Consider the following 72089-nt stretch of genomic DNA (forward strand, 5'->3'; position numbering starts at 1 on the left):
TACGAAGTATATATTCCACTCATTTAAAATAGAGTTCTACTTCCATATAAAAAATGAATAAGTAGTTGGAGAGTATTTTACATTCTCTTTATTTTAGTTCAAGACTCAATGGGCAATCGAGATAAGTGGATCATTAGGCCACATATAAAATGTGAATGTACACTTTGAGACAGTTGATCTTAAGGGAATATGACAGTTTATAAGGCATGAATATTTCAGCTGAGCTATATATGGATGGGGTTGACAGCAATAACCATACCACATCTGGTACAGGATTTAGGCAACCTCAGTTGCCAAATGGAAAGACTTCTCATGAACTTTATAAAAGTACATCCAGGAGATTAGGATGCATTCTCTTAAAAACAAAACAAAACAAAAACACTTGAATCAGCATCAAAATAATTGAATGAAGGAAAAAAAAAAGAATTAAATGACAATTTGGCAATCAAAACAACAACAACAACAAAACAATTTGTATATTTAGCACTGATGATGAATAGAAATAGAAGAAAGAAACAAAAAATTCCATTGAGGGCATATCTATTGCTCATCTTGGCATCAGAACTAACAACTATTTTAATTTCCATTCTGTTTATAATTCCTAGGTTTTGTGTATCTATTTTTAAAGTATGGTTTAGCAATACAAATTTTTTCCTAACTAAAGCAGCACACACACCACACACATACCTTTTGGACCATCTTTACATGCCTTAATAAAGCAAAAAGTTTAAATCCATATTGGTGTTTTTATAACCACCCAATACAAAAAATAGTTGCAGAACCTAAGAATTATCTCACTGAAAAATAAAAATCAACCTTGCTGCCTTGTTGTAGCCTCTAAGACATAGTTTCTTAATCACTAGATTAAAACCAAGATTTATAGAGGATTTTGTCTCAAATCTCTATTGACATTGCAGAGAAGAACATACAAAAACGAAGAATGTGAAAGCATAGACAGACCCCTCTTCCCTGTTCAATTTCAGGATTTTTTTTTTTTTTAGTCAAGGGAGGGTTCAGAGTCTACTCTGAATATCCTTAATAAAAGCACAAAATTTAAAGTTTTCAAATTAGACCTCTAAAACAACAATTTAACTTGATTAATGTTTTTATTATTGCAAGTCTATTTCCTTTGGATTTATATTGATAAGCTATTGATTTCCTCTCCTCCTGACTCCTCTACCTCTAGCAACCTTTAAGCATAATAGGAATAATGAATATACATATTGTTTTTTAAATAATTTTACAAAGGACCTTTTTCTGTCTCATATAAAATAGACATTCACTGAAGTTTTGTTCTTTACTCTCTTCTTTTCTTTTGCTATACTCCAAGGTTATCCATTTTCCTATATCCCAAGTACCTCTCTGTCAATATCTTATTTTAAATATCTTCTCCTGAACTTTATCCTTAATTTTATATTCAACAAAACTCTCTGAAATAATGGAAATACTATTTAAATGCTGAAAAATAGCCATTAGCCACATATGACTACAGAGCACTTAAAAGGTGGCTAGTGCAACTGAAAAAACAAATTTTAAATTTAAATAGCCATTTGTGGCTAGTAGGTATTGTATTGGACAGCACAGTTCTTGACTTTCATTCTGAAAGCCCATTAGACTTCCTATGAATATACTATAAAAATCTCAACTTTAATACATCCAAATCTAATGTTCATTTTCTGGCGAATGTAGCCAGTATCCACTCACCATCAAATTCTATGCACACACTTACTACTTTCTGTTTTTCTATCTGTTTATCTCTGTCAATTTTATTTTTATACACACACACACACACACACACTCATGCACAAATGATGACAAAACTGTTTTTTCTTTTAAGTGCCATAAATTAAATAGGCATTCTTCCATACTGCATGTCATCCAAGTTTGACACGTAGACAACTCCAGTGGGTCCGTTTCTCATGTACTAGCTATAGCAAATCATAATCAACCCCACCCCAGAAGATGATCAAAAATTAAAACCATATAAGCAGCAAAAAACCTGTAAGAATCATTAGATATAACAAATGAAAGGACTAACATCTCTAGAACAGAAAATAATTGACTTTAAACCCAAAGAGTTAGATATGAATAAAAACATATAGTGACTAAAATACAAAAACAATAAATGGATTAGATATCAACAAGAGAAACATGAGAAAGAATTTGTGAATTGGATAACCAAGTGACTTTTTAAAACCATAAGATATAATAAAATGTCCAAGAGTTTTGGTGGCTAGAATGAAATATTGCAAGATGTAGCTAACAAAATTTCTAGAGAGAGAACATAGAGAATTGGGTTAAGGTAATGACTAAGAATTTTGAAGAATTGAAAACAAATTTAAGAATTATTCCAACCCCAAAGTGGAAAAATAAAACTTGCCCAACAAGGGCACATTTCAATAAAATTGCATAGCAATAAATGCAAATAGAATAAACAAATAAGATTCCCAATTAAGAAATGTCAATTGGATTAGTAGCAGATTTCCCATCCACTGTTGATGTCAGAAGACAATAAAATAATATAGTAATGATGAGGGTAAATAATTTTCTCTGTAGAATTCTATTACCAGATAAATTTCAACCAGTTAAATTCTCTGACCAGCTAAGAACAAGGGAGAATCAATGACATTTTAAAACAAACACAATTCAAAACTTACTTACAGACTTCCAGAAGATGGGGAATTGTGTTTTTTTCAGTTAGCTAGCTTCTAATTTATTACCTTAGAATATAGTTTTGAACCCTCTATCTATTTGATTATTTTTTATGACCACAGGTTCTTGGAACTTTATTCAATATGGTTATGATTGAAATTTTATTCATTATAGGTATTGTATTGCTAGTGGTTTTGGTTAGTGCTGTCTATTCTTAATAGAGTTCCTACCGAGTATCTGTGACTATCTTGTAACAAATTCTTCATATCCTTTCCAACTCCAATTTATCACCCTGCAATTGCCCCCATCTCAGTATAAACAATTCAGTTGTTCTGTTTGCTCAGTCTGCTGTCATCCTCTTCTCTAAACCTAATGCCTTAATCTATCAGCACGTCTTTCCTTTCCTTGTTTGAAATATATCCAGATCCACCCTACTTTCCACCACCTTTACATTATTGCAACCACCTAGCCCCATAACTTGTCACCTAGACCTTTATAATAGAAAAAAATTAGTCTCCCTGTTTTGATAATCTATTCCACACATGACTATGAGCAGGATCCTTTGAATTTATGGCTTGATGGTTGTAATCAGTTTGGAAAACAATTCTCCCAGAACTATTATTTTTCAAATTCTACTTCTGACATATAATTTTTTGACTCCAAAATACACGTTAGAAGTTGTCACCATGTCTGAAAGTTCTCTTTATTCTTTTCAGTATTTTCTGTCCTCTTAGTTACTCAAACTTCCATCTGGACATTTTACTTTGTCCTGTAATCCTGCTTATTAAACCCCTCTTACTGTGCTCAACTTTCTGCCGAATTCTTCACTGGAGTCTTAATTTTTAATTATGGTATTGTTTCCTGTTGCAGAATTTCCATTTGACTTTTTATAGATAATAGCTTTTTCTTAACTGTGAAATGCTCTCTCTTACAATCTATTTTCTTGAATAATAGTCACAGTTATTTTAAAATCTATGTTCTATAGCTCCAGTAACTGGGTCATCTGTGAATCTGTTTCTATCATCAGCTTTTTTCTTAGTTTTGGTTCTTAGTTTTGATAAGGTTCACAATTCTTGATTGAACATTGAGCCTTGTGTATAAAAATTTCTAAGAATCTGAATAATGTGATTTTCCTCCAGGGATAGTTTACCTTATCTTCTAGTAGGCACTTAGAGTTGGGTAACATCATGGTAATTCATTTAGGAACTGAGTTGACTTAAGTCTAGGCTTCAGTTTTGTAAGCTCTTTCTACCTCTGATTCATCCAACTCCAGAAGTTTCAACAGAGAGCCTATGGTGCTTAATAGAACTCTTCTTCCTAGGATGGACCCCCTGGGGGGTGATGTCCCAAATTCTAAATTTTGTCACTTCAGTCCCATAAGACATTCAAAAACTCTGTTATGTTTTTAAATGGGTTTCTGCTTTACTTCTTGGACAGCTGTGAAATGTAGGAAAAAAGAACAAATTGGAACCTGTGAGGATGGGCTGGAAACCATCTCTGAACTAGAACCCATGAAGATAAGTTACAACTTGTTTCACTACTCCAAGTCTCCAAACTCAAAGATGGCAGTTTTAACAGAATATGCTAGCACTCCTTCTCACCTAACTAAACTCATAGCCGGGCCAGGAGTTGGAGAAGCTAGAGAAGAAAATGTGCCATGATTTGAAGTCACTACAGGCCCAGCTACTGCCCAATACCAACAAGGAGAACCAGCAGATGATGAGCACATTGCATGAGCTTCAACAGCTCCTTGTGCCTTCACTGACCTCTTGCAGGTTACACAAAGACTGCTGCCCTTCTACCTCCCTAATCTTGTATGAAACATCTCTTTTTGTGACCCACACTAAAACTGAACAATGCAGGGAAAGGAATTCTGGAAAATGGAATCTCAGCTTAGCTAAGTTGATGTAATACAAGTCCACCTTTTGTCAACTTATATCCATATATATATATCTCCTTTATCGATACTTAACATTCAAATAAAGACAATAGCAAAAGCACACTTCTGCTAACTTTTACAACTCTCCTTTGTATAATTGAAGATATGCCAACTATCTCTACCAAAAAGGACACAAATTCTCTTTATTTGTGGGTGACATTCATTTTTTATCTAGCTGAGAAATACTCCCCTTTTGATATTTTGTAATTTTAATTGTGAGATCTAAGAGTAATTATTATGAGCACATCTAATGATAGATGGCAGGGAAATGAAGAAGAGGAAGAGGAAAAAACTGCTTAATATATGCTTAAGTTTATCTAGGTTAGAATTAGTAAGAAACATTCATAGATATTATAGTCCTTTTTTGTACAACTGATTCTGCAGTCCTAGCTGATATTCTTTTCCAGATTTTTTGCCTTACTCAGGCAAAAAACCTTGGCTTGTCATTGTTCCTTGCCTGATGGAGTGATCCAAACCTTCCTTCTTGAAGTGTATGGAGCATCATTAGAACTGCTTGAATTGTGTTATATAGTTTTTCTTTAATCATGGACATGAGAGTACTAAGAAACACCCCAGGGGATTTTTGCATTACACACATATTCTTTCTTATCATTATTGTGTAGGAGAAACAAATTATCCGTAAGGTAATAAAAATCAATGGTCACCACTAGTACAGTAACCCCCTTTATTGCTTCTTTATTCCCTGGTATGAAAAGTCCTAGGTAGCCTGGGGCAGTCTCAAATCTAATTTTAAAAAGCCATTGATATTTTCTCTACTGGAAGCTATCTTCCCTTAGACATGCATATCCTAAAGTTTCAGGGAGAGAAAGTAAACGTTTTACTAGAGCATCAATATACATAATAGTGGGAAGAGCCACTCCTCTTCTAATTCTTAGATTTTCTGACTTGTGAATCCTGGCTATAGGAGAAAGAGCACTGTATTGGTTGCTGATGTTACTCAAAATTTTCAATGTGTTGATATCACCTAGCGCATAACTGAGTCTTCAGAAATAGTCCCAACTTCTGCTTCTAGCCAACAGAAAGTACTAGGAGCCAAAAAAACCTTGCTCCTGAAAAAATATATTTTTTTAAAAAAGAGGAAAAATGATTTTCAAGATATTGTACATCAGGCAATTAAGGATAGTGATGGTTGATCTGTTTCTATTATGTCCAACTGCCTCAAAATTTAGGTTTATTTATACTTAAATGATGGTTAAAAATTGATAACCACAAGCCAAATAGAAGTGACACTTGGATTATCTATGATAGTGAAAGATGTATCTCTCTATCCTCTCCCCCTAGTCTATTATGGTGAGGTTTACTGTACAATTACTATTAGCATTCATTCAGTCAATAAGTAATTTTTAAACATTTTATTTTTGTAAAAACTGTGCTGACAGTCATGCAAAAAGAAAATATAAGCCTTATTTCCTCATAGGGAATACTCAAAGTAATCTTTATTCCTGTAAAAGCTGTGAAATCCCATACCAATCAGCTTCAAATTGCAGTGTGAAACTCCTAGTCCTTGGATTGTTTTGTTCTCTTCAGAAACCTATGAAGAAGAAAGGCTATGAGGGATTTAGCCCTTAAATTGGTCTTGTGGAGCTTATATTGTAAAAAAGGAAAGCACTCAAAATACTCTGTATGTTTCATCTTTGGACATGACTTATTAGAGGAAAATCCATCAATAATAGTTATTGATTATCTTCTAAGTTCAGAACTACATGCTTTTTTCCTGGAGGTTTTCATGTCATGGATATACAAATGCACATCACATAGATTTCTCTATACTCAATATATTTATGAGCTTGCTAAAAATTTTCTTTCCTCCTTTCCCTGCTTTTTCTGGGAACTGTAGTAGGGAGTCTGTTTCCTTGATTTTCCAAGAAGTGTAAAGTCATTCTGTTACCAAGTCCTAGCTCGCTCTGCTCGCCGCACGACAGGCCAGTGATTCGGAAATGAGGTGTTGAAGCAAGGAACACGACTTTATTCAGAAAGCTGGCAGACAGAGAAGATGGCAGACTAGTGTCTCTGAAAAACCATCTTATCAGGGACTGGATGCCAGTTTCTTTTATAGAATCAGGAAGGGAGAGGCAGTGAGGAAGTAAAGGGGACATAATTCTTGCAAAACATCTCCTGGAATGATTGGCCTCTGGTGAGGGGATGTGTTAATTTCTTCCTTCTTGCAGCAATTCAAAGGTGAGCAGGGTCAGATTGTCTCTCTGTGAGCTGAACAGAGGCACTTTAGTTTAACATCCAGGCAGAGGGGCAGGGTTCCCTGAGGCAGGCCATTATGTACGATTATAGTAACAAAAGCAACGAAAAGCAAAGGCTAAAGTCAAAGAAGTAGATTGAACATGGAGTCCAATTTAGGTCTTCCCTGTTACAATTAAACCCAGTAACAAATATTTTATTGAAAATCTACTATGAGTCAGATGTTGTTCTTGACTGAAGAGATACAACAGTGACCAAAACATCTTTGCCTTCAGGGAACTTACATTGTCATGAAAAGAAACAATTATTTGCTTAAAAATAGCAACAACAACAACAACAAAAAACCCCTAGAAACACAAATTTACCAAAGTGATGATTAAAAGACTGATTATTGATATCCAATCAGAAAAAAAAATGTTAGCAAACAATTAGATTTGAAATTAGATGAGCCAAAACTTTTTGGGTCTGCCCCTTTCTTCTATATTGCATATTTTCTTCTCTACACGGCATAACTCTGAAAACCTTTATATAAGATCATTTGCATAATAGTTTTCATGCTTTCCTTTCTTACCTTGTAAGTTGATTTAGGATATCATTTTCAGTATTGCTTGGTTAGAAATCAGTCTCTCTGATTTGGAAACTATAGAAGTGCAAATATTTGAATACTTTAATATGCAATTTTATAAAATCCTTGTGAAAACAGGTTTATGTGAGTCAAGCTTAGACCATGGTCTTGACTGTGGTTCCTATGATGTGGCAGATTTAAAAATTAATAATTAAAATATAAAAATGGAAACATAAAGAGCAACAAAATAAATAAACAATGACAACAAAACCTTCAGATTCTTCAAATAATTTATGTCTTTTTGTATAAGCATCCTAGTATGCTACCCAGTCTGGCCTATCAAAAAGTTTGTTTGGGCTTCCCTGGTGGCGCAGTGGTTGAGAGTCCGCCTGCCGATGCAGGGGATATGGGTTCATGCCCCGATCCGGGAAGATCCCACATGCCGCAGAGAGGCTAGGCCCGTGAGCCATGGCCACTGAGCCTGCGCGTCCAGAGCCTGTGCTCCGCAACGGGAGAGGCCACAACAGTGAGAGGCCCGCATACCGCAAAAAAATAAATAAATAAAAAAATAAATAAAAATAAAAATAAAAAAAGTTTGTTTGAATGACCTAAGAATTTGTTGCCTTTACAAAAGGATTCACCCACAGATTGATTAATAAGTTCCTCTTGCATTTGAAACTGAACTTAATTTCAGTGTTACATAATACATTATATTTTTCATCAACATGTGATAAAGAAAATTTATCAGAGCTTTTACTAGACAAGAAGTTAGATTTCTGGGAACTCTAGTGTCTCCCTTTTCTCTACGACCTGTAGGAAAATAAACATTCAAATGAACTACTTGGGTGAAAAAACTCACATATTACTTACGGGAAGAAAATATTATTTCTGTTAAAATGAGTAATTTATTATGAAAAACAATTAGCCTAAAACTTCTTCTGAGGAAGCAGTAACACATCCACCAAGAGAGCTGTCAGTCAAGAGCCTACTAACTTTAATCAGCCATTTTTTTCTTTGTCTATTTATTTCTAACAGTCATATTTCTGAACTCCCTTTCCCATAAATAAATCTACTAAAAGAGAAATATTTGAATTGATCTGTTATAGGCTTTTTGTCTTGCAGAAAGGTTATAATAATATTTCAGTATGTACTTATAAGTAAATTGTCCAAAAATACTTAAAAAAAAAATAAGACCTAATACAAACAACACTGAGAAGACCAATATTAATGTCTTTAGGACCTCAATGAATTTGCTTTTCTAAATGTTAACTGAAGGCAGCTCATTTCTCTTTGAAAAGAGCAATCAACAGGATTTTTAAATCAAATAATGGAAGAAAATTTTATCTCTTTCCATAAAAATGATTTCAAAAAAATCATAGCTAACTTTTGCCACTTATTAATTATTACTCATGAAATTCACTCATCTCTCTGAAAAATTACATAGCTAGTTAGAAATAGAGCTTTACTGCAATGACACCTATTCATTTGCAGTGAGATTTACTGAATAACGAAAAAGGAAGGAGGTATTTGTTAAGTAGACAGAAAGCACAGGTTCCCACCTCTGGGGTCTTTGCTTCCAGATTATTCCCAATTCACCTGTTAAGCCTTGTTCTTTTACCACCTTCAAATCATATACCTCTGAGTTCTCATATCTTAAGGAAACCAAAATCTCAGAAGGTGAGTACTCTAATCCCTTACACACAGACTCAGATGCATGACCCTAGTGTGTTCTTCAATCATTAGTAGAACTTTGTCTTTATAGGAGACTATAACTCCTACAAAGCTAGGAGCCCCTCTAGCTCACAATATTCCTTTTCTGAGAATTCTTCTCCCACTACATCATCCCTGTGTAGTTTTCCAGTAGCATTTTCAATGATACTAGTCAATTTGGGGCATTAATACATAGAAACTTAGCAACTCAGGTCAGGAGTGTTCAGACACAATCACTAAAAGAAGCAGAGGAAGTTGGTTTATAGAGGGAGAGATGAGCATGAAGAAGACGCTGAGAGAAAGAAAGATGAGGGACTTCCCTTGTTGGAAAGAAAGAGAGTAACCTTGGTTACTGATGCATTTCCATCTTCTCTCTCCACTTCCTAAAGGGCCTTATCATGCACTCTCCCCTTAGCAATAATAATAAAAATAGCTTCCTTACCACTATAACTAACAATGATAATAACAAATACTAATTGAACGTTTGCCATGAAACAGGTAGTATTCCAAGCAATTCATATATATTAACTGTTTTAATCCTCATATCAACTTAGTGAAGTAGTTACTTGTGTAGCCCTTACTTTACACGAGTTAAATGATCATAGACATTCAAGAAAACTGCCTAAGTGTTATACTGATGGAGCCAAGATTTAAACCCAGGAAGTCTGGTTTCAAGTTCTATCCTGTGTTCCTATAAGAATTAAATTTTTAATTGTTTCCTTCTGTGGATTTCTATTACTTAAAACCAAAAAGACTTTTGATTCTAGATAAAATAGAGTTATCATGAAAGGATTTTACAAATCCACCTGAAAAAAACCCCCAAATAACCAGACAAAATGTATAGAATAACTATATTCAATACACTGGGCATTAGGCAATAAAGACACCTTTTTCTCATGGACAAGAAGCAAATGAGATAAGCTCAGCAGTTACCAGGGTACATGTCTATGAGAAAGTTCCCCAGCTGCAGTCCCAGGGAGGAGAAAACCAAAGGGAGACCAGTGGATGCTCTGAGTTGGTGAGACAGAACTGAGAGCTCAGGGAGACAAGGACAGCTGTGGTTAGCAGGGAAGATTACTTAGAAGTTTAAAGTTGAACAGAGAGAGAACTCTGAAAATCTTCAGTGGATCCTTCTATAATACTAATGAGTGCTGTTCAGCACTTGTGTGAGAAACTATCAGAGGCCATATAAAGAACCACCCAATGGATCAGAAGAAACAGCACCTAAAGCTGACATGGTATAGAAATAACACTTGCTATCCAGTCAGACTGGAAAACCTGACAATTCACGTAGAATTGGGCAGTACATGAAAAGGACCTTTTGTCAGTAGTGGGGAGAAATGAGTACTAGACTAATAACTGCTCTTATCCCACCTAAAGAATGTGAACAGCATGCCCCCAAAGGCTTTAACTATTTACAAATAACAAGCAAGTCTCAGCAAAATCTCAAGAAAATTTATATGACTAAAAAAATACCCAGCATTCAAGGCAAAATTGTACTCAACAGGCAAAATTAATAGTTTTGCATCTAATAAAAAATTATTGATCATGGAAAGAAGCAGGAAATTATGACTCATAATGAGGAGAAAAACTGACCAATCAAAACCAGCTCAGAACTGAAACAAAAGCTAAACAAGCATCATAACACAGTTATTACAACTGTATTTCACACATTCAAAAAACTGTAAGAATGAATAAGCATATTAAGTAGGGACAGAGAAGATATATTTTTTAAAAAGGCCAAATCTCATTACTAGAGATAGAAACTATGATTGAGATTAAATAAGCCACTGGATAATATGAAAGGAAGATCAGATATTGCAAAAATTAAGTTACTTATCATGACAACATGACAATAGAAACTATCAAATAGAAAATACAGAAAGAAGAAGATATAAAATAATGAACAGAGTATCAGTAAGTTGTGGGACAACTTCAAGCAGCCTAATCTACACACAAATTAAGTCCCCAAAGGAGGGGAGAAAAATTTAAAAATATATTTGTTAAAATAATGTCCCCAAATTTTACAAATTTGATGAAAATTATAAATGGACTGATTCAAGAAAGTCAGGACTCCAAACAAAAGAAACATAAAAAGAAAAACAAAAACAAAAATATGCCAAGGTACATTCTAATCAAATTCCTCAAAACCAATGACAAAGAAAAAAAAATCTTAAGTACAGCCAGAAAAAACAAAATGTTATATACAAGGGAACAAAGATAATAATGATTGATTATTTCCCATGATAAACAATCAAGGCCAGAAGATAGGAAAACATCTTTAAATATTCAAACAATCATTCTATACCTAGAGAAAATATCCTTTGAAAATGAAGATGAAATAAAGACTTTTTTTCAGACATATGAAAGAATTCCTCTCTAGCACATGTGAACTACAGACATCTTAAAAAAATTAGTTAAGACCAAAGAAATATACCAGAAGGAAGTGTAGAACTAAACAAGGTGATGAAGAGCACTTGAAATGGTAAGTATGTGAGTAAACTTATCATTTTTCTCTCTTTTTTAAGGTCTTTAGGCTGGGGAAATCAGGAGAGGCATGTGAGAGAGGCCCACCAGAATGAGCAGTAGAGGAGTGGAGGGTGTTTGCCCCACCCACTCAGACACAGGGGACCCTGCTGAGCTCCCAGGCTGGTCTCCTGCCCTCCAAGGCACCCCCATTCCCCCAGCCACCTTGGTTCTGAGGGCATAGGAGAGTAGAGGAGGGCATTTGCCTAAACCACTGGAGCCCAGGGAGCCTGCTGGGCTCCCAGGTGAGGTACCCCACCCTCTGAGACCAGGGGTGGGAGCATGCCTGGGTCCCTTCTGCTCCATTGGGCCTAAGGCCCACCCACCACAGCCCCCAGGGCATTTTCCAGCCCTGTGGGCCCTAAGCATAGGCCCCACCCTCCACAGCCAAGGCCTTCCCTCCCCCCCCCTTTTTTTTTCTTTTCACTCCTCTTCTTTTTTACTATTGTGGTACAGTTGTACTTCCCGGTTGTTGATTCATCTATATTTTTATTTTATATTCTTTCTAACATATCTGTTAGTTTCCTAGTTTACTTTTATTTATTACTTTGTTATTGTTTCTCTCTTTTTTTTGTTTTTTGCCATCCTGTGCAACATGCAAGGTCTTGGTTCATGAATCCAGGGTTGGACTGAAGTTCCTGCAGTGGGAGCTCTAGTCCGAACTACAGGACTAACAGAGAATCTTAAACCCCAGGGAATATTCATCAGAGTGACGTCTCACAGAGGTTCTCGTCTCAGCACCAGCACAGAGCACTACCCAACAGCCTGCAAACTCCAGTGCTGGAAGCCTCAGGTCAAGCAACCAGTAAGACAGGAACACAATCCCTCTCATTAAAGAAAACAAATAATGATGCAGCATAAAATTATGTCACAGATTAAGGAGTAAGGTAAAAACCTACAAGACCAAATAAATGAAGAGGAAATAAGCAATCTACCTGAAAAAGAATTCAGAGTAATGATAGTAAAGAATCTCGGAAAAAGAATGGAGGCACAGACTGATAAAATAAAAGAAATGTTTAACAAACATCTAGAAGAACTAAAGAACAAACAAACAGAGATGAACAACACAGTAACTGAAATGAAAAATACACTGGAAGAAATCAGTAACAGAATAACTGAGGCAGAAGAACAAATAAGTGAGCTGGAAGACAAAATGGTGGAAATAACTGCCAAGGAGCAGAATAAAGAAAAAAGAATGAAAAGAATTGAAGATAATCTCAGAAACCTCTGGGACAACACTAAACACACCAACATTCGAATTATAGGGGTCCCGGAAGAAGAAAAGAAAACAGAAGGGTCTGAGAAAATATTTGAAGAGTTTATAAATGAAAACTTCCCTAATATGTGAAAAGAAATAGTCACCCGAGTCCAGGAAGCACAGAAAGTCCCATACAGGATAAACCCTAGGAAAAACACACAAAGACACAAATTAATCAAACTAACAAAAATTAAATTCAAAGAAAAAATATTAAAAGCAGCAAGGGAAAAAAAATAACATACAAAGGAATCCCCATAAGTTAATCAGCTGATTTTTCAACAGAAACTCTGCAGGCCAGAAGGGAGTGACAGGATATATTTAAAGTGATGAAAGAGAAAAACCTACAACAAAGGTTACTCTACCTACAAGGATCTCATTCAGATTCAATGGAGAAAAAAAAGCTTTTCAGAGGAGAAATAGCTAAGAGAATTCAGCATCACCAAACCAGCTTTACAACAAATGCTAAAGAAACTTCTTTAGGCAGGAATCACAAGAGAAGAAAAAGACCCACAAAAACAAACCCAAAACAATTAAGAAAATGGTAATAGGAACATACATATTGATAATAACCTTAAAAGTAAATGGATTAAATGCCCCAACCAAAAGACACAGACTGGTTGAATGGATACAAAAACAAGATCCATAAATATGCTATCTACAAGAGACCCACTTCAGACCTAGAGACACATACAGACTGAAAGTGAGGGGATGGAAAAAGATATTCCATGCAAATGGAAATCAAAAGAAAGATGGAGTAGCAATACTCATAGCAGATAAAATAGATTTTAAAATAAAGAACGTTACTAGAGACAAGAAAGGATACTACATAATGATCAAAGGATCAATCCAAGAAGAAGACATAACAATTATAAATATATATGCACCCAACATAGGAGCACCTCAATACAGAAGGCAACTGCTAACAGCTATAAAAGATGAAATAGACAGTAACACAATAATAGTGAGGGACTTTAACACCTCACTTACACCAATGGACAGATCATCCAAACAGAAAGTTAATACAGAAACATAAACTTTAAATGATACAATAGACCAGATAGATTTAATTGATATTATAGGACATTCCATCCAAAAACAGCAGATTACACTTTCTTCTCAAGTGTACATGGAACATTCTTAGGATAGATCACATCTTGGGTCACAAATCAAGCCTCAGGACAGTTAAGAAAGTTGAAATCAGATCAAGCATCTTTTCTGACCACAATGTTGTGAGATTCAAAATCAATTACAGGGAAAAAAATGTAAAAAAACACAAACACATGGAGGCTAAACAATACGTTACTAAATAACCAAGAGATCACTGAAGAAATCAAACAAGAAATAAAAAAATACATGGAAACAAAACAACCCAAAACCTATGGGATGCAGCAAAGGCAGTTCAAAGAGGGAAGTTTATAGCAATTAAATCTCACCTCAAGAAACAAGAAAAATCTCAAATAAACAATCTAACCCTACGCTTAAAACAACTAGACAAAGAAGAACAAAGGAAACCCAAAGTCAGTAGAAGGAAAGAAATCACAAAGATAAGAGCAGAAATAAGTGAAATAGAGATGAAGAAAACCATAACAAAGATCAATAAAACTAAAAGATGGTTCTTTGAGAAGACAAACAAAATTGATAAACCTTTAACCAGACTCATCAAAAAAAAATGGGAGAGGATGCAAATCAACAAAATTAGAAATGAAAAAGGAGAAATCACAACTGGCACTGCAGAAATACAAAGGATTATGAGACTACTACAAACAACTATGTGCCAATGAAATGGACAACCATGAAGAAACAGACAAATTCTTAGAAGAGCACAACCTTCTGAGACTGAACCAGGAAGAAATAGAAAATATAAACAGACCTAGCACAAGTAATGAAATTGAAACCATAATTAAAAATCTTCCAACAAACAAAAGTCCAGGACCAGGTGGCTTCACAGGCGAATTCCATCAAATATTTAGAGAAGAGCAAATCCTATCCTTCTCAAACTCTTCCAAGAAATTGTAGATGGAGAAACACTCCCAAATTCATTCTACAAAGCCACCATCACCCTGATACCTAAACCAGAAAAAGATATATAAAAAAAAGAAAATTATAGACCAATATCACTGATGAACATAGATGCAAAAATCCTCAATGAAATACTAGCAAACAGAATCCAACAACACATTATAAAGATCATATACCATGATCAAGTGGGAATTTTCCCAAGAATGCAATGATTCTTTAATATACACAAATCAATCAATGTGATACACAACATTAACAAATTAAGGAATAAAAACAATATTATCATCTCAGTAGATGCAGAAAAAGCTTTTGACACAATTCAACATCTATTTATGATAAAAACTCCAGAAAATGGGCATAGAGGGAACCTACCGCAACATAATAAAGGTTATATATGACAAACCCACAGCAGGCATCATACTCAATGGTGAAAAATTGAAAGCATTTCCACTAAGATCAGGAACCAGACAAGGATATCCACTCTTGCCACTCTTATTCAACATAGTTTTGGAAGTCTTATCCACAGCAATCAGAGAAGAAAAAGAAATAAAAGGAATCCAAATCGGAAAAGAAGAAGAAAAGCTGTCACTGTTTGTGGATAACATGATACTATACATAGAGAATCCTAAAGATGCCACCAGAAAACTATTAGAACTAATCAATGAATTTGGTAAGGTTGCAGGATACAAAATTAATGCAAGGAAATCTCTGGCATTCCTATACACCAACACTAAAAAATCAGAAGGAGAATTTTAGGAACCAATCCCATCTACCATCACAACTAAAAGAATAAAATACCTAGGAATAAACCAGTCTAAGGAGGTGAAAGACTTGTACTCAGAAGACTATAAAACACTGATGAAAGAAATAAAAAATGACATAAACAGGTGGAGAAATATACCATGTTCTTGGATTGGAAGAATCAACATTGTGAAAATGACTATACTACCCAAAGCAATCTACAGATTCAATGCAATCCCTATCAAAATACCAATGGCATTCTTCACAAAATTAGAACAAAAAATTTTACAATTCGTATGGAAACACAAAAGACACCAAATAGCCAATGCAATCTTGAGAAAGAAAAACAGAGCTGGAGGAATCAGGCTCCCCAATTTCAAAATACCATAAAGCTACAGTAATCAAGACAGTATGGTACTGGCACAAAAACAGAAATATAGATCAATGGTACAGGATAGAACGTCCAGAGATAAACCCATACACATATAGTCACCTAATTTACAAGGGAGGCATACACATATGGTCACCTAATTTACAAGAGAGGCAAGAACATACAATGGAGTAAAGAGAGCTTCTTTAATAAGTGGTGCTAGGAAAACTGGACATACATGTAAAAGAATGAAGTTAGAACACAACCTAACACCATACACAAAAATAAACTCCAAATGGATTAAAGACCTAAATGTAAGACCAGACACTATAAAACTCTTAGAGGAAAACATAGGAAAAACACTCTTTGACATAAACCACAGCAAGATCTTTTTTGACCCACCGCCTAGAGTAATGGAAATAAAAAAAATAAATATACAATGGGACTTAGCTAAACTTAAAAGCTTTTGCACAGCAAAGGAAACCATAAACAAGACAAAAAGACAACCTGCAGAATGGGAGAAAATATTTGCAAATGAAACAACAGACAAAGGATTAATCTCCAAAATATACAAACAGCTCATGGAGCTCAATATCAAAAAAAAAAAATCCAATTAAAAAATGGGTGGAAGACCTAAATAGACATTTCACCAAGGAAGACATACAGATGGCCAAGAGGCACAAGAAAAGATGCTCAGCATCACTAATTATTAGAGAAATGCAAATCAAAACTACAATGAGGTATCACATGACACTGGTCAGAATGAACCTTATCAGAAAATCTAGCAACAATAAATGCTGGAAAGGGTGTGGTGAAAAAGGAACCCTCTTGCACTTTTGGTGGGAATGTAAATTGATACAACCACTATGGAAAACAGTATGGAGGCTCCTTAAAAAACTAAAAATAGAACTACCATATGACCCAGCAATCCCACTACTGGGTATATACCCTGAGAAAACCATAATTCAAAAAGAGACATGAACCACAATGTTCATTGCAGCACTATTTACAATAGCCAGGAAGGACATGGAACCAACCTAAAGGTCCATCAACAGATGAATGGAAAAAGATGTGGCACATATATACAATGGAATATTACTCAGCCTTAAAAAAAGTGAAAGTGAGTTATTTGTAGAGACATGGATGGACCTAGAGTCTGTCATACAGAGTGAAGTAAGTCAGAAAGAGAAAAACAAATACTGTATGCTAACGCATATATATGGAATCTAAAAAAAAAAAAAAATGGTACTGATCAACCTAGGTGCAGGACAGGAATAAAGATGTAGACATAGAGAATGGACTTGAGGACACAGGACGGGAGGGGGAAGCTGGAGTGAAATGAGAATAGCATCTACATATATACAATACTGAATGTAAAATAGTTAGCTAGTGGGAAGCAGCAGCATAGCACTGGGAGATCAGCTCGGTTCTTTGTGATGACCTAGAGAGGTGGGATAGGGAGGGTGGGAAGGAAGCTCAAGAGGGAGGGGATATAGGGATATATATATGTATATGGCTGATTTACTTTGGTGTACAACAGAAACTAACAGAGTATTGTGAAGCAATTATACTCCAATAAAGATCTATTTAAAAAAAAACTCAAATCAGCTAATGACAATAGAATCTGAGGTTTATAACATATACAAAAGAATTATCATAATCCCTGAAAGGGGAAAAATGAAAGTATACTATTAGAATTTTTTTGATGTTAATTGAAGTGACATGGTATATATAGAAGGTACAATACAATGTTAAAAATATATACTCTACAACCTTAAGCAACCACTAAATTATCAACAACAAAAAGGGTTATAGCTAATTATAGCTAAGGGTTATAGCTAAGGGTTATAGTTAATAAGCCAACACAAGAGGTAAAATGGATTCATAAAATATAATTCAAAGGAAGGATGAAAAAGAGACAAAAAAGCAATAAATAGATGAGAAAAGAGCAAAGAAATCAAAGTGGTAGACTACAGACTGACAATATAAAATTTCAAGAATTACATTAATAACAAATGGACTAAACATGCCAATTAAAAGGCAGAAATTGTCAGACAAAATACAAAGAAGTAAGACCCAACCACATGCAAACTTAAAAAAAAAACATTAAAAATAAAGGAACAATAAATTAAAAGGAAAGGGATGGAAAAAGATAAATCCTGGTAACACTAATTTTTTAAAAGAAGAAGTAGTTACATTAATATCAGAGTTAATTTCAGAGCAAAGAATATTACTGGGCATAAACAAGTTCATTTCATATTAATGGAGCAGGGATTCAAGATGTTACAGTTTTGTACCTAATGTCCTTACAATGATTTTTTCATGCACACACACACACACACACACACACACTTCAAGAGAAATAGAAGGTATGAACATCAACCAAGTTGACTTCATTTACATTTACAGTACATTGCACTACACAAGAACAGCACGACATTATTTTCAAGTGCACACAGAACAGCCAGAATGATTAGAGAGAGGAGAGGGGAAGAAAGAAGACAGAGGGAGGGAAAGAAAGAAAATGTAATTTTCCCTGGCCCTTCTCTGAAAATTGAATTACACATTTGAAATATCTACTTGATGTTTTAATTTGTATGATCTCATATCTAATTTCAACACTAGTAAAGGAAAATTTTTAAATCTCTCCCTGCAAATAAAAATATATATGCACACACCTTTCCCATTCTAACCTCCAAACCTGATCTTCAGTCTTCTTTTTCCCGTGGATCTGTTTCTCCTAGTCACCTATTGTCTTATTTTTCTAGCCTCAAAATCAGTCAGTTTCGATTCCTTTCTCCTTTTTATTTCATATTAAATTATTCAAATTCTGTTCATTTATACTTTTCTTTGCTTCTAATTCTTCTCTTGCTGATGCAAGAGAAGAATCTGCTTTGCAACACTTTCCTTCTAAATTCTTTCTCTCAGTCTCCTATTTGAAAACCTGTCCTATCTACTCATTTCCATCAGGGTCATTAGCTGTAGTTCCAAGTTGTCTATAACTTGATCCTAATTTATTTTCCCAAAACTTCCTCTCAATACTTACCATCATAATCCCTTTATTTCAGCCAGACTGTTTTTCTCATTATTCAATACACCTTAGATCTTATGTCTAAGCCTAAGATCACACCATTTTCCTGACTTTATGCTCCTTCCCAGTCATGCAATTGCATCCACTTCTCAGTTTCAATCACAGCAGCATAGACAATTTAAGATATAGCATTAAAATGAAATTCAAGTCTCTGGCCATTTTCAAATCATGATCATGCAGCCCTTCCTAGGTGATGATTTAAAATGAAAAATGTCCTTTTATGTTTAGGACTTTTTTGGTTCCCAAAGAAGATTTTATTAGAATCAAAAATGGTTTATGCTTTTTATTGGTAGTAAAATTCACATAGATGTTACCTGCTCATCAGAGTCATAGATAATATAATTTTACAGGAAGATCTAGAATTTTAATGGTATTCAACTTTTACAGCAGATATGTCCTTCTTATCTGACTGAGGTATAGGAGGCTGAGAATAACTAAAGAGGGCCTAAAGGGAATTAAATAATAGAGTTTAAAATTTTAATTTAAGTATATTTTGTGGATAATATTCAATCAGTTACTTCAGTATGAGAAAAAGTTTGCATATTCAGGAATGATTATTCAAATACAAATTTCTTTATTCATTCATTTGGTTAAAAACTACTCTGCTCATCCACAGTTAAAAATAATCTTTCACATAGATCCCATTTGTTGAATGGCACACATTCTTAATGATGCTTTAGTACATTTGAGGGCTTAACCAGGTGTTGTGGTCTATTAAAACACATTGAAAACTGACTTAAGAAACAGGACCAATTCACTTAAATCAAAGTACAACTTTTCCTGGCAATTTTAATAATTCCAAGGCCTGTTCCTGTCTAGATAGCAATGAGATATGTAGGAACTTTAGGCAGAATCCTTACAGCTTATATTCATTATTCGAGGATAGAATTAACATTGAATTAGTGTTAGGATTGTTTCAGCATGCACTGAATGGGGACAGGAAGAAAATGAAGGTCTTTGATTAACAAATGATTATGGTAATTGGTATCATTTTTCAAAATATTTCCTATTCCAGGGAGATTTATAGTTCCTTTTGACATTAATTTAGGCTTGGCTATGGTCTCGAGATGCATCTCTCTTCATGGGAAGATTATACATCCTCTCTTATTGAATTTAGAAGCAGCCATATGACTTGCATTGACCAATAAAATGTTACTAAGTAATGAGTAGTGTGTATCACTTTTTAAGAAATCTTTAAGAACTTACGGTTCACTATCTCCCTCTTTTCCTTCTAACTTGAGACTCACAGGGGCAGTTCCATCAACATTGACCTGGAATGCAGACAATATGGGAAGGAACAGAAACAGATCTCAGCAGACATATAGCATGAGAAAGAAAGAAACCTGTTTTGTAAAACACTAAGGCTTTGTTGGGGATTGTTACTGTAACATAACCTAACCTATCTTGACTGGACCCTGACTAATACAATGAATATTGTTCTTTGAACACTTCTTCATCTTCTTTCTTTTTTTTTATAATTAAAATGTACTGTTTAGTCAGTGGGAGTTGCATCAATTTGTCTTTGGTACAGATGGAAAAGTTAAATGATTCCACATTCCCAATTTTATTCCAATGATATTTGATAAAAGCTTTATCCATTTAATTTTCCAATAGGTAATATATATATAAGTATAAACTGGTGCACAGCGGAAAGTCTCCTTCATTTCCTGCTTGTTCCTCTGTCCATTCCCCTCCCCCCACCATGAAAATCATTGTTATTAGATTTTTATGCCTCTTTTCAGTTTCCTTATATGTGCCAAAGAAACATAGATACAGATTCTTACTTTATTTTTACACAGAAGTTGGTATATTATGCACATAGCTCTGAACATGATTTTTTACTTACAATATATCTTGGAGGACTTTCCACATCAGTGCACAGTTAGCTACTCATTCGTTTTTAGCCACATATTATCCATTATATGGATGTGTCATAATTTATGTAAGCCCTCTCTTTTTGGTGGCCATTTGGGTGGTTTGATTCTTTGGCTATTACAAATAATGCTGCAACCAACAAACATAATAAATATAAAAAAATAAAACTGACATAAAGTCATTTTGTATATGTACATCACATATGTAGACTCAATTCCCAGAAGCAGAATTGCTTGATCAAAATTATATGTGTTTAGGGGACTTCCTTGGTGGTCTAGTGGTTAAGAATCAGCCTTCCAATGCAGGGGACAGGGGTTCTATCCCTGGTCAGAGAACTAAGATCTCACATGCCACAGGACAACTAAGCTTGTGCACTCTAGAGCCCACGTGCAACAACTAGAGAACCCTCACACCACAATGAAAGATCCTGTGTGCCGCAACAAAGATCCTGCATGCTGCAACTAAGACCCGACACAGCCAAATAAATAAATAAATAATAAAAATGTATATGCGTTTAAAAATTTGATAGATATGGCTACAGTTATGACTATAGGACTTGTACAAATTCATGCTCTCACCAGCAATGTAGTAAGTCTCTAACTGCTTTGCCAAGACTGTGTTACCAAATTTAGGAATATTTACAAATCTGATAAGTGAATAATGGCATCTCAGGGTAGCTTTAATTTGCATCATTCTTATCATAAGAGAGGTTCCATATAACTCCCAACAATGTAGTTAATCCTCTTTATTTGTTGGTGCCCTGGACACCCACGTAGCAAATCAGCCCTGAATCGGGCTCTGCTCTAATTCAATTTCTCCTTTCTTTCATTTGTTGCTATTATTCTAAGTTGTGCTCTCTGGTTCTTATTTCTAATTTTGGTTTTTGCAGCTTTCTCCCTTTGGCTTAGTGCCTTGTTGACTAACTAGAATTTAAATATCCTTATGGGGGGTGGGGAGGTCCTTTACAATAAATCAGTCTTTCACAAAATAAAGTAAATAAATCCATTGTTATATTTTCTAATAAGATTTCTAAATGTGAAAAGCCGAGAGTATCAGGCATATACCTGGAGAGAAGGCGGAAATGGGAGTATAGAAAAGATGCTTGATTGCACCAAGAGAAATCTCTGCCCAAGGCACTTGACTTGAAATTTTTCTTTCAGTTTTCTCTGTCCCTTTCTCTCTCTCTTTCTTTCTCTCTCCTTCCCTTCTTCTAACTCACTCCACATTATATCTCACACAAAATTAGAAACATAGAGACAATTGACTGAGGACCTTAGTTGAATATAGCCTTTCCTGGGCAGAAAATTTAATGTAAGATTGGGAGAAAATGAAGCAGCATTTATAATCTATAGGTTTGTAACTTATTTTTGTGTGTGTGAACTGTATCATGGTTATTATAATGCAATCAAAGATCCTGGTTACATATTTATTTACCAATAATTCCTGGCTGAGAGTCTTATAGTATATAACAAACTGATTCTTTCTATTCTGCCAGAATAGTTGTTCATCAAATTGAATTATGAACAAATGGACTTTTCTCTAAGAAATGCACTCTTACATTTTCTGCCTAGCTGTTACATGGTCAATATTTAGGTAATTGAAATCTCCGATGATCAGTATTATGACTTTTTCAGACCTTTTGTGGTGTATACAAATAGTTCACAATTTGATTTCACTAATGGTTTTTGCAGATCTATAGGAAACTAGAAGCATCTTGTTCCCTTTTTCAATGTTAAATTTTATCTACATAGTAAAGAAAATCTGTCAGTCAAGATGTTATACATTCATTCATCTAGTAATTCACAGCTTTCAACACAGACCCTGCCAGAACATCAAAATCCCTAGGTCAGAGAATAGAACACTTATTTTTAAGATGTATAAAAATTTTAATGTCAATATTTATAAAGTAAGAATGCAAATCTATCTTTAAATCAGAAATGTGTTAAGTTTCTGAAACCCCTAAAGGCCCTGAGTCTGAGTTAGGCATCTGTTGGGTACTCTAACCAAGGTATAGTGTTAATGGGAAAAACAGTGATGTTGCATGGTTTACTTGTATTTAATCCAGTTCCTTCCCTTACTCCTAGCACACATTTTGAGAAATCAGTCTAGAGAAATATTTTCCTCAGCCAGTTATCTCATCCTCCTGCTCCCTTCCTCATTTTGAAAGGGCAGTGATTGCTGTCAGAATAGGCTTCCCTTCTAAAGGAGTCCTATTTGTCATTGATGTAGTTTGCAAACTCACTCTGAAGAAAAGAGCAATTTTCTTATCACCAACCGGGGTGACACAAGGAGAGACTGAGGGACCCCTTTATATCTCCACAGCATGATGTTTGATTCTTTCATATGTTATTCTCAAATTTTCATATAATTGATATTTATGTACTTGACTTAATACCCTCTAGGGGTATGCTTTTGAAGAAAAGATTTGTTTATTCCCCTCAGAATCTGGTACCTGTTGCTTTGTAATATACAAATAATGAACAAATCTGTGTTTATCTGAATTAAACAGTTAATGTGTTTCTAAGTTTGATTGATACCACCTTGTTTCACTTTCCTAGACTACTGGTTTTCAACTGAGTAGTGGGCAACATATTAATGCATATGTAAATTTACATCTATATTCACATTTTATCATTTAAGAGTTATTCATCATGAACTTTTTTATATTTGCCTATAATTTAAATAAGCTTTTAAGATATACATTTTGCATATGTTTTATAATACATTCAGCATTCATTTTAATAGAACATATATTTTGTTTATAAATAAATACACATGTACTTGAGGTGTGCACTCAGTTTTTTTTAATTGAAATAACTACAAAATCACAAAATATTTGTAAACTACTGTCCTAGAATATAATACACAATGAGAGTGTAGGATTGAGTCTCTAAAAAGAACAATTTTGTGAGAACATTTAAGTAATGCTTGGATTGTTATATCAACTTCATTATTTTTTCCTGGAAGAATAAAAGGTAAAAGGCTGGAATCTGAAATTCAATAGGAAAAGAATATTGCCTTTCAATTACATATACTTTTATTCTCTTTCCCTAATTTTGCCCTTCTCTTTTCCCATTAAGGAATTACAAATGAGGAAGAAATGTCAATATGACATTTAGCATACAGGCGGGAATCCTAACAAGAAAGTCTACTCAAGCAGCTAAGTGTAACACTGAAGTAGGAGGGCCTCAGGAGAGCCAAAGTCAGATTGTGTAAAAATCTGGATTTGTATTCCATGCATTCATCACGTAGCTTAGAAGTCATTGAAATCTCTAAACATCTTTTCCGTATTCTGAAAATGAAGAACAGAAACACATTCTATGGATACAGCAAGAGTGTTTTGATTTTTAAGTGAAAGTGAAAATATAAGGCACAAAGCAAATTAAGGGTTTTTTTTTTCTCTTTATATTTTGTCATAGTATTTGGAATTAGCATAAAAATACTCAAGAATAAAGAGAGGATATCCTGTGAATGAACCAGACAAAACAAAAAATATTTTCTCACAGTCTTTATATCAATTCTCAATTTATTTATTTGAAAATGTCTCCTGTTTTAAAATATTATTTAAAATAAATAATACTAATCTAAATAAATTTAAACATATAATTTTATAATAAAAAGTTCTTCCTCAGTTTAAACTATATTTAATTGAAAATATATCACTACAATCTATATTATGCTAAGATGTTGTGGCTGCTTCTTATTTGCTAGGTGAATTTGAGTGAGATAAATCATAGTCAAAGACAGCAACATTTATACATAAGTAGAGTGAGGCTCTAAAATTAGAGAATGGAAGTGATTATACATTGGCAAATCTATTTTGTAAAAATATTTGTACTATTTGATATTTTTAATAGACTTCATTTTTTTAGAGCAGTTTTAGGTTCAGAGCAAAACTAAGAAGAAAGTACAGAGATTTCTCATACATCCTCTACCCCAAGACATGCATAGCCTATCCCACTATTAACGTCCTGCACCAGAGTGGTACATTTGATGCAATGGATGAACCCACATCGATCCATTATTAACATCCAAAGTCCTTAGCCTATCCTAGGGTCACTCGGTGTTGTACATTCATTGAATTTTGACAAGTGTGTAATGGCATACATCTACCTTTATAGTATCATGTAGAGTAGTTTTACTGCACTAAATATCTCCTGTTTTCTGACAATCCCTCCCCCTCTCCTCCTTGAGCCCTGATGACTAGTGATCTTTTAATTATCTCCATACTTTTGCCTTTCTCAGAATGTCTTAGAGTTGGAATCATTGTGGCTTTCTCAGATTGGCTTTTTTTACTAAGTAATATGCATTACTAAGTTTAAGTAATATGTAATACTAAGATTTAAGTTTCCTCCATGTCTTTCATGGCTTGATAGCTGATTTCTTTTAATACTGAATAATATTCTATAGTCTGGTTGTACCACAGTTTACCCATTCACCTACTGAAGGATATCTTGGTTGCTTCCAAGTTTTGGCAATTGTGAATAAAGCTGTATAAACATATGTGTGCAAGTTGTTGTGTGGACATATGTTTTCAACTCCTTCAGGTATGTACCAAGGGCTGTGATTGCTGCATCATGCGGTAAGAATATGCTTACTTTTGTAAGAAGCTGTAAAACTGTCTCTCAAATTGGCTGTTCCATTTTGCATTCCCATTAGCAATGAATGAGAGTTCCTGTTATTCCACATCCTCACCAACATTTGGTAATGTTAGTGTGTTGAATTTTGGCCATTCTAATAGGTATATAGTGTTATTTCATTGTTGTTTTAATTTGCATTTCCCTGATGACATACAATATGAAACACCTTTCCATATGCTTATTTGCCATCTGTCTATCTTCCTTGGTGAAGTGTCTGTTCATATCTATAGCCCATTTGTTAACTGGTTGTGTTTTTATTGAGTTTTAAGTGTTCTTTGTATATTTTGGATAACAGCTCTTTATCAGATGTGTTTTTTGCAAATCTTTTCTCCCGGTCTGTGACTTGTCTTCTCATTCTATTGATAGCGTCTTCATTGGAGTAGAAGTTTTTAATTTTAGTAAAGTTCAGTTTATTAATTATTTCTTTCAGGAATCATGACTTTAGTGTTGTATCTAAAAAGTTATTGCCAAACTCAAGTTCATCTAGATTTTCTCCTATTATTTTCTAGGAGTTTAAAAGTCTTGTGTTTTACATTTAGGTCTATATCAATTTTAATTTTTGTGAGAGGTATAAGACCTGTGTCTAGATTCAATATTTTTGCAGGTGGATATCCAGTTTTCCAGCACCATTTATTGAAAGGTTATCTTTTTTTGTTGTATTTTCTTTGCTCCTTTGCCCAAGATCAGTTGACTACATTTGCATGGGTGTTTTAGATCACTTAATTTTCATTATAAACAATCAGTTTATTTAAAGACCTTGGCTTCTCTGACTCTCTTTATACTAGATGAGAATATTCAGGTCTAGAGATTTTCTAGAACTCATTTACCATGGCCAAAGCAATCAATAAATTTTTGCTTTCCAGTCCAGTGATTTTTTCACTCCCATCCATTTTTTTAAATCTGAATTCTGTTGTTATAACATTTACCTTGATTACCTAACATTATTGTTTATATTTTGGAAATTGACTTCCAATAACTGTTAATAAAATAAGGTTACATTATTTGGCTGGTGACCAAAGATTTCAAGAGTGTCAATCAGGCTGATGTGAGGAGTTTCAATATTCTAATATAATGAACTTCATAAGGTCTCTAATAAAGAAAAGGGTCTTGGGGTCACAGGCCTTATTGGAAAATGCCAACCATTGTCTGGTTTGATCCTTTCTAGTTGTTGTCCTTTTGGATTCTACTTCTCTATGATTGAGGTATGTGAATTTCAACTCTTTATCTAAACTTATATTTGGAAAACAGCAACTGTTCTTTCTTTTCTTCTTTTCTCATTAGCTTACTCATCATTCTCAAGGCAACCAAGGCCTTTAGTTAAATAAAAAGTCATGTAGGACTTCCATGGTGATCCAGGGGTTAAGACTCTGTGTTCCCCATGCAGGGGGCCTGGGTTTGATCCCTGGTCAGGGACCAAAATCCCACATACCATAATTAAGAGCCCATACAGCAACTAAAAGATCCCACACGTGGCAACGAAGATCCCATGTGCCACAACTAAGATCTGGCACAGCCAAAGAAATAAATAAATGAACAAATATTTTTTTAAAAAGTTATGTTGAAGGAATATTTAAAAGAAAGTCACAAGTGTACATTTCAAAAAAACTGTATCCCTCTTGGCTTCATTCTACTCTCCTCCACTTCTGAAATCTAAATATCCCAACCTCTGACTGTGCCCTTGTGTTTAAAGTGAGTCTCATATAAAAGGGCTATTTTTTGTTTTTATTCTGTCTGATAAATTACCTTTTACTTAGAATGTTTGGTGTATTTACATTCAATGAAATTACTAATATGGTCTAACTACCACTTTACTCTTTGCTTTCTTTTCGAACTACTTTTCTTTGTTCATTTGATTTCCCTTTTCTGCCAAGAACAGTATGTGGGCAAAAATGTTGCCTGTCATTTCAGCAAACAAAGAATATTACCTACCATTCTGGTGAACAATGAAGGTTCACCACCATTAAGCCATCAACCTCTGCAGTTGCCCCTGACAGTGTGCCCTGAGGGGAATTCAGAATGGAGAAAAGCAGGATAGTGGTCCTAGATAGTTAAGATGCACATCAAAGGAATCATTTCAATGATCCCAGACTCCTGCATCTTCCTATACATAGAAAAGCACTAAAGTCATTAACAAGATGTCTGTTTTTTGTGATTAGTGATAATCGTTTGATATTTGATTACATGGGCTTTTTTCAGCAAAAACTCCTATACATCCTGGCTCCTCCCTTATCCCTTGACAAGAGTTTCTCAGAGCATCTGAAAGGCTTCCCTCCCAGGCTATAGTCCTCAGTAAGGTCCTTGAAGAAAACATAACTCTCAACTTTTATGTTGTACTTTTTTTTCAGCTGACAAGTTCATGGTACATAGTTGGCATTCAATTCTTATTCATTCCCATTTCTAAAAAAATCACTAATTCCTTCAAATATAACTCTTTAACACTTGTTTTAAAGTTTTCAAAGGGAATTTGGAGGTTACATGGAGAAGCAACTAAAGTTTTAGGATACTTAGATTATTACTACTTCCTTTGACTTCCAGTTCATCCCTGGTTATAGCAGTAGACTTTTAATTTTCCGCCTGTTTTTGCCTCAATTCACCATATTACAAGCAGAATGGTCTTTCTAAAATGCCATACAAATTATGTGTCATCTTCCTATGCAATCATTCAATAGCTAAACTTTGCACCTCAGTTTTGGAAAAACCCAAATTACTTAAGTAGAGCTCAAAAATTCGTTTTCCTTCTATAACTTTCTCATGTTGAAAAATGGAATATTTCCTGCCATATCAGTAAACAAAGGATGTCATAGTCATCCCTCCACTGTGAGCTGGTGAGCCCTGAGGAAACTAAGGGCTGAAAAAAATACCTGCCATCTAGCAGCCATCGGACTGCAGCAACTCCCTACAGTGAGCCCCGAGGAAACTCAGGATGTGAAAACACAGTATACTGGCCCCAGATAGCTGAAGTGTACAACAAAGGGATGATTTCAGTGAGCCCAGACTCTTGCATCTTCCCATACATAGAAAAGCACTGTTCCTTAACTTGAGCTATCTGGTTTTCCTTTAATTAATAATCACCTTTTGGCCTTCAGACTACGTGTCCTTTTTTGCAAAACTTCTATATAACATGGATACCCACATCGTCTCCTTGGGGCAGTTCTCTCAGGGTCACTTGCGATGCTGCCTCTGGGCTTAAAGTCCTAAGAATTCCCATCAAATAAAATAGAACCCTCAACTTTTAGGTTGTTAATAGCTTTTTAAGTCAACAATGTTTTATGCAACAAATATACTGAACTACATACTGTTCTTCAAACACACCACTTTATTTCTCTGCTTTGAGCCTGAGAATGCCCTCATTTTCCTGGTAACTCCCCCAAGAAAACCCCCAAAGACCCCAAAACAAAAACTTCTCCATGTAACCTCCAAATCAGCTTCCAAAAGAGAGCTAATCACTTCTTTGTTCCAAATCTTTTCCCTGCACAAATACCTATTTTAACATGTCATGTTGAATCACAATGCCTTGTCTGTTTCTTTTCTAAGCAGTGGAATTCTTCAGGGTTTGGAAATGAATTTTGTATATGTAACTCTTGAAACATAATAAGCATAGTGTAATGTTAGTTGTCATTATTTCCTATCTATAACAAAAGAACAGTACCTAGCCAATAGGAGGGTCTCATTAATAGGTTAAACAAATGTTTCTACGCATGCATGAATCAGTAAAGGGTGAATAAGCTAAAGTATGAAAATATGCACTAAAAAAGAAAGTTATACCAGATGGTAACAAATATTTCACTTCATCCTTTAGAATCTCAGAGGCCATACCAATGTCAGCATGTACTCAGGAGACTCTTTCTTATTTTTCATAGTTTATGTTGAGAATGTCTTTCTTTTAACCAATATCTAGAGTTGGAAGGAACTATGACAGATCTTAGAGAAGCAATGATAGTTACATTGACACAGCACTGAAGACTTGTTGAGAATAGTTGTCAATTAAATATAAACAAACATAGGAGAGAAAAAGTAATAATTTTCTTCTATCTTTCTAAGTCCTCATTTGGGACACCTCTAACAAATGACAGATTAACAAGAGAAAAATGAACAGGTTTATTAACATGTATAATTCATGTACATATGAATGATACCCAGGGAAAAATGAGTAACTCAAAAGTTTGGTTAGAACTTGAATTTATATAGTATCTTAGCATAGGAACAATACATTTTTAGAGACACAGCGCAAGAAGACAAAGGAAAAGAGCCTTGAGTCTCTAGGGGCAGCACATTGTGGGAAAGCAAATATAAGCACATTGTGGGCAAACTTTAGTTAGTAAAATTTCTTATGTAGATTCTGCTGTTGTCCTCTCCAGGTTGTTGGGGCCTAAAGTTATCTCTGACAATTAACTTTTATCCATCCTGGGAGGGAAGGGAGGAGGACCGTCTTTGAAAAATGTATGTCCTGCTTTTGGAGGAAGGCAAAGAGGAGGAAAGCAGGGAGATTTCCATGTATCTGCTTTTTCTCAATTTCCTTAAGCTCAAAATAATCCTCATATCTAATTAGTATATTTTACAGTGACATATTCTGCCAGCCTTCAAAAGAAATATACTTGACTCAGCTGAGTGTGGTCAAGTTAAGAAACATTTAGTTAACAAAACCATTAAAAATAAAAATAACTTCAAGTTCCTTTAGTGAATTCAGTCATACGTTCACACCCATATGTAGTTTCCTTCTTGATATAGTTATTAGACTTTTTTTCTTGGTTGACATTGTTGAACTTTGCAAATCCACGAACAGATAGAATTATTGTCTGTATTTTAAAATTCACTTGTTGATTGTGAGCACAATTTAGAATTTTTAAGCTAGAATAGCAAACCTCTCTTGAGGGATCAGAATATTTTACTAAATAGAGGTGTTTGTCATTTTCTTGTCTTTACATATGTCTGTCTTTTTCTTCAGTGGCCATAGTTTACAGTCTATGATTTTTCAGTGAAGGTTAATACATATATAAAACTCAGTTTCTCTTCCTCATTTGTATTTTTATTTATCTAACATTGACTTGACTAGTAGTTTCTTATTTTTGGGGGTAAAATATTCATGGAAATCAAAGCTATAGGCACATTTTTTTCTGAAATTTCAAAAGGATCATAGTTTTTCTAATCTAGAATCAAAGAGGAAGACATAAAGGAAAATGATGCTGAGGTAGAAACCCCAAACTAAGAATGAAAGGAATTAGACTCTAATGCTCCCCCCAAAAAATGAGTTTAAATCCCACCTCTGATATCTGCACTCAATAGATGTGTTACATCAGGAAAATATCAATACTCCTCTGAGCCTTAGTTGCCTTATTTTGAAAGTGAGGGCAACGGTGCAAGTTTGTTGAGACTGTATATTTGATCATGGAACAACTGAGAGTATAAGCCTAGAACCTCCACAGGAAAAGAGATCATGCCTCTTTCACTTATTGCTGTGAGTCCAACAGAGCACATAAATGTTGCTCAATAAATATTTATTTAATAAATAATACATTTGGAGAGTTGTAGTGAAGATTGGTTTTTAAATTAACAAGCACATTTGTAGGTATTTGACTTGAGTACCCATTTCACTTATTAATTTGAATTGGTCTTTTCATGTTTTTCACTTTTATTATTTTGTTATAAATGTTTTGTCATTTTTGGGGGTGGTGATATTGTTAACCCTTTTTGGATATTACTAACTGTTTTCATGGATAAGCATGTTATATTTTATATTTGGAATTTATTTCACAGTTGTTTATTGTCCCTAGATCTTAAATCGTAGAAAATTCAATAGGAAAAGTAAAATGCGTTAATAATAGAAGAGTAGATTTTCATGGACTTTCTTTATAATAACTGCAGTGGTTCAAACACAAAGTTGCTTTTATTATCTTTCTGCATCTGCAGCCCTTGGGAAGCCTACGAGTCTTCAAGGAGATTATGGGTCTATGTAAACAAAGAAAAGAAAATTAAAATTGTGAGAGCTTTCCCAGCCCATGAGTGGCTCTGTTTAAAGAAGAAAATAAATGGCTTTCCTTACTTGCATGTCACAGAGAAACAGGTTTAAATCACTAGAGCTGTGTAATGTGAGACATGTTTAGTAATTCAGCAAAGCGTAAGAATAAAAACGCTCTCAATGTTAAGTAACAGCATCTCATTGACATAACTGTCCTCCTAAAGTGTCTAAATGCTTCATTTACCTTAAAGGATAGCTCAGATCACTCAAAAAGTTCAAAAAACAGATGAGCGCTTGCTTTGACATCTGTGCTCAAGAATTAGTTTTAGATTCAATTCCTTTGTTAAACATGGTTATTTGCACTTATCCTTGACATCTCTTTTTTCAAAGGTGTAACTTATTTAAATCTGGAGAGAATGAATTTACATTATCATAAATATTCCAAGATAGAAAAGGATTAAAAAGTTATTGAACCAATCTCCAACAGTTTCTTGAATGGACTCCACAATAATAACTTCATGAAATTTAGTGCATGTTTGCATACCTCTAGAGAGGGCAAACTCACTATTTGTCAAGGAAATCCATAGCATCATTGGATACTCAGGTTTAAAGAAAGATCACACTAGATCTAGTATTTTTTCTGTATTATAGAGATACACTCATTTCACAATACAATGTCTTGATTTTTCTTTCTTTCTTTTTTTTTTTTTTTTTGTGGTACGTGGGCTCCTCACTGTTGTGGCCTCTCCCGTTGCGGACCACAGACTCCGGACGCACAGGCTCAGCGGCCATGGTTCACGGTCCCAGCCGCTCCACGGCATGTGGGATCTTCCCAGACTGGGGCACAAACCCGTGTCCCCTGCATCGGCAAGCGGACTCTCAACCACTGCGCCACCAGGGAAGCCCTGATGTCTTGAATTTTAATCAAAATTATTTTACCATTTTTTCCACCTGATCTCAAATGATATATAATAGAAATATTACATTCTAGGATTCTTGATAGCACACAGATAAGTAACAAAAACAGTATCTATATTAAGTTTTACCAATTAATTAATATTTTTTAAAGAGGTTGTTTCAATTAATTAAACTTTTTAATTTACATAATTTGTGATGAATGGAAGCAAATGTGTATTGATCATTTTCAAGCAATACAGTACTTATGTATGCCAGGCACTCTTTTAAAAACACTCTAATAATACCAATTTATTTAATTACCATAACAACTTACAAAATAGATATTTTTATGATCACTGTTTATGGAAGAAAAAATTGAACACTTGAGAATAAACTGTGCAAGATCATATGGTTAGTAAATAACAGAGCTAAGATTTGGAAGCATGTAGTCTGCCTCCAAAGTACATTCTCTTAACCAAGCAATCTTATAAAATAGGTATTATTAGTCTCATTTTACAAATGTGGAAACTGAGGTAGAGAGATTAAACAATTTTCTCATGATTATAGATAAGCAGATCCAGAATCTAAACTCTGTAAGAATGAAAATATAGAAGAGAATTTGAAATGAAAGTTAGTAAGAATAAATGTAAAATAAAAATAAATGAAAGCTAAGCCTTTGATAAGTTTCATCAAATTCGTTGATGAATTGCATCTGGTGATATTAAGAGTATAGATAAGGTAATTCAGCAGTTTATGCCTAAATCCACTAACTCAATATTTTTTACCTGCCAAATAATCTAAGATGATTTACTTTTTTTTTTTTTTTTTAGTCTGAGAGTTGGTGAGATCTTCTAAACATATAATTCAAATTGGTGACATTGTCTCTACTTTACATCTGTTTCAAATGCTGCTTCCAGCAGCTCTCTTGACTGTTGGCAGATGTTTCTTTTCTCATTTCTTCAATGCACCAGTCTATTGGGCCTCCGTGCTCTTGTTCAACCATGTACCCAATAACAGTGATCTGCCCTGATTTTGATTCCCTAAAAGTGTCTATTTTCTTTGCTTCACCAATTACATCTATGTCCCTAGATGCTTTATCAGAAGCTCTTTGAACTAGGAAAATGCCTTTTCTATCTCTTGTGGCATTTTGCAACATAATAGCTTGTGTTCTGTGAGGAGAACGAAACATTGACTTTGCAGCATCTACTCACAAACTTTGATTTCCCTCTGGAAAACAACATTCACCCAGACCATTAAGGTTTAAGTGAAGATGACAACACTTTTAACTCACAGAATGAGAACATGACTGAAACAATCTAATATTACAAAACTGTTTGGTTTTGTGATGGAAATATTACTTAATCAGGACAACAAAATACAAAAGCTTTTGGAAGAATATTATGTGAATGAGTCTCTTGATTCTTCTTTGAAACCTGGGGTTTAAGAACCAAATAGACATGATCATTCTGTTGCACATGACACTTAAGAAACCAGAACCAAGAATTGGAAAGAAATCTTGTTTGATGATAACGTTTGAGTCCTGAATTGAGTCATTTCTGAAGCCTCCACACCACCAGATAGCTTGGGTTAGGTACTATATAACTTGTGCCAAAAAAAAAAGTTCTGGGTAGCTTAACCTGTGATCTTCAGACAGCCAACTCTAGGGAAAATGCTTATTTGCCACTATCTCATTAGAAGTGGAACCCAAGGAAGCAAATGTGAGGAGCAAAGAAAATGACAGGCAAAGAAGAACTAACCTGAGGCTTTTAGGGGTGACTGTTCTAATAGCTCAGGATCTTCTTCTTAGAGGTTATCATATGAACTATATCTTAAAACAGTCTACAGTGATGAAGGGTGTGGATGGTAAATCCATCCATCAGATCTTATTTTCTTTCTTTTTTTTTTTTTTTTTTTGCGGTACGCCGGCCTCTCACTGCCGTGGCCTCTCCCATTGTGGAGCACAGGCTCCAGATGCGCAGGCTCAGTGGCCATGGCTCATGGGCCCAGCTGCTCAGTGGCATGTGGGATCTTCCCAGACTGGGGCACGAACCTGTGTCCCCTGCATCGGCAGGTGGACTCTCAACCACTGAACCACCAGGGAAGCCCCATCAGATCTTATTTTCTATTGGTGAAAGTTTCAGCCAATGGAAAGTTATTTTCTCCATATTTCTGGGTTGAAAATCATGGGGTCCAGGCAGGATCCCAAGGTATCCCAAGCCTTTACACTGACAAAAACTCTCTCCTTAACCAAACTTTAGTCAGGTACTTCTAAGCCCTCTCTGAACTAAGCTTTATCCTTGGGGGTTGACCTCAAGATCAAGAATCCTGCCAAGATAGTTTAGGAAGAATTTTCCACTCTCAATATCTGGTCACACTTGATATCCTGATGATCAAATTCTTCATCCCCAAATGCCCCAGGTGATATCTGATCATCATGGACTGCTTGCAGCAAGGATTCTGTCAAGTCAGTTTAGCCAGAATTTTTCCTTACCCCTGGTGTTTCCTCTTAGTAATTTTCCATCTATTGACCCCACTCCTCTCCTCCTTGGATATAAATCTCATTTGTTCATACTGATTTGAGAATTAAGCCCAGTTCAGTACTAATGTCTCTTTTCCCCTTTTGCAAGAGTTCCTAAGTAAACTATGTTTTTACCACTTATTGTCAGGCTCTGTTTTTTTTTTTTTTTTTTTAACAACATCAACAGGAAAGTCGGAAGCAGGACTTAAAACTTTTGGCAGTGTATCATCAGGTGAAACTTCGCGACACTGATCAATGCCTTCATTTAGCTGGTTATGGCATTTATGTCTGGAACAAAAGACAGGAGGCTCCAGAGGATCTGAAGTGTTTTGCAACAGGTACCTGGTACACCTATTCACACTAGTGAATAGAATTTCCTGTAATACTAAAGTCACCGTTCTTTCAATTTTACTTCATAAACATCTCCTTTGTAGGCCATATAGTAATGTTCCTTGACAGAAGATTGATTTGGGATTGGTTTAAGTAAATGTCTGAAACATTATTTGAATCCCTGGTCCCTTAAAACATGAGGATACTAAAGCTAAGGCACACTTTTTCTCATCTTTGGCAGTTTTTGTATTATAAATTCCATTGTTCAGTAACCTACTTTCCTTTATGACCTATTCTCTGCTTCTCAATTCCATTAAGCATAACTGTGTATATGCAGAACATGATTTTGAACAAGGCTCGTTTTTTTCCCCTAAGGAACACTGGCACCCAAGAAAATCAGTGGGTTCTTTTCCTACCTACACACACTAGACAATTCAAAACTACCTGTTTTCCACTGATTGAATAAGTTAAATTAGATAAACATTCAAATATAAAAATAAACATTCACAACAATGAAAATAAATCACAGCAGCAACAGGACAAATACATTAAGTGATTATAGTAATTGACAGTAGACAAAAACATAAATTGAAGAAAGTCAGAAAGAGAAAAACAAATACCGTATGCTAACACATATATATGGAATCTTAAGAAAAAAAAAAGGCTCTGATGAACCTAGGGACAGGACAGGAATAAGGATGCAGGCATAGAGAATGGACTTGAGGACGTGGAGTGGGGAGAAGGGTAAAGCTGGGATGAAGAGAGAGTAGCACTGACATATATACACTACCAAATGTAAAATAGATAGCTAGTGGGAAGCAGCTGCATAGCACAAGGAGATCAGCTCGGTGTTTTGTGACCACCTGGAGGGCTGGGATAGGGAGGATGGGAGGGAGACACAAGAGGGAGGGGATATAGGGATATAGGGATATGTATAGCTGATTCACTTTGTTATACAGCAGAAACAACACAACATTGTAAAGCAATTATACTCCAATAAAGATGTTCAAAAAAAGAAAAAAGAATTAGAAAGTAAAATGAAGTATCATTTATTAATAGTGGTACATAAAACAATATAGAATTGATTCTCATTATTTGTGGTAGTTATTTTCTATACAGTTACCATGAATGCTGAATTAGTAAATACTGAACCACTCTTCTTTGAGGAAATACAGAGTTAGATTCTGATAGTCTCTAGTCACATTTTTGTCAAGCAATCAATATATAATTTTGTTTTTTGTGTTTTTCTATTTAAAGATGCTTTATTTAATATATGTTGCTGATTTATTGATTCACAGCCAAAAGCAATGTAAACCACACCTAAATGAAGCTTACCTAACACACATTTTCTCTAGAAGTCTTATCATAGACATCTTGAACTTCTAGATAACACTTTAGCAGTATGCTTGTGGGCCATTTTAAACAACAAAATCAACGAAGAAGCACAAAAATGTAGAAATTACTGCACTAAGTAGATCACAGAAAGGGCACTTTTTGTCTTCATTCTGAGAGTTAAAACAAGGCCAAGTATTGCCGTGTTCAACGTCAGCTGGGAACATGAACATCAAGTAACTCAAATTTTTCACCACCCCCTGCATGTTTGTGAGTGATCACAAAAGCACTGGTGAAGATTGATATGGGGATTATAAATAGATATTAGCAAATTGGAAAATTTGCAAAAATGGAATTGGTAAATAATAAGGATCTACTGAAATAAAGTATAATATTATATTATAGATTAAGGAATTTGAAAATCAAAACACCAGTGAATTCAAAGAAATCAAGAAAGGAGGCATCAGTGAATGCTGCTCTGAGGCAGCTCTCTTGGCTTTGGATAAAGAACATAGAGGCAGAGAGAAAAAGCCTTGGCTTCATTCATTGATTTCATTTATCTTCTGCTTCAGGAGGTTGAATGCTGTAGGTAGAGTTAGAGGTAGGGTACAGAGAAGGGAAAGGGCCTGACCAATATACCACATAGCTCAGATAGCCAGACTAACTTGATGATTCATGTAAATACACATGAAATGTTATCCTGGAAAAATTCAATGCTTTACCTACCTTGTATTTATATATACTTTTAATGTGATTTTTATTTTCAGGTTTTTAACACTACTTAAGATTCCCATGAGTATTATATTCATCCTGAAATTACCTGTTTCTGGTAATGGAGATTTACTCCTTTGAGTAGAGTTATTTCCTTTTTTTTGAGATACATGGTTTCTAAAATTGGTAAAAGATAAATATTTGATTAGAATATAAAAATATTTGAGGCCATATATGGCAAACCCACAGCTAACATCATACTCAGTGATGAAAAGATGAAAGCCTTTCATCTAAAATCAGGAACAAGACAAGGATGTCCGCTCTCACCACTACTATTTAACATAGTATTGGATGTCCTAGCCACAGCAATCAGATAAGAAAAATAATTAAAAGGCATCCAAACTGGAAGGGAAGAAGTAAAACTGTCACTATTTGCAGATGACATGATAGTGTATATAGAAAATCCTAAAGTCTCCACCAAAAAATATAGAAACTACTAGAACTAATAAATGAATTCAGTAAAGTTTCAGGGTACAAGATTAATATACAGAAATCTGTTACTTTTCTATTTACTAATAATGAACTATCAGAAAGAGAAAGCAAGAAAACAATCCTGTTCAAAATTACAAGAAAAAGAATAAAATACCTAGGAATAAACTTAACCAAGAAGGTGAAAAACCTATACTTTGAAACCTATAAAACACTGATGAAGTAAATTAAAGATGATACAAATAAATTAAAAGATATTCAGTGGTTTGGGATTGGAAAAATTAATATTGTTAAAAGGTCCATACTACCCAAAGAAATCTACAGATTTAATATAATCCCCATCAAAATACCCATGACATTTTTTTTACAGAACTAGAACAAATAATCCTAAAACTTATATGAGACCATAAAAGACCTCAATTGCCAAAACAATCTAGAGAAAAGAGAACAAACCTAGAGGTACACTCTCTGATTCAGACTATAATACAAAACTACAGTAATTAAAACAGCAAGAAATTGGCACAAAAACGTGCACAAAGTTCAATGGAACAAAAGAGAGAGCCTGGAAATAAACCCACACACCTATGGTCAATTAATCTACAACAAAGGAGTCAAGACTATGCAATGGAGAAAAGACAGTCTCTTCAATAAGTGGTTTTGGGAAAACTGGACAGCTACATGTAAAAGAATGAGATTTGAACATCTCCTCAAACCATACACAAACATAAACTCAAAATGGATTAAATACCTAAATATAAGACCTGAAAGCATAAAACTCCTAGAAGAGAACATAGGCAGAACACTCTTTGACATAAATCATAGCAATATATTTTTTTTGGATCTCTCTCCTAAGACAAAAGAAATAAAAGCAAAAATAAACAAATGAGACCTAGTTAAACTTAAAAGCTTTTTTGCACAGCAAAGGAAATCATTGACAGAATGAAAAGATAACCTACTGAGAGAAAATATTTGCAAATGATATGACCAATAAGGGATAAATATCCAAAATATAAAAATGGCATATATAGCTCAATTAAAAAAAGAAAAACCTGATTAAAAACTGGACAGAAGACCTGAATAGTCATTTTTTCCAAAGAAGACATACAGATGGCCAACAGACACATGAAACAATGTTCAACATCACTAATCATCAGAGAACTGCAAATCAAAACCACAATAAAATATCACCTCATACCAGTCAAAATGGCCATCATCAAAAAGATCACAAATAACAGATGTTGGCAAGGATGCAGAGAAAAGGGGACCCTTGCACACTGTTGGTGGGAATGTAAATTGGTGCAGCCGTTATGGAAAACAAGATGGAGGTCCCTCAAAAAGTTAAAAATAGAACCACCGTATGATTCAGCAATTTCACTCCTGGGTATATAGCCAAAGAAATCAAAAACATTAATTCAGAAACATAAATGCACCCCAATGTTCATAGCAACATGATTTACAATAGGAAAAATATGGAAGGAACCTAACTGTCCATCAACAGATGAATGGAGAAATAAGATTTGAGATATATAGATTTTATATATATATATATATAGATAGATAGATAGATAAATAGATAGATAGATAGATTATATATTAAAATTATTTGCTTCCCCTTCCAATATATATATTGGAAGGGGGAGCAAATATTTTAATTTTTTATAAATACACTGAAGAATCATGCAATACTGCCAGCATTGGATACAATCCTGGACCACAAGTCTGCACATTCCTTTGCAACTGCTCCTGTGATGGTGGAACCTTTCATCTCACCTTTATTGTTTACTATGACCCCTGCATTATCTTCAAAATAAACACACCATCTTTTCTCCAGTATGAATTTCATTGTCAAATTACTACTGATGGATGTACCTTCTTTCTGGTTTGCTTTTCTTGACTGTGGCCATCACCATGTCACCCACACCAGTAACAGGAAGTCTATTCAATAATATTCATATATATGTATATACAAATATTGCTCAGCCATAAAAAATTCCGCCATTTGCAACAATGTGGATGGACCTATTTCATTATGCTTAATGAAATAAGTCAGACAGAGAAAGACAGATACTCTATGTTATCACTTATATGTGGAATCTAAAAAAATAAAACAAATAAATGTATATAAGAAAACAGAAACAGATTCACAGATATAGAGAAGAAATTAGCGGTTACCAGTAGGAAGAGGGAAGGTGAGAGGGGCAAAACAGGGATATGGGATTAAGAAACACAAACTACTATGTAAAAGACAGATAAGCAACAAGGATGTATTGTACAGCACAGAGAAATTTAGCCATTATTCTGTAATACTTTAAGTGGAGTATAATCTATAAAAATATTGAATCACTTGTGTGTAACACACTTGAAACTAATTTAGTATTGTAGATTAACTACATTTTATTAAAAAAGAGATGTGTAGCTTATAGTACATTCTCCACTTTAATTACTTCTTTTCTGAGTAGTACTTTCATATTCAATAATTTGGAATACTCACTTCACTGTTTCTGAAGCATTCTTATTAACTGAATAAAGAGCAATTGTTATTTTTTAAGACACAGTAATGTCTTAATTTGCCTAGATTTACTGTTTTTTCTTGATGAACACAAATTACTTTCAAATTATTATGAAGCATATTCATGACATTTTTTCTTTAATCTACAACACAGCTATTAATATAAGCTGTTATTGGGTAATATTTTTTTTCTTGGTTTACAGTAACCGCAAAGAATGCATTCACTAATATGTGAAATGTTTGGTACAATGCTTGCTTGACACATTGTAGGAATCAATACATGGGTGTGACTAAAAAACCAGGTTTAATAATGAGGCTTAATTTTTATTTTCAGTGAAATAATCCAATTATTTTTGGAAAGCTCTTATTTTATGCACATCAAATTTATTCATTAGAAGGGGTAAAGTTAACTCTCCAGGCAAGAGATTTCAGAGTTTCATTCCTTCAAATTCATACAATTAGAAGAAAAATTAACCAAGAATTTTTAACAAACCAGAATTTTGAACACATTCCAATGAAAAAGGTAATTCACTAAGAAAAGCAGTTATGACAATATAAGGTGTTACTATGGTATTGATTCAAATGAGAAGTCTAAAGATAGAGAAAATCAAGGAACGAAAAAAAATACATTAAAATTGAACATACAAAAACACTTCAGAAATAGTATTTTTTCAACCTGTCAAAATAACCAAACTGAAGACAGTCTCCATATATTAATATGAAATGAGTTTGCCAGTCTCTCATGTATTTTTCCAGTTTCATACACCATCTTTACATTAGCATTTCTCATGCACATACCAGTGACATCATACTGGTACCATTATCATTTTTCAGAATAAAAATTTAAGTTATTCTGTTGTCCTGGTAAGATATAGCAATATTTTGATAAGTTGCTTCAAAACAAAATGTCATAAGATTAAAGCTGAAAATTACTCTTCATCCTTATGTGCTGTGATTGGTACATTTTAATAGAATGAACTTTAATAGAATGAACTTAGGAAGTTGGCACAACTTTTTAAAAGGTTCTTGTCTTCTGAAATCCTGTTTCCAAAGGCAATGTATTTCAAAGATTAACAGGAGTGTCAATAATCTAGAGTTTTGTTCAGGTTCACTGAAATAATAACAGTAAGTTTTTTTTTAATTACATCACATACCTTTTGAGGATAACAATTTTGAAGTTATAGTGATTCAGATTCATTATGATACACTTGTATAAGTAAATTCATGCTCAGAACCATAATTGCAGGCACTGAAACATTCTCAACTATTAAAGATATATTTTGATGTTTCATGCTCTCTAAGACAGACAGGTGTCTTTTTATATTTTAGAGAGCTTTTAGTCATGGTTGAATCAGAGTGATGCCTGCATAATAATCAGTTAACACGAAAACATCAAGAAAGTAGAGTCTGAATTCCTAAGCAATTCCAAAGTTTACTTATAGTTAGATTGAAAAAAAAAGTTAACTGGTTACTTCCATTTGTCTGAAATTCTATATATGTTTTAAAAATATATCATCAGATTATAACTAATAACAGACATCTGTGTAGGCATTCATCTTTCTCTGAAAATTTTACACTCACAATTTTTAAGATGAGGCAGAAATTTAGCAGATTCTTTCCTAACCCCAACAGAAATAAGCCATTTCTTTTCTGACTACTGGTGCCTCCTGACTTCCCAGTCCTTCTCCATCCTTCACTAAAGATTCCCACACCTAGATCACTGACACCCTCTTTCTACTGCCCCATGTTAAGATCAATATTCATGGTGATTTGAACATTGAGGTCCATTTAAAATTCATTCCGTAAACATAGTTTCTTGATCTCCTCAGTTAACCACCTACCTACCCTCTGTGTTATCCTCCATAACTACATCAGTGTTTCATTTCAAAACTTGCCCCTTTTTGGTCTACATAGAAAATCCTAAAGATGCCACCAGAAAACTACTAGAACTCATCAATGAATTTAGTAAGTTTGCAGGATACAAAATTAATGCACAGAAATCACTGGCATTCCTATACACCAACAATGAAAAATCAGAAGGAGAAATTAAGGAAAAAATCCCATTTACCACCCAACAAAAATAATATAATACCTAGGAATAAACCTGGCTAAGGAGGTGAAAGACTTGTACCCAGAAAACTATAAAACACTGATGAAAGAAATCAAAGATGACATGTTCTTGGATTGGAAGAATCAATATTGTGAAAATGACTATACTACCAAAAACAAATTACAGAGTCAATGCAATCCCTATCAAACCACCAATGGCATTCTTCACAAAATTAGAACAAAGATTTTTACAATACGTATGGAAACACAAAAGACCCTGAATAGCAAAAGCAATCTTGAGAAAGAAAAATGGAGTTGGAGGAATCAGGCTCCCCTACTTCAAACTATATATACCACAAAGCTACAGTAATTAAGACATTATGGTACCGGCACAAAAACAGAAATATAGATCAATGGTACAGGATAGAATGACCAGAGATAAACCCATACACATATGGTCACCTAATTTACAAGGGAGGCAAGAACATACAATAGAGTAAAGACAGCCTCTTCAATAAGTGGTGCTGGGAAAACTGGACAGCTACATGTAAAAGAATGAAATTAAAACACTACCAAATGCCATACACAAAAATAAATTCCAAATTGATTAAAGACCTAAATGTAAGACCAGACACTATAAAACTCTTAGAGGAAAACATAGGAAAAACACTCTTTGACATAAACCACAGCAAGATCTTTTTTGACCCACCGCCTAGAGTAATGGAAATAAAAAATAAATAAATAAACAATGGGACATAGTTAAACTTAAAAGCTTTTGCACAGCAAAGGAAACCATAAACAAGACAAAAAGACAACCTGCAGAATGGGAGAAAATATTTGCAAATGAAACAACAGACAAAGGATTAATCTCCAAAATATACAAACAGCTCATGGAGCTCAATATCAAAAAAAAAAATCCAATTAAAAAATGGGTGGAAGACCTAAATAGACATTTCACCAAGGAAGACATACAGATGGCCAAGAGGCACAAAAAAAGATGCTCAACAACACTAATTATTAGAGAAATGCAAACCAAAACTACAATGAGATATCACCTCACGCCAGTCTGGATGGCTATTATCAAAAATCTAGAAACAATAAATGCTGGAAAGGGTGTGATAAAAAGGGAACCCTCCTGCACTGTTGGTGGGAATTTAAGTTGATACAACCACTATGGAAAACAGTATGGAGGTTCCTTAAAAATCTAAAAATAGAACTACCGTATGACCTAGCAATCCCATTACTGGGCATATACCCTGAGCAAATCATAACTCAAATGCCAAAAGAGTCATGTACCACAATGTTCAATGCAGCACTATTTACAATAGCCAGAACATGGAACCAACCTAAATTGTCCATCGATAGATGAATGGATAAAGAAGATGTGTCACATATATACAAAGGAATATTAGTCATAAAAAGAAACGAAACTGAGTTATTTGTAGTGAGGTGGATGGACCTAGAGTCTGTCATACAGAGTGAAGTAAGTCAGAAAGAGAAAAACAGATACCATATACTAACACATATATATGGAATCAAAAAAAAATGGTTCTGGTGAACCTAGGAGCAGGACAGGAATAAAGAGGTAGACATAGAGAATGTCCCTCCCTTGAGGAGGGAAGGGAAGGGGGGGGAGGGAGGAGGAAGTGAGAGTAGCATAGACATATATACACTACCAAATGTAAAATAGCTAGTGGGAAGCAGCAGCATAGCACAGAGAGGTCAGCCCGGTGCTTTGCGATGACCTAGAGGAGTAGGATAGGGAGGGTGGGAGGGAGACGCAAGAGGGAGGGGATATGGGGACATATGTATGCCTATGGTTGGTTCGCTTTGCTGTACAACAGAAACTAACATGGTATTCTGAAGAAATTATACTCCAATAAGGAACAGATGTGTATGTATAACTGATTCACTCTTTTATAAAGCAGAAACTAACACACCATTGTGAAGCAATTATACTCCAATAAAGTTGTAAATAAATAAATAAATAAAGGCGACTCTAATCTAAAAAAAAAAAGATATATTAAAAATAAATAAATAAATAAAATATTTGAGATCAGCAATGGTCAGAGGAAGCGTATTACAGCTGACCAAGCAGAAAGGACTTTGGAAATCTCTGCCTCTGCTCTGTGATTCCATTATCCAATTCTTCTCTCATGAAGAAAGAATTTAACCTTCAGGAAGGATGGTCTGGAAATTTTCTCTGCATTGTATCAGTGATTTCACCAGATGCGGTCTTGTCTCCCTTACTTGTTAAACAGCAAGATATACAGTTTTCCGTGTATCTGAAGGCTCCAAGGAGGGTCCTGAATACTCTCAATGTAAGTAAAGTGTAGACAGGGATGATCCCCTCATTCTGGGTGGGGAGAGCTTCCCCAAGATGCTCTCACTAGTGATCTCATTTGCATGGCTGCCTCCTGCCTCTTAGGGGAAGTATCTGAAGGCCTCCTGGGCTGTCAGGGAGGGAATTTGATCACAAATGCTCTGGTGACTTGAGAGATTGAACTGTTTGTATACTTATTAGCTTATGGCACATTATCTTCTACATAGTGCCTGTTCAAATCTTGCCTATTTTTTGACTGGTTTGTGTTTTTCAGAAAATATCTCTTGAACCAGGATCAGAAAACTACAGCCTGCTGACTGGCTCCCTATTTTTGTAAATAATGTTGAATCAAAAGATGTCTGTTAAGAACCCTCCTGCACTGTTGGTGGGAATGTAAATTGGTGCAGCCACTATGGAAAACAGTATGGAGGTTCCTTAAATAACTAAAAATGGAGTTGCCATATGATCCAGCAATCTCATTCCTGGGTATATAGCCGGACAAAACTATAATTCAAAAAGATACATGCATCCCAATGTTCATAGCAGCACTATTCACAATAGCTAAGATATGGGTACAACCTAAATGTCTATTGACAGATGAATGGATAAAGAAGATGTGGTATCTATATACAGTGGAATATTATTCAACCATAAAAAGAACAAAATAATGCCATTTGCAGCAACATAGAAGGGCCTCAAGATTTTCATACTATATGAAGTAAGCCAGACAGAGAAAGACAAATACCATATGATATCACTTATATGTGGAATCTAAAATATGACACAATGAACTTATCTACGAAACAGAAACAGACTCACAGACAAAGAGAACAGACTTGTGTTTGCCAAAGGGTAGGGCATGTGGGGGAGGGATGGATTGGGAGTTTGGGATTAACAGATGCAAACTATTATATATAGAGTAGATAAAAAAACAAGGTCCTACCATATAGCACAGGGAACTATATTCAATATCCTGTGACAAACCATGATGAAAAACAATATGAAAAAGAATGTATATATATATATGTATAACTGAATCACTTTGCTGTACAGTAAAATTAACACATTGTAAATCAGCTATACTTCAATACTATAATACAATACAATACAATATTACTTCAATACTATACTACAATACAATACTATACTACAATACAATATTACTATAATTCAATCAGCTATAATTTTATATACTTCAATATACAATAAAATAAATTAAAAAAAAAAAGACACAATGACTCTTACAGGAAACATTACAGTCACATGTCCTCAGTTCCCTCTGAACCCATCCCGAATTCTATGGTCCTGTACTATGTTTATTCCTTTGTAAACCTATAACTCTTCCCTTATCTCTCCTTTTTCTTTCTCACCTGACAAAATTCCAACCCTAGTTAAAGCCAGGATCTCATTTCTATTTAGCCAAAAGTTGCTGTATAGAAATATACAGAAGTTTTGACTGAAAATAATACTAATATAAAATATTACTGTTCTTTGCTTAAGATTTTATTTTCTCACAATCTATTACTACTATTTACACAATCTCATTCTTAACCCTCCACCACTTCCTGTTCTCTGTTCTACCTTTTTCTTTTCATATGCATTCTATTTTATTTTCTGCATTCTTAATTAGTTTATCCAGTTCAGCAACTTCAAATATGATTCTAAGGTTATATTTCCATTCTAGCCTCTCTCCTGAGCCTTGAGCTCCTGAAAGATATATATTATAATTATATATTACAATTATTTAATTTAATGCTCAATGTTATTGATTAATAATAATCTCTGATTAAACAGGATGGTTACAGAAGTCTTTTTTTTTTTTTTGTGGTACACGGGCCTCTCACTGTTGTGGCCTCTCCCGTTGTGGAGTACAGGCTCCGGACACATAGGCTCAGCGACCATGGCTCACGGGCTCAGCCGCTCCGTGGCATGTGGGATCTTCCTGGACTGGGGCACAAACCCGTGTCCCCTGCATCGGCACCACCAGGGAAGCCCGATTACAGAAGTCTTAATCTTTTTCTCATTGCAACAATTCTCACTTAAGTCTTCTGTGACTCAGTAAATGATACCATGATTCAGTCAGTTGATTTATCTCTTTTTAATTTTTATTGGAGTATAGTTGATTTACAATATTGTGTTAGTTTCTAATGTACAATGATGTGAGTCAGCTATATGTATACATATATCCCCTCAGTTGATTTATCTTTGATTTTTATACTTTTCTCACAATTTTTTTCTATTTTTTCCAGTATATTAACAAGTCATACTATTTATATCTTCAAAATGTATTCATTTCTCAAAATTTCAGCTACTAATTTTATAGTTCGTCACCATCCTTTCTAACATCTAACGTAAAAATAGCCTAACACTTGATCTCTTTGCTACCATTATTGTCTCTTCAAATGTGAGCCAGCATGATTGTTCTAAAATATAAATCAGAGCTTGACAGTTTCACCGAACACCCTCACAAGTTTTCCTATTACTCTTAAAATAAAATCCAGCTCCTTAGCAATGGCCAGAATTCTACCCAACCTCTGATATAGCTTCTCTAAATTCTCCTTCCTTTCTTCCCAACTGTCATTATGCATTACCTACTTTAGCTTTTTTTTTTTCCCTCTCCTTAATCATGAAAAGCATGTTGCCATCTCAGGGTCTATGAATTTGCATATCCTGCTTCTCAAACTATTTTTGCAAGGCTGCTTCCATTTCCTAGCCCAGGTCTCAATTCAAATGATTCCTCCTCATACAGCCTTCCCTGGCTACCTACTCTGAGCTTCACTGTGAGCATCTTATTTAATCCTCTTCATAACACTCATTAATATCTGCCATTATCTTAAACATGTATGTGTTTTTACATCCATTAACTGTCTCTCACTCTATACTACAAACTTCTTGTGAAAATTCTTACTTCTTCTTACTATCTTAGCAACTAGGACAGAGTCTAGCACATAAAAGGCAATCTAGATAAGATTTTGGTCACTTTCTGATTGCAGAAGAAAGAGCTTTATTATAAGTTTGTTTGCCAGAGAGAGAGAGGAGTATATATATTGATATTAAATATCAGGTAGAGGCTATGCTACTAACTCTTTCCTCTTGCAAAAAAGAAAGAGGGGTTGAGTAAGTGGCTATCATCTGTATCCCATCAAGATTTCACATTTGATCACTTTCCCATAATCATTTTAAAGTCCATCCCATTGTTAAGTGGTGACTTAGGATTACCTCTCCAGGAATTTCTAGAAAAACTTTACCTATGAAGAGATATACATTCAACTTTAGAATCCAACAGATAGTTATAGAGTGTTTGGTATGCACCAGGAACTGTGTCAAGCGTAATGGTCAAGAAATACAAGTTTCCTATCTTCACAGAGTGATGTTAGTCAGATAAGTATACTGTAAAAGTCTGGTGTCATGGAATCCAAGGAAATAAAGTATTTGAAGAATGAGAAAAATGAGAAACTATGTATTTAGTGCAGCTTGAGTAAGATAAGTACTGAAATGTGAATACTGAATTCAATGGCTGGGAAATTATTAATCACCTTAATAGGAGTAGATTTGGTAGAGGTGTTAAGGAAAGGAGTGTGCAATTCTTATTATACTAGGGTTAGAATGAGTACAGCTTTGAAAAATGGTAGATATAAGCATAGATCTAAGGTAAAAAAACATTTTTGTTTTGTTTCAAACAAAGAGAGAAGTTAAGAATGAAAATATTGCTGGAATGAGCTAGTTGAGAGAGAATTAAAGATAAAATAGAGAAATGAGAAATGTTTTAAGTATCAGTGTCTTAAGAAGGGAAAAAGATATGGCAATTTAAAACAAACATTGAAAGGAACTCCAAGTAGAAGGAGACTCTAGCTGTGAATTCACTTAATTTTGTAGGTTTGGGATAAGAAGAGAAAGAAATTTATAAGTGACGGTTTGCATTTTTTTCCCTAGGAAGTATAAAAAAATAATCTGGTCAGTAGAGAGGGAATCTGAGGTTTGGAAAGGATCGAGAATATTTAAAGTAAACACTGGAAATATGAAAAGGTTTGAGACACAGAAAAGAACTGCTGAATGATATGGAACAGTGCTATGAAATAGCACTTTCTGCAGTAATAATGAAAACTTCCTATACCTTTGCCATACAAAACTATAACCACTATAAAACATGGGGTCACTGAGCATTTGAAGTGTGTCCAGTGCAACTGAGAAACTAATTTTTAATTGTATTTCATTCAATAAATTTAAATTTAAATAGCCACATGTGGTTAGTGGTTATCATACTAGATAGACAGGTATGAAGGATGTAGTTGGAGACTATAACCATGAATCAACATAGGTAGGGAAGCTTTTCTGACAATTTTAATCTAAGGTAAAACAGGAAAGTGTTAGGGTTAGTGTATATATATATATATATATATATATATATATATATATATATATATATATATATATATGCTTTTTAAAAGTATGCTATCTGTCTAACCATTATACAACTTTAAGTCAATATCATGTAACCATGATATTATTTAACTTTGAATTGATCACAGATTCCTGAATCAGGAGCCACACTGCAATTAATTCAGTCTGTTAGTAATGAAACTTTTCAAGTTGATTTAGCAATTTCAAACACCAGACCCCACCATGTACTGTTAACTGTTTTAACTGTTTCTTACTCCCAACTGCTTAATTCCTACCCCTACAAGAGTCTAGCTCTCCAAGTCCTGAGGAAATCTGAGGAATATACATTAATTCCTTATCAGAGACAGTTGCTGCTCTTCCTGAATCATTGAACAATTACTGTCCTCACTCCCTTGCCCTTATATTCCATTTTCTCTGGTAAAGCTTCTGATGTTAGTGCCCTACTTATTGCTCTTACCCCAATCTCTTTAAGTGAGATTCATAATGTATCTTAACCTTTTATTTGTCACAGACTTGCTTCAATATTTCTAGATTTAACAGAGCTCCTATTACATAAAAGTATATAATTAAATCTATGAATCTAGGTTCTTATTGAACCAACCACTATAGAAGACACAAATGCCTCTGGAATTAAACCTTCATAAAAGTAATTTTATCAACACGATGTCTGTGCTCTTGTACCACACATTCTAAACACAAAACTATATAGAATGTGTCATATTTTGATAGGATTTTAAAATTATCAAGTAGTACAATTTTGTTCTTGCTTCATCCATCACATCAAGCTTGGCATGTCCAATATTCTACAGAACAAATGGGTTCTCTCACAAAGGTGATGAATTTGGGTTACCTTTGCCTCTTCTATATCTATACATTTTTCAAAGATTTAGAGCTTAACTTCTAAAAAATTAGGAAATATCACAAAATTGTTAATAGGAAATCAAGAATAGTGAATGCAAGGATTTCAGTGTTACATGGATTTATTTTTACCAAAAAAGCAAGGGTTGATAATTATGACATTCAATAGCAACAATTCTAGGTAATTTATCCTCACTTTATAAAGGAAGAACTGAGGCTTAGAAAGCCTATGTAAAATTTAAAAAATAATGCAATTAGTGAGTGGTGAGCCATGACCCAGCAGAGGTCTAATTTCAATGTTTAGGTGCTTGATACCTACATTGTTTTTCATCTACTTAGAGGAAGTTGTTTTCATTGGAGGAAATGAAAGGTTTTTTAAGTAAAAAATATATGCATATTTTAAGTCCTAGCATGTACCTTGACTGTCTTTTCTCAGACTCCTTCACTTTTGTAGGCTTGGTCATGAAAAACCTGAATTGCAGCAGCAGAAAAATGGATAAAAGAGATTAGGCCAAAGGTGGATGGGAATGGAAGATTTAATCTGATTGTGAGTACAACTTACTAGAAAGTAAAGGAAGCACAGCAAACTAGTGTGGGCTCTAAATTGACCTTGATATCTACATGGTCCTGTCTGGAAGGGTAGTTCATGGCCATAGAGCCCTTGAGGAAGAAATATTTTTCCATTTATTGAAATATTCTTATGGAGAGTTTATTAATGTTCTGTAATTGTCTTTTTCTACTCATTTCTGATTAGATAGATTTATACCTATTTAAAGATGTTTACTTTTTCTATTCTGAACGGATGTATTATTTTCATTATTCTACCTTTGCTTGCATGTAAGAAAGTTTCATTGCTGTTTTTGGGTGACGTGCCCTGTGTGTATGTGCTTATTAGTGTTTATCTAATTACCACTCACTTTCATAAACTCGATAATTCTTAGAAATTTTCCCATTGATTTCCACTGGCTTTCTATAGATCAAGTAATGCAGCCTGAAAATAATGATGATCATGTCTTTTTTATTAATTTTGTCCCCAAAACAATAAACCCTCAGGTCTATGTTAGCTGCTAAAGTTTTCTTCAAACTGCAACTCATTTAGGCATATATAAGTCTTATGCTGACTTTGCTCTCTGTCTTCTTTGTGTGTTTCTCTTGTTTAATCACTTTCTTTAATATTTATTTTATCACGATGTTTGTAGAAAATTTCCACAAAATTTCTACACATATACTGTTCCATTTTCTGCAGTTAATTATATTCCACAATTTCTGATTTATATTTTCTGTAGTCAGTGAATTTTGAGTTCTCTTAAATACTTTGATGAACCCAAGCAACTTTTCCCACTTTAGATTGACAGTGATTTTCAATTCACTTTCTCTTTATTGCTTCCTATAGCTTTTCATCTATCCTAGATCATAGAACTTTCTACAATTTTCTCCTGACGTTTTTAGTAAAATATATCAAAGGGTTTCTGTTTATCCATATTCTCATACATGTATTACTGTATCTTCATGCATAGGATACTCTTTGTGACATAGATCCCACGGTGGTTTATTTTCTTCAACTAAACATTTTATCTAGTACGGGAGTTTGCCAATGTGTGTAAAAAATGAAGGAGATGGAGCAGGTAAATTAACTCTTGCCCAAACAAAATAGATGGTATCTTTCATTTGGGTGGGGAACACAGCTATTTTGATTACTACTGTATACCTAGTACTTAGCAAAAAAAGCTCAATATAAAATATTCTTGAATAGATGAATAATAAAATCTCATTCTTAGATAGTTAAGTGAAGAATCAGCTGATATGCACAGCTTCTGGTCCAATTAACAGTATATATCAGTAAAGATATTAATCTTTACTGATCTGAGGTAGACTTTTCCCTTTTTTCCACTGAACAATTCTATGACCACGTGAAGATAGTAAACAGAACCACCTTCTCATCAAACACACACACACATACACACACACACACACACATACAGAATACCTACAATCCCTCATGTAAACCTATCAAGGTTTTCACTGAATCCCACAGGACTTTACTTGTGAGGATTTCATTTCCCTCTTTGCACTGTGCCATAGGCAGGTCCACCACTTTGATTTTTGTGGGAATTTTAGTCTGAAAGTTTGGAGACCAAGAGCAGAAAATAATACTCAAAACCTTGTGTAATGATGGCAAGATTTCCTGACTAGTTCTGGGTGGCAGGAATTAAATAAGAAAATGTGTTTAAGCTGACCACGTGTCTCCCAGTGAAGTTTTTTTGTTAAAGGAAAGTCTTTCTGGACTCTAAGAATTTGTGTAACCAGACATGTTAATTTTTGATGCTCTCATGAGTTTCTATCTTTTTAATGTTTTTACTTTTTATTTTCCTTCTCTGTTTTGCTAGAACTTCACAGACTGCTAGACAATATTTTATTTTGGAAGATATATCTGTTTTGTTTAGGATTATATGACTGCTTTGAGATGCCTTAATATACAGTTATATATATGTAATAGTTTCTTGAGAACTGTATAAGGACATGGGGAAGAAATTGCTGGTTGCCCCCAATATCAGTTTGCCTCTTTATTCAATCATATTAATATTCATCCATTTTATTGGCATATAGTTGCTTGTAGTAATCTCTCATGATCCTTTGTATTTCTGCAGTGTCAGTTGTTACTTCTCCTTTTTCATTTCCAATTCTGTTGATTTGAGTCTTCTCCCTGTTTTTCTTGATGAGCCTGGCTAATGGTTTATCAATTTTGTTTATCTTTTCAAAGAACCAGCTTTTAGTTTTATTGATCTTTGTTAATGTTTCCTTTGTTTCTTTTTCATTTATTTCTGATCTGATCTTTATGATTTATTTCCTTTGCTAACTTTGGGTTTTTTTGTTCTTCTTTCTCTAATTACTTTAGGTGTAAGGTTAGGTTGTTTATTTGAGATGTTTCTTGTTTCTTGAGGTAGGATTGTATTGCTATAAACTTCCCTCTTAGAACTGCTTTTGCTGTATCCCATAGGTTTTGGGTCATCGTGTTTTCATTGTCATATGTTTCTAGGTATTTTTTTTTATTTCTTCTTTTATTTCTCCAGTGATCTCTTGGTTATTTAGTAGCATATTGTTTAGCCTCCATGTGTTTGTATTTTTTACAGTTTTTTTCCCTGTAATTGATATCTAGTCTCATAGTGTTGTGGTTGGGAAAGATACTTGATATGAGTTCAGTTTTCTTAAATTTACCAAGGCTTGATTTGTGACCCAAGGTATTATTTATCTTGGGGAATGTTCCATAAGCACTTGGGAAGAAAGTGTGTTCTGTTTTTTTTTGTGTGGAATGTCCTATAAATATCAATTAAGTCCATCTTGTTTAATGTGTCATTTAAAGCTTGTGTTTCCTTATTTATTTTCATTTTGGATGATCTGTCCATTGGTGAAAGTGGGGTGTTAGAGTCCCCTACTATTATTGTGTTAACTGTCGATTTCCCATTTTTGGCTGTTAGCATTTGCCTTATGTATTGAGGTGTTCCTATGTTGGGTGCATAAATATTTACAATTGTTATATCTTCTTCTTGGATTGATCCCTTGATCATTATGTGGTGTCTTTCTTTTTCTCTTGTAATAGTCTTTATTTTAAAGTCTATTTTGTCTGATATGAGTATTGCCACTCCAGCTTTCTTTTAATTTCCATTTGCATGGAATATCTTTTTCTATTTCTTCACTTTCAGTCTGTATGTGTCCCTAGGTCTGAAGTGGGTCTCTTGTAGACAGCATATATGCTGGTCTTGTTTTTGTATCCATTCAGCCAGTCTATGAGTGGAGTATATAATCCATTTACATTTAAGGTAATTATCAATATGTATGTTCCTGTTACCATTTTCTTAATTGTTTTGGGTTTCTTATTGTAGGTCTTTTGCTTCTCTTGTGTTTCCTTCCTAGAGAAGTTCCTTTAGCATTTGTTGTAATGCTGGTTTGGTGGTGCTGAATTCTTTTAGTTTTTGCTTGTCTGTAAAGCTTTTAGTTTCTCCATTGAAATGAGTGAGATCCTTGCTGTGTAGAGTAATCTTGGTTTTAGGTTTTTCCCTTTCATCACTTTAAATATGTCTTGCCAGTCCCTTCTGGCTTGCAGAGTTTCTGCTGAAAGGCCAGCTGTTAACCTTATGGGGATTCCCTTGTATGTAATTTGTTCATTTTCTCTTGCTGCTTATAATAGTTTTTCTTTGTATTTAATTTTAGATAGTTTGAGTGATATGTGTCTTGGTATATTTCTCCTTGGATGTATCCTATATGGGACTCTCTGCACTTCCTGGTCTTGACTATTTCCTTTCCCGTGTTAGGAAAATTTTCAACTATAATCTCTTCAAATATTTTCTCAGACCCTTTCTTTTTCTCTTCTTCTTCTGGGACCTCTATAATTAGAATATTGGTGCATTTCTGTTGTCCCAGAGGTCTCTGAGACTGCCCTCAATTCTTTTCATTATTTTTTCTTTATTCTGCTCTGCAGTAATTATTGTATTTTCCAGGTCACTAATGTAGTTTCCAGGTCACTTATCCGTTCTTCTGCCTCAGTTGTTCTGTTATTGATTCCTTCTAGAGAATTTTTAATTTCATTTATTTTGTTGTTCATCATTGTTTGTTTGTGCTTTAGTTCTTCTAGTTCCTTTTAAAACGTTTCTTGTATTTTCTCCATACTGTTTCCAAGATTTTGGATCATCTTTACTATTATTACTCTAAATTATTTTTCAGGTAAACTGCCTGTTTCCTCTTCATTTGTTAGATCTTATGAGTTTTTATGTTGCTCCTTCATCTGCTGCAAATTTCCCTGTCTTCTCATTTTGTTTAACTTACTGTGATTGGGATCTCTTTTTGCAGGCTGCACGTTCTTAGTTCCTGTTGTTTTTGATGACTACATCCAGTGGATGAGTTTGGTTTTGTGGCTTGTGCAGGCTTCCTGGTGGAGGGGACTGTTGCCTGTGTTCCAGTGGGTGGGGCTGGATCTTGCCTTTCTGGTGGGCAGGGCTGTGTCGCGTGGTGTGTTTTGAGGTATCTGTGAACTTAGTATGACTTTAGGCAGCCTCTCTGCTAATGGGTGGTGTTGTGTCCCTGTCTTGCTAGTTGTTTGGCATGAGGCATCCAGCACTGGGGCTTGCTGGCCGTTGGGTGGAGCTGGGTCTTAGCGTTGAGATGGAGATCTCTGGAAGAGCTCTTATGTGGGGCTGGGAGGTCTCTGGTGGTCCAATGTCCTGAACTTGGCTCTCCCATCTCAGAGGCTCAGGCCTGATGCCAGGCCAGAGCACCAAGACCATTTCAACCATATGGTAATCATTCTTTTCAGTGGTGGACAAACAGTGGGGCAGGGAGATTGTTTGTCCAAGCTAAAATCCAGCTGGAGGAGGTCATGTAGAGGACATAAAGTCTCCTCCCTTGGAATCTTATGCAATAGAATTTATAAGTTGAAGTCATACTTCAGAAGTCAATGTGTATATAGTGTAGGCAGTATATCATTTGACTGTTCCTTGAATAGAAGTTATTAATATGAACCCCATTCAGTCATAATTTGTGATAATTTGAAAGGAACCCATCATTACCTCGGGAAAATGACTTTACTTTAAAATTGACAGTATAAACATAGTTAACAGATTTTGATGTGCCATTTTATATGGAAACAAAGACATCCTAATTTCTGATTTCCCTCATCTGCTAAAAGCAGGTCCCTAAACACATAATTTAGACAGTACTTGTTTAGACCTGAGTTCCTATGTGGCCAAATATGAAGAATACTCTGTTTCTTATGAACTATTCCCTCATGAAAATATTTTAGTTGTTTAGAAAAGTTTCACTTTAAACTAGACACACGAACAGAAAAAATTATCAGAAATTTTAGCTGTTTTTCCCAGAAAGACTCTCACAATATACTAGGCCAAATAAAGTTTAACCTAGAGACTTCCAGCTCCATCTGGAAGATACTTACACAGGAGTTGGACGCTCTGGCCAGGGGTATGCTGCTACAATTGTGCTGCAGCTTCAGTTTTTAACTCTTGAGCTAATAATTCATAGAAAATCTTAATCTTACCCGTTTCTATCAAAATTACAAATATACTTGTCTAATTCTACTTCTAACAGTACATCCTTCAGATATTATGGCATACAATTAAAATGCATTTGAGAGCATATTAGTTGATTTTTTTTTTTTCGGTACGCAGGCCTCTCACTGTTGTGGCCTTTCCTGTTCTGGAGCACAGGCTCTGGACGCACAGGCTCAGTGGCCATGGCTCATGGGCTCAGCCGCTCCACGGCACGTGGGATCTTCCCGGACCGGGGCATGAACCCGCGTCCCCTGCATCAGCAGGCGGACTCTCAACCACTGCGCCACCAGGGAAGCCCCATATTAGTTGATTTTTATTTATAATTCCAAAGGATTGGTCAAAGGATTGTAACAAACCAATGTTCATTAATATGGGACTGATTAAGTCAACTATGAAATTGTTGCACAATGGAATGCCTGCAACTGTTGAAAACATGAAGAAAAAAAATAAGAAAACTCTCTATGTGCTAATGTGAATAGATTTTCAAGATATATGAAATTGGTGAATCAAATATAATAGTACTTGGGCAGTTTTATTTGGTTTATACTACTCATTCTAAAACAAACAAACAAAAAACAAGAAGATGCAGACAACGCACATGTTATATTAACTTTTGTGAAAGAAATGGAATAAATGTATGATTATTTATGATCATATTTCCTTGGAAAGAGACATTAATAAAATTAGTTACTTAAGTAGTGGACTGAGATAGGGCAGTGTTGAGAATGAGGATTTTCACTTTAAACATTTGTATGTGATTTCATTTTTTAACCAAGTGAATGCATTACATATTTTTAAAAACTGGTTATTTTTGTCTACATTAAACATGATGAATTTTAACTCAGCCCTTACATTCTGTTTTAGAAGAATTTGTGCTATAAATCCAAAATAAATAAAATAAAACAATAACTGAGATAGTCATTTCCAAGATGTCTCATCTAATCATATATTCATTAATATAATTTTTAGAATTATAGAAATCTAGAGCTTTTAAATACTTTACCTAAAAATGGCATTCTCTTAATATCATTTTGTGGATGAAAAGTATGCATATATAAGACAACTTTTAGTATCATGCCTGAGAAATGGAAACATTTATGACAGCATTAATGTTAGTTATCACAGCTTATGAGTCTCTCCAGCAAAATATTGAATGCTATCTTTTCCTTTACTATACATGTATATATTACAAGGTGGTAAATTGTTATTAAGAGTAAAATCTACCACATTTAATGAGCACTTGTTAAGAGAGTGTGGGTCAGTGTTTTTGATGAAACATTTACCAACTACTTATTTTAATTTGCATCATTAGACCTCTAAACTGCAGCTCCCATAAGAAGAAAAACATTTTCTTAACCCACTTTGTAAGTGTTTATAATGCCCATTGATTTTCAGCTGTGAAAGCATAATTTATTGTATTCATAGGTTTTCATGGAGAAAGAAGCTAGATGAGCTTTTCTACTAACAGTCTTTCTTATTTGATTATATCATTCTACACCTAGTGCATATGGAGAATTTGAATTCATTCAGCTGAAAATGTTTCCCTTTAGGTCCTATACACATGTTTTGTGAGCCCTAAATTTTTATATCTAAAGAGAAAATAGATGGAAGAAATGGGGAAAAGTGTGAAAGTTATGATAGGCATTTGTCTGCATCTCAGTATTAAACAAATTATCTCTTACTTATATAATACCTGACATGCTAGATGCTTAACTTATATCAAAAGCATTTAATGCCCTTTAGAGAACTATAAGGTCGCTATGAGGTACCTACTACTGTTAGACTCATTATAAATAAAGAGAAATCTGAGAGGTTAAACAGTGTGTTCCAGATCACACAGTATTATGTAATAAAACCAGAAGTGAATCCAGGCAGTTTGGGTCCAGAATCTGTGCTCTTAGACATTATGATATAAGGAATTAACAAATAATTAATGGAGTATGCACTACACTGACTAAATATATTCATGAATTAATAAATGAATGTATGAATGAATGAATGAAAAACAGTTTTATATCTACATATGTATAAGCCATCACCACAATGAAGATAATAAACGTATTTATCATTCCCAAGAGTTTCTTTCTGACACTGTGTAATACCCTCTCCAGCCCCTCCCACTACAACTGAACTGTTTCCTGTTAGTAGATGAGTTTTATATACATAGTATCAAGCAGTTTGCACTCTCTTTTGTCTGAGGTGTCTTTCAATTGGCATAATTACTTTGAGATTCATTAGCTGTCTTACAGGTAGCAATAGTTTATTACTCTTTTTGCTGAGTACTATTCCACTGTATTGATAAATCACAGTTTGTTTAACCTATCACTTATTGATGAACATTTGATTCTTTCCAGTTTTGACTATTACAAATAATGTTGCTTCAAATATTCATTTAAAGGATTTGTATGGTCATATGCTTTCTATTCTTTTGGTAAATACCCACCAGCAGTGTGTCTGAATAACATGATAGGTACATTTTAGCTTTTTTAAGAAAATGTCAAATTTTCCAAAGTGATTGCACCATTTTGTATTCCCAACAGTAATGTATCAGATTTTCAGTTCCTTTACATCCTTGCCAACACTTAGAATGGTCAGTTGCTTCAATTGTAGCCATTCTAATTGGAATACATATACAGTGATAGCTTAGTATAATATTAATTTGCATATCCCAAATGACTAATGATATTGAGCATCTTCTCATGTGTTTATATGCCATCCATTTATCACCATTAGTAAAATGTTTAAATCTTTGCCTATTTTTAAATTGTAATGATTGTCTTATTAGTGAGTTTTAAGAATATATACATATATATATATATATACATACATATATATACATATATATATACACATATATATACATATATACATACATATATATATATATATATATATATATATATATATATATATATATAACACATTGTACTGGAGATTCTAGTCAGTGTCATTAGGCAAAACTGAAAGAAATAAAAGATGGCATCCAGATTGGAAAGGGAGAAGTGCAACTGCCTTTATTTGAAGAAGACGTGATCATCTATGTAGAAAACCTGATGGTATCCACAAAAATAGTTTATAGAACAAATAAATGAGTTTAGCAACGTTTCAAAATACAATATAAAAAGGAAGTGTATTTTTATATACTAGTAATATACTATAAGAAATTGAAAGTAAAATCATACCATTTACAATGGCATCAAAATATATAAAATATTTGCATATAAATCTGACAAATATGTGCAAGAGTTATATAATAAAAACTACAAATCATTGCTGGGAGAAATTAAAGAAGTCTTAAATAAATGGAGAGATATACCTTGTTCATGAGTCAGATGACTCAATATTGTTACCATATAAATTCTCCCTAAACTGATGTATAGATTCAACACAATACCAATCAAAATTCCTACAGGTTTTTTTTAAAAATAGAAACCAACAAACTATTTTAAAATTCAAAGTGTTTAGGGCTTAGAATAGCTAAAACAAAAATATCTTTTTATTGAAAAAGAACAAAGTTGGAGGGCTAAGGCTCCTGATTCCATAAATTGTGGCATGGTTATTATAAAGCTGCAGTGATCAAAAGAATCCAATATTGGTGCAAAAGTAGTGAAACAAATCAAATGAACAGAGAGTCCAAATATAGACCCACATATTTATGGACAACTAATTTCTGACAAAAGTTCAAAGGCGATTAATTCAGTGTAGAAAGGATGTTTTCAACAAATGGTATTGAATTAATTGGATATTCCTATTCAAAACAAAACATGAACCTTCATGCATACTCATGTCATAAACAAAAACAACTCAAAATGAATCATAGATCTAAATATAAAACTCAAAACTATATAATTCCTAAAAGAAATAAAAATTTTTACTTTGGCTTAGGCAAAGATTTCTTAGCTACAGCACTACAGTGTAATCCATAAAAGAACACTTTGGTAAGCCAGACATCATCAAAATTTAAAATTTGCTGCCCTTCAAAAAAAAAAAAACAATCAGTATTAAGAGGATGGAAAGGCAAACCACAGACTCAGATAAGTATTTGTCAACAGATGTCTGAAATTATTTTGTTTGTTTCTTTGTTCATTACTATAATATATGCTACTAGAGGGACAGGATCTTGTTTATAATTTTAAGTGCTGTATGCCTAACATTTAACATAGTGTTATGAACATAATAGATCCTCAAAAAATATTTCTCTAATGAAACAGTGATTGAATGAACTAACGAACAAACAAATCAGCATATAGGTGGAAATTAAAGCTTTGAGAGAATTTCGTCTCAAACTTTAGCACGGAGTGGAATCATTTTGAAATCTTGTTAAAATGTAGAGTCTGATCAGTAAGTTCTGAGATGGGACTTGAAGTTCATTTCTAACAAGCTCCAGGTGATGGCAAGGCTACTGGTCCTGGGACCACTCATAAGAAGCAATGGCATAGAGTATTTAACTCAAGACAAAGATACATAGATGAAAGTTCAATTGTAGGTATAGAAATTAACACCGTTTCTTTGTGAAAGAATTGACAATTTTCTCATTAAATTATATGTGAGGTCACCTGCTGAGGAGTAATGGCATGGAAAGCTAGGAGAGTATTCAGAGGAAGGAAAGATGAAATAAAAAGAGAGTTGTTTTCAAAGAGGAAGACAGGTAAAATAATTTCAATGAACCTTTGCAAATATCTACTAATAGAGAAAATATAGACTCTGTACTATGGAGAGTCAATATGCAAACAAATTAACCCTTTAAAACTATCATCTTAAAACTTCAGCTGTATGTTTCTTTCCTATTGCTTATTTATCCCCCATTTCCCCCCAAACTTGCTTAAACCAGAAAATGAAGAATTTCTAAAGTGTAAATCAGTTTGGTAAGCCTGCTTGTTAAAAACGCCAGGAAGATTTTGATAAAGAAAAGAGGTTGGAATTTAATAGTTCAAATGAAATTTGGGGATTTGTTCTAGATTTCATTAACGTGCTATACTTACCTTGATTTCTACTGGGAATTGAGAGTTGAGAGTAATGAGCACATATTTGATGTTTAGGATGAAAAAAATAATCGAACTGTCACCTAAGCATACATTTTACAGACTATTAAATTTTATATAACCTACAACATATTTTGTTGAGAAGACAAAACATTTTAGGGATGAGACCCTCCTAATCATATAAGTAACTCATTACATTGCTGAATAGCTCAACCAGGCAACTCTTCCTTATACTGAAGTCAAAGTCTGTCTCCATTCAATTGTTTTAACTCATTCCTGTAGCTCTAGGGAACATCAATTCCAATTCCTCTTCCAGGTTTCAGATTTTCAAATACTTGAAAGCAGAAATCATGCTGCCAACTCCTCTGAAGCTGAGTATCTTCAGTATCTGCCAACGTTTTTCAGTAACAAGAGCTACAAACATTTTATTTTCTTGTTCACACTGCTCTTAATTTGTCTTCATTGTCTGTGTCCTATTGAAAATCATACCATACCAACAGCAGTAAATATTATTCTTAGTACGTTGGAACAAAGGACTTCCTTAACCCAAACACTATATGTGTATCAATACAGTCCAAGTTAACAATGAGTTTTTACACCAAGAGTAAGCACTGAGTAAGAATCAGTTTAATTCAAACTTACAGTTTCTCATTAACTTGAGTGAAAACTGGATCCACATATCCTAACACATTCTGCGTCTCATTTAGACCACATATTATACTGGAAAAAAAGGACAATATATCTACCAGTTACTGTTTACACTTGGCAAGACATGTACTCTCTTTAACTGCAATTTTCCCACTATGCAAATGAAGCATGTATAATTCTATTAGCCTGTCCACAAAAACTCATATACAGGAAAGCACTTTGTGAAAATGTCATGAAATAATAGTGTTTAATATTTATTTCAAATTTTAGCAAATTTTACTCATAGTAATCAAAACTACAAGTTTTCAACTTTCACAAAACTGGATTTAAAAATGTAGCTTGTGCTATTTACTCCTTGTCTCTGACCTTGAGAAAGTTTCTTAACTTTTCTGACCTTCAGTTATGTTGCCTATAAATGTATTATCCATACCTAACTTGTAGGCTTTTGAGGAGGATGAAATGAGAAAATCTGTGCAAAGTGTTTTGTACGGGGCTTCCCTGGTGGTGCAGTGGTTGAGAGTCCACCTGCCGATGCAGGGGACATGGGTTCGTGCCCTGGTCCGGGAAGATCCCACATGACATGGAGCAGCTGGGCCCGTGAGCCATGGCCACTGAGCCTGTGCGTCCGGAGCCTGTGCTCCGCAATGGGAGAGGCTACAACAGTGAGAGGCCCGCATACCAATTAAAAAAAAAAAGTGTTTTGTATAAGGCATGGCATACAGCAAGCAACTACTAAAGATACCTTTAAATTTTACTTCTCCTAAAAGACCTCATCCTCAAGAGTAATTGTAATTATTTTTTATATATGCTGTTTGACTTAGAAAGAAAAAAAAAACATACAAGTCACAGTTTAGAAAAATTCCAATTTAAAATAAATTTTAACAAATTGACTCAACAGTAAGTTTTGGTTATTTAAAAACAAGTAGATCAGTTCATTTTCTTAGAGTATCAGATGTTATTGTACACTTTGGTTGGAGATACGTCTCAAATAATCCTCCCAAACCTGATGTTAAAAATAATTATGGGTTTCCCTGGTAGCGCAGCGGTTGGGAGTACGCCTGCCGATGCAGGGGACACGGGTTCGTGCCCCGGTCTGGGAAGATCCCACATGCCACAGAGCGGCTGGGCCCGTGAACCATGGCCACTGAGCCTGCGCGTCCGGAGCCTGTGGTCCGCAACGGGAGAGGCCACAACAGTGAGAGGTCCGCGTACTGAAAAAAAAAAAAAAAAAAAGTAATCGTATATATTTTTACAGAATACTTACTTTGTTCTTGGCATTGTGCTAGACAATTTATGCACCTTCATGTGAGACTTACATCAACCCTGTGAGGCAAGTTACTATATTTATTTTACAGGGGAAGAAACTGGAACATAGAGAGATATAGTCAGACTGAAAAAGTATGAGGAGAAAAACAAAACTTTATGAAATAAGGTCCATTAAAACATACCTTGTTAAAAAAAAAATGGTGAGTATATATTCTCTTCAGTATCTAAAGATTACCCAGGGGATGAATCAGAACTATGAGAAGCAAAAGGGCAGTAATAATTCACTGTAGTGTAAAACACTGATTTAATACATTTTGAGGTAAGGGAATAAAGGTCTTGGAGCTCAGGGACCAAAACATACATACATACATAAAATAAATAAATAAACAAACAAACCCAATAAGTAAGAGGTAGAGGTTATATTAAATTCTGATATGGGAATAGGTGTCCAAAAGAATTAAGCATAACTTCAATGACATCTTACCACACATAAAAGTAACAACATTTTTAAATGTTTCACAGGCTTTCTCTTTTTAAAAAAATTCAATAAAAGTGTATTATGCCATGGAAATTGTCTTTTTTTTTTTTAAGTTAGATCATTTCCAAAGGTACTTCACCAAACTTAAGCCTGGTCAACTTTTCAAAACACCATGTGTATAAAGTTTGTTTGTTTGTCCTTAGTATTTGTTTAAATAAAATGATTGTTTTCATGGTTTCTTTAGGAATTCAGTGGACAAAAAGGGAACAAGAAAGGACATAAGAAAACCTGGCTTCAAGTCTATTCTGGGTGTTCACAAAAGATGTCAGCATTACTCAGCAACTAAAATTTACATTCCAGGACAAAATGAATTCAAATTAAAATACTAATCCTCTTTCAGGGAAGCAGTGAAGACTTCAACCAGTCTTTTCCTTCTATGTCATCCCAAATCTTCTAAAAGATTAGATCTTTGTTACGGATACGTTTTTATGTCCGTATGCTACAAGGTTTAATTTAAAAAGTGTAGAAACTTCTATGCAGTGATGATATCTTTCCAGGGCTGGAAATCATGTTCTCTTTACTTTCTTCCATGTATGAAAATGAATCACTTCAGAAGCATTAAAAAGCCCTTTTGGCAGAAAGCCAGATTCTACTCCAGCCTCCTACTTTACTGCAATTCTAAAGAGAGTTATTTGAGTGTTTGTGCTTTACAAAATTCATTTTCTGATTTTGCTGACATATTTCTAAGTTTTCTGTTCTTGTTGAGCCACATCTTGTGGCTCTGAAGTTTTAAGTTCTGTGGTTTACTCAAATTTTTAATCATGTATCTTTTTAGGAGACACGCATAATGTCAATATCATATTCACTTCTCTACTGAAAATTTTGTAGTGCAGGTAGAATTTAAAGAAGTTTGATCAAAGAATTTCCTTAAGGCCATGGCACATTTTCTTTTCAGTTAATCAGCTTTAAGCTTTGCAATAACTTATATAAAATAATTTGAGTTCTTTAAATAAAGAAACGCATTATTATTATTTTTTTTTTTGTGGTAGGTTGGCCTCTCACTGTTGTGGCCTCTCCCGTTGCGGACCACGGGCTCCGGACATGCAGGCTCAGCGGCCATGGCTCACGGACCCATCTGCTCTGCGGCATGTGGGATCTTCCCGGACCGGGGCACGAACCCGTGTCCCCTGCATCGGCAGGAGGACTCTCAACCACTGCACCACTAGGGAAGCCCAAGAATGGCATTAATTTATGTGAGGAAAACTGCTCTAGTTATAAATAAGATTTTCTTTTGGAAATTGTGCTTGTATAAACTACATGGAAAAGAACAATGGCAAAGTAAGATTGGCCTTAACTGGTGCCAAAATGTGATAATCATAATTAACACAATTCTCTCTTGAAAAGTAACAAATCATATTAGAAGTATAATTGATTTTATACTTCTTATTATATAAGTCGCTTGCTAATATTCTTCTGCCAGGGAATTCTGCTGCCAGTGAATCTTAAATGAAATATTAAAAATTTCTGAGAACAAAAATATCAGTAAATAATAAAATTTTGATTCATCAGTGATTTCCTGTATGTTGATGGATAACTGGAGATTTTTATAAGATGATGTAGATTTCATAAAAAGTACATTAGTCTGCTATTTCTTTTCAAGTTTTCTAAATATATTTATGGAGAAAGAGAGAGGAAGAGAAAATTTCAACACTATACTTTCAGTTCATTAAAAACTAAATTTAAAGGCTTACTTCCCCATTAAGTACCTTCAAAAATATAGTTTTTCTCTAGCTTCATTGATTCTTTGGAATAAACTTTTATTCCACAAAACTTCAAAGGAAATACTATGCATTGACTAAAAGTATGCTTTAGAAAATCACAGCACAGTATTTTAATATATCACAGAATTAACTAACAACAGCAATACCTAATAACCCTGGGTGGCAAAAACTTTTAGTTCAATACCAAATTATTTTTTGTACTAACCCAGCAGCTAATTTTCTAAGAATAAGTAGGACCGTCAGAAATAGTGTTTGCTTTGAAAAAAAAAATGCTTTTCTATTTTGGCTCCTCTGTCTTAGCATAGGATTCATACTCATCTAATATCTGTGCTTTTGGACCCATGAGTACTGTCAATGACTCCTAGGATAAATTCTTCCTCATTCTTGTTTCAGAGAAAGAACATAATTTTGCCACCAATTTTTAAATTGAAATCCTGGGATTTAGTCTGATTAGATTGGTTTAGGTTTCCATGCATTTCTCTGCATTTATTTCTGTGGTTTAAGAGAGATTATCCCATTAGTTGAAGCCAGACCATTATGCCCACCCCAAGATGAAAGTCTACTTCCAAATCTGTAAGTTTCTGAAAACTGGTAATAATGTGAAAGATTTTTATCAATAGAAGTGCAAATTCAGTGTCCAAAGGAATGCAATTGCTTATTGCCCTATTGATAGATGTATTTTGCCTCTATTTGTAAAATAACTTATTTTCTATATATCTCTGCTCTTTGAATTATCTTTTGAACAAATTATAATACATAGTGTCCTCATTGATTAATAAATTACATAAAATCTTTGACATATATTCATTTTATATTTGATGGGAAACTTGAATTTGCCTTTAAAAAAAAACTCATCCTTTAACAATATGCACATGTATATGTATTTATAGAGTTTATATTAATACATGAATTTATTTTCCTGTACTGTCCACTGAATGGGCAAATTCTTGCAGTATAATGAGCAAATCTAGCACTCAGATCTAGGTCCCTAATGTTATTTCGAACTAAAGGAATGAGGGCTTTTTGAAGAATTTGCTGTTTTCAGATTTATGGCAGGTTAAGTACAAAATGAACTGGGTGTATTTTGTTATACCAGAAATAAAGGAAGTGATTAAAAAATGATGGGCACTTGTCACAAGGATGCAGGAGCTAGCTTAAAGGAGCTCCTATGGGTAAATCTGGGAAATCAGATTAAACATCAAAGTCATTAGGTAGAGAAATGGATTATAAACAACTGGAAAAGTAGGATTTCATGAGTTTATACTGATAATAGATGATTGTTAGATTAGGTAGATAAATGATAGAGAGATAGATTGATAGATAAAGGGAAAAGGAAGATCTCCTTGGCTATAGAATGCTGAGTGTTAATTCATTAACAAGGAAGAAGTGGGACTGGCAAATACCCATTTTGCAACCATCATCTTAAAAATTCATTTAGAAAGGAATCATGGACAGATGATAAATCTAGGGTGAAATTTTGTTGAGGACTATTTCTCTCCTGATAGATTGCTTAGTAGTTACAAGGGGAAAAAAATAGTACTTATTCCATGGAGAAATCAGATAACACATTGACCAATTAACATCACCAATAAATGCCAGATGGAAATAGTGTGTCTCCAGATGTAATACCCACAAAGCACAGAGTTTTGTGTTTTAACACTTCAGCCAGGAATAAACTGAATTTAATCATGATTAAACACCAGACAAGTGAAAATGAGGAATGAAAGCACAATTAAAATCAAATAGCATACAAAGTTTATCGTAGTGAATCTAGGTAAAGAGTATATTAATTTTCTATTCCTCCAACTTTTAAGTTTATTCCCCAATACAATCTTTAAAAGTGTGTCGAAACATTAATTTCTCTTGACAAAAGGAATTAGTATTTTTATTATACTTTCCAATTAGAACAGACTTCCATTCCTATTTGCATATACTCTGTCCTTCTGGAACATTCCAACAGTGAGCTTAAATAAATGCAGACTCAGTCATATGACTGAAGTAACTATAGAAGTTCTCTTTACAAATGGTTGATTTAGGAACATATTTCTGAATTTTTAAATACACACACTCATGCATTTTAATTACTTAAAAAATAAGAATTAACTTATTAAAATGAAGAATGTTAGAAGAAAGTTTTAAAGAAGTGATAATAAAAGATATTATCTTCTAGAGGGTAGTGGAGTCACTGCAAAACATTTTTATAATGTGAACATCTCCATTTTATTGGTAAGATTTTTTTTCTGCAAGACATTATGTTTTTTAAGTCTACTTAAGCACATTGTGCTGAATTATAAGAAGGTGATTGTATTATAGTACGTAGAAATCCAAAAATGAATATCAATTTCAATAAGTTGTCATACATAGACATAATATCACAGTTATGTATTTATAAATCACAATCTGAATTTATAAACTGCCATACATTTCTTATAAACTACCATACATTTCTTATATCATCAAAGTGCTTTTCATTATGCAAAAGTAAGCAAATTATAAGTCTGAATAATTTTCAATTCATTAAAATATACATAAGTATATACAAATTGAATTATTTGTATACTTGCTCATTAGTTCATTGTTTTTTGTTTTTTGTTTTTTTTTACTTTTTCTATATCCCATTTGTTCTGGAGTTTTATTTTTAAATAACAATTTCTGAAATAAATGGGGTATATTGCAAATTATTTTAGTTTGGAAATAAAATGACTTAATTTCATGGAAGTTTACAGCAACCCAGAGCTTTTCCTTTAATATCTCTTTACTAAGCAAAATGATAATAGTTAATAAATGAAACAAATGTGAATAATTTAATGAGGAGAAAAAATCGATATTTAAAAACTGAAGGGAGGGGCTTCACTGGTGGCGCAGTGGTTGAAAGTCTGCCTGCTGAGGCAGGGGACACAGGTTCGTGCCCCAGTCCGGGAAGATCCCACATGCCGCGGAGAGGCCGGGCCCATGAGCCATGGCCTCTGAGCCTGCGTGTCTGGAGCCTGTGCTCTGCAATGGGAGAGGCCACAACAGTGAGAGGCCCGCGTACTGCAAAAAAAAAAAAAAAAACAAACAAAAAAAAAAACACAAAAACTAAAAGGAAGACAAATTTATATATCATTTATTTTCTAAGAATATGGGAATGACGGTATTATTAAAACAGTGTTACTCTTACTTCTAAAGCACTTTCTCCATGTAGGGCGTTGTATTTTTTTACTGGGAATGAGTTATACCTGCTGGTGTATGGCCTAGAATCACCCAGTCTTCAAAATGGCTACACACTCTGATTAATGGAAAAAAGCATCACCTAGTCACAGAGTAGTTATCCTCACTAAGGTGCTTATACACCCCCAAATATTTATGCTTTAACACATCAAATTCCAATAACAAAATGCAAATATGTTAAAAAGTAAACTATCTAGAAAAGTAGCATACTTGTCCCTTGTCCCTAAACATATTTGTTTGGATTTTTTATATGAGACTATTTGGAATAGGCTTTTTAAAAAATGACATGAAATAACTATTAAAACTATGAAAATAGAGAAAAGCCATACCAAGGAAAAGCTGGACAACTCTGAATGAGTTCTACAGGTAAATCTTACCTATATCACTATTTTGGCTGTCAGTGGTAGGGTGGTCAAAATTTAGGACGTTCGTGCATTTTTAGTTTGTTCTGATGCTTGATGATAAGTATGATCCAAAGACATTACAAATAAAGGGGGAGGATGCCAGAATCATAAAAGTAGAAGACTATGGCCACCTGCTGACCTGAAGACCTTGGTTTTACATAGAACTTCCTCAATCTTTTAACTCTCTAAATGCTGTACTGACAAAAAGATAAGCTAGTAAGCAGACTTCAAAGTGATTCCACAGATCCCAATTTCTGTATTTCTTCATTTGTCTCCCACCCTATTTAACCTTCATAGTGAGATCAAATCACACTAATTGTGATACCTTTCCTAATTTAGTTAACATGTTGGTTTAGATCATGATAAGAATTTATCTCCTGTGCTTCCCTGGTGGCACAGTGGTTGAGAATCTGCCTGCCAATCCAGGGGACACAGGTTCGAGCCCTGGTCTGGGAAGATCCCACATGCCATGGAGCAACTGGGCCCGTGAGCCACAACTACTGAGCCTGTGCGTCTGGAGCCTGTGCTCCGCAACAAGATAGGCCGCTAGAGTGAGAGGCCCGTGCACGGTGATGAAGAGTGGCCCCCGCTCACCGCAACTAGAGAAAGCCCTTGTACAGAAACGAAGACCCAACACAGCCAAAAATAAATAAATAAATAAATAAAATTATCTCCTGTCATCAATTAACAGAATAATGCTATGAAAAAGGAGCAATCTATTATATTAAACAGATGTACTTGATTAGCTTGTGATTCTTTTTGTTTGCATGTTAAAAATGTTAATCAACTAAAGCATAGGTTTGTGTTTTTCTCTCCATAGTTTGTAGCTCATTATCTGAGCTTTTTTGGTATAGATTCGAACTCTGTTGGCAGACATTTATGGTTAAGACATTGCCCATATGCTGCTGTCATATTCACAATTCTCAATCTGTATTACTGTTTTAAGACATTTGGGATTTTGGAGTATGCACACTCATTGATTAAGAAATCAGATCATCAACTCAAGTTTAAAGTCCTATCATCTGGTACACTTTTTCTTTATTTTATAAAGAAATTTTAAATTTTTTATTCTTAACATTAAATGGTATGAGAAATACTTAAATTGAAAGCTGGATTCCTATTTTTTGTAAAGGAAAAATAATTTGTGTTGTTAATTTGATATATTAGCATTATTGTCCATTTAGGCCTATTGTATATCTCCACAAATACTTATATGTATACACAAATTTTTGAACAAGTTATGTCCAAAAATAGACACTTCCATTTTTAGTTTTGAGTTTTAAAGATAACATTTAAGTCTGTTCCTTCTTTATCATCACATGGCCCTCAAAGCTCTCTTTAAGCGTTGGACTTTATGTGTTTCAACTTGTATCTTATTTCTATTCTTTACATCCTCAAATCTAGTGAGTCAGTATCTGTACATCAATATTTGGTGTATTCAGCTATATTTCAGATACTTTAGTATAAAATCATTCTTGTATTATCTAGCTATCTATTGCTATTATCATGATGTGCCTCAAAAAACCATAAAGTCTTAGTGTCATAAAATAATAAATGCTTATATTTGCTCCTTAGTCTGGGGGTTGTCTAGTCAGCTGTTTCTATCTGGGTTGGGCTCAGTTTGGCTCACTCATGCGTTTGCTCTCAGCTGAGGTTTGACTGGGTAGTTTTGAAGATCTTGTTTGGGATTTGTCACATGTCTGGAGCCTTAGGCTGGGGCTTTGGGGTTGACTGGGCTCTGCTGTCTGTGTCTCATCCTCTAGCAGGCTGGTCTGAGGAAGTTCTAGTAAAGCAGGCAGTGGAACAAGATAGAAGATAAAAGTATGCAAGTACTTTTCTAGTATCTACTTGTATCAAGTGGGCTACCATCCCATCAGCGATGGCTATTCACATGGCCAAGCACAGCGTCAATTTGGGATGACAACTGCCAAATGGAGATAAGTTAGAGATTCATGAAAAATCAGTGCCATTAATGAAAACAGTATTCCATGATCCTATTATTATTTTCCCACAAGATTTTTTTTTTTTTTTTTTGTGGTATGCGGGCCTCTCACTGTTGTGGCCTCTCCCATTGTGGAGCACAGGCTCCAGACGCAGGCTCAGCGGCCATGGCTCACGGGCCCAGCCGCTCTGCAGCATGTGGGATCTTCCCAGACCGGGGCATGAACCCGTATCCCCTGCATCGGCAGGTGGACTCTCAACCACTGCACCACCAGGGAAGCCCTCCCACAAGATTTTGATATCTTTTTTTTCCTCAATAGAATCTTTTTACTGGAAAAAAAATGATTAAAATTTATTCATTCAATCATTATGTTTATTAAGCACCTAATAATATATGCCATCAGAGTGTACATTCTAGTGGTGGGACAAGAAAACAGTATGACATAAATAAGTAAAATATATCGTTTGTCAGATGTTGATAAGTGCTAAGGAGAAAAATTAAGAAGGTGATAATGGAATGTTTTTAATATACATTCAGGGAAATCCTTATTGATAAGAAGAAAGAAAGGGTTAAGTCATGAAAATATATGTATGAATTGCCTTCCAGAAAGAGGATATAGCCAGTTGAAAAGTGGAAGCAGAAATGATGTTTTTCAAAAATATCAAGAAGGCCATGATGGCTCTTATAGATGCTCAAAGGCACAAGGAAGAAGAGATGGGAAAAAAGAGGTCATATGAGCTCACATCAGGTAGGGCATAATAGGTCATTATGAGGGTTTTAACTTTTATTCTGACTGAAATGATAAAGAATTGGAGGAATTTAAGTAAAAGAATGGAGAGATTATACTTACATTTAAAAAGGTTATTTTTTTCTACTTGTATTAAGAATAAACTTGTAAAATAAAACAAAAATTGAAATTTAGTCCATTGCAGATTATGGAAATAGCAGTTACTTGGGCACGTGTGAGAAAAGCCCACACTGGAAGTGTTTCATGAGAAAAAAAATGAAAAAATGCAGATAACAAATAAAGACATCTTTTTTGAAGACTTTTGTGTGATGAGAGCAATAGTGGGACAGAATGCAGTGTCAAGGGAGGGTTTTCTGCTTGTTTCTTTTTTAAGACTGGGAAAATTACAGCATGTTTTCATGTTTGTGAGAATGATGCACTAAAAGGCAAGTAAAAAGGAATACTGATGAATGATGTTTCAACATGGATGAACTTCAAAAACAGTATGCTAAGTGAAAGAAAACAGATACCAGAGTTCATGTATGAGAAATATTCAGAAAAATACAAATTGATGAATACAGAAGAAATAAAATCATCAATTGCCAGTAGCCTGGGTTGG

This window comes from Mesoplodon mirus (genome assembly GCF_964341445.2).
Source record: "Mesoplodon mirus genome assembly, chromosome: 2".
Lineage (NCBI taxonomy): Eukaryota > Metazoa > Chordata > Mammalia > Artiodactyla > Ziphiidae > Mesoplodon > Mesoplodon mirus.